The 72,089-nt window shown below is 35.5% G+C and overlaps 2 protein-coding genes and 1 non-coding gene across 3 annotated transcripts; all 3 read right to left on the bottom strand.

Annotated features, from left to right (window-relative positions):
• Nucleotides 1-30,848: 30,848 nt before the first annotated feature.
• On the bottom strand, nt 30,849-32,341 carry LOC133833980 (protein ALP1-like). The gene is made up of 3 exons (XM_062263534.1): nt 31,823-32,341; nt 31,501-31,729; nt 30,849-31,422 (listed from the first exon to the last, which is right to left on the bottom strand). Exons 1-3 carry the CDS (start codon nt 32,339-32,341, stop codon nt 30,899-30,901), a joined length of 1,272 nt encoding a protein of 423 aa, XP_062119518.1. The 3' UTR covers nt 30,849-30,898.
• LOC133832901 (uncharacterized protein At2g29880-like) lies at nt 32,301-33,737 on the bottom strand. Its single transcript, XM_062263179.1, has 3 exons — nt 33,686-33,737; nt 33,216-33,539; nt 32,301-33,122 (listed from the first exon to the last, which is right to left on the bottom strand). Exons 2-3 carry the CDS (start codon nt 33,537-33,539, stop codon nt 32,499-32,501), a joined length of 948 nt encoding a protein of 315 aa, XP_062119163.1. The 5' UTR covers nt 33,686-33,737; the 3' UTR covers nt 32,301-32,498.
• A 3,762-nt stretch (nt 33,738-37,499) lies between these two features.
• On the bottom strand, nt 37,500-37,572 carry TRNAR-CCU (transfer RNA arginine (anticodon CCU)). Its single transcript has one exon. It is a non-coding gene; the product is annotated as a tRNA-Arg (tRNA).
• Nucleotides 37,573-72,089: the final 34,517 nt, after the last annotated feature.

The raw sequence follows: 72,089 nt of genomic DNA, 5'->3' as shown, positions 1-72,089 counted from the left end.
TCAATTAATTGATTTAATTATCAATTAGAATTATCGAAGTTGACCAGGTCAATTTTGGATAGTTTCACAGAGTTATGTAATTTTGAGAAGAAAAGAGAAATTATGGCAGATTTATTAATTAAGATAAATTGGTATCTAAATTAATAAATAAGTTTAAATCAAGGTTCAAATTATAAATAATTAATTTGATAAAGGATTTAAATAATTATTTAATTAATTAAATCAATAGAAAATAATACAGAACTTGATTTTAAGTCCAATGGGCTTATAATCAAATGGGAAATTTCACGGGCCTAAAGCCCATGATAATTTTGACCTAGGGCTTTGAAATGGCTATTATTTTATTGATTTTTTAATTAAATTAAATGGCCTAATTGATCCTATAAAAGGAGTGCTTAGAGAGAAGCCAAAACATAAGTTTGATAAATCACAAGTCAGATTTTCTGATAGTTTTAGATTCTCTCTAAATAAACACAAGTCCTTTTTCTAAGCCTCTTTGATTATTTTCTCTTCTTCTTCTCTATATCTATCTCACGTGTTGAGAATTTCCCACACTAGTCTGGTGATTCTAAGGATACATTGGAAGACTGTGAAGAAAATAGAAGATTGGTTCAGTTTCTTGATAATACTCTGTGACAGAGAGGATACAAGAGTTAGAGAAACTGAAGGAAAGACGCTTTCATTCCGCTGCGTAACCTACAAGTATTCTTGTCTCTGTTTCTCTTTGAATTCAATTTTAGAAACATGTTCTAGGTTATCTCATATTAATTTGTTTAATATTAGATGTTACACCCAGATTTCGAGCCTTAAGAATTGTGATCTCGAAAGCTGGATTCGTTAGGGATGGAGTCGTAATGTCTGGAACACGTGTCCAAGACCTAGGCACCAAGCCTAGGAAGCAAGGGTGACTTTGAAGATGATAGCCTCGAAATCCTCACGAGCTCGAAAGGTAGATATCGAAGTCCATCTGTCCTCGGATGACCTCGGATCAGGGGTTCTGAACCTGACATAAGTATGAGCTCGAAACCACATAATCTCGGGAAAATGCTATAGCTCGAAAGTCATTAAGAGACCTGGGTGAACGTGGTGTTGACAATATAAGTTGATAACTTTGAATATCTTAGTGAATTATCTAAGAGAGACGTGTTCTGCATTCATTGCTGTAAATCCCCTATAATTAGGGGATATTTATTATTCAGTTATACGCCCCCTGATCTTCAGGGGACGTTTCCTTGTATATAGGATTACAGTCCTTAAATGCCATTAAATTTATTCAAAGATATAGAGTAACTTCCCAAAATGTGTGGGATAGTATTCTGAGAACCTCCTCTATAAATAGAGAGGTCATGCACCATTGTAGAGGACCGAAATTTGGTGATCTTGAGAGAAAACTCTGGAGAATTTATTCTTAAAGAATTTCCAGAGATCATCTTAAGTTTTAATAACAAAGACTCGTGGACTAGGCAGAGTTAACTGCTGAACCACGTAAAAAATCTCATTTGTGTTATCATATTTTTCTTGGCCATAATCAATCATTGTTTTCGTGCTCTTATTTCACTGTTGACGAAAAACGGCGTCAACAATTTGGTGCTTTCATTGAGAGCCTTAAGCATTCAGTCCCAGAACAAGTTATGGCCGCTAATAATCAGAACGTTCTTGAAGAAAATTATCCGAGACGTCCTGGGAAACAGCCGATGGAAAACCCAGATGTTGAAGAGAGAAGCGGATCCTCCGATTCTCGGGGACCACCCGTACCACCAAGAGATGAGGATATGTATTACAATCCTGAGAAATATGTTCCCATTGTGGAACTTGAGAACCGGCAGTTGAAACAGCAGTTGGCAGAAGCCAACAAACGGAATGAGGAGTTGGCAAGGATAGTCGCCAAGGCGCAGGCGGCTCAGCCCCCGCCTCCGCGCGAAAACCAAGCCCCTCCTCCGAGGGACGTGCATGTTCCTCCCCGTAGACCCCGTGGGCATCCACGGAAGAATGCTGCCACAAGAAGGCCGGAGCAACCTCCTGCACCAGCAGATCAGTCGGCCCCCTCTAGTCCCCAGAGAAGTACCCAGGCTAAGGCCCCAGTTAATCCACCTGCGGAAGTACCTGTGGGAACTGAGAACAACCGAGCCCCTGCAGAGGCTCAGACTCAAGTCCCTGGGAGCACACCAAATGCAACCAACCCATCTCGGGCAAACTCCGGACCATCTAGGCCGCGAAATGGGTGGCAGCCACCGTCACCCATACGGTTCCCTCCATCGCCTATAAGATATCCTTCACCTCCTCGCAGGAATGCTCAACCAGTTTGAGATCAGGACGAAAGGCATGCGGGGAGGAGACAAGGAAACAGGGAAGCTTTACAGGAGCGAAGAGGCGCCCTATCTGAAAAAAGTCAAACGTCTCAGTCTCGCACGGCAGAAACAAGGCGGCACGAAAAAGACCGATCTCGAAATAATCATGCAACAAGTTTTACTAGTGATGACTCTGGAGATACCAGATCGGTCAGCATGCATGATCGAGGTCGAAAGAATGCTGGGAGCCGCAGGAATCGCTCCGACCTACGAGAACACTTGAATCAAAGTCGGGGTAATGTTAACCCAATAAACCCGGACCTGAGGGATCGCCTAAATAGGCATAAAGACCCCCTGCGGAGGCGCGAACCTAGAATTGATCAGTTAGAGAAGGCCTTTAGACTTTTGAAAAACGAGCAAGGTCAGGATCGATATGAAGATTCTGATGAGGAGCTTGAACTGTTTGCTCCCCATATTTCCAACACTCCATTTCCCCAAGGATTTCGGATCCCTCACGTCCCAACGTTTGAGGGAAATTCTGACCCGTACAACCATTTGAGTACGTTCAACACCATAATGAGAGCCAGTAACGTGGGTTACGAGCTCAGATGCATGTTATTTCCAGCATCATTGATAGGACCAGCCAAAAGCTGGTTCGAAAAATATAAGAGACACTCAATAACTTCTTGGGAGCAGCTGTCTAAAGACTTCAAGAAGCAGTTCAGAGCCATGATGGGGGTTAGACCTGAGGCGTCAACCCTGACTAACATTCGGCAGCAGCCAGGAGAGACATTGAAAAGTTACCTTACAAGGTTTAACTTGGAAGTTGCTCGAGCTCGGAATGTGGATGACAGCGGTCACCTAATGGTTGTCCAAGCTGGAGTTATGCCAGGAAGTGCTCTCTGGGAAGACATGCAAAGGAAACCGGTGAGGTACCTAACCGAGTTTAAAAAACGAGCACAGAGGTTTGTCAATGTAGAGGAAGCGAGGTCGACACTTAATGTGGCTTCCCAGCCCATAACTACAACGATAAACGTGAACTCTGCTTCAACCTCGGCAGACCCACCAGCTTCAAAGCCTGCTGCGGAAAACCCTTCCAAGAGAAAAAAGAACTAAGGGAGTAATCCCGAGGCCGAAGGAGGAAAGAAAAAGAAGGGGGAGAGATATTTCTCCGTGTACAGAGTGTACACCGAGCTTAACGAGTCTCGAGAGAACATATATCTGGCTAATGAAAACCAGGTCCCCTTCAGGCGTCCAGACCAAATGAGAAATCAGAAATCCAAGAGGGACTCCAGCAAATATTGCCGATTTCATAGAGACACCGGGCATACTACTGATGAATGTCGACAGCTGAAAGACGAGATCGAAGGATTGATCTCAAGGGGTTACTTCAGAAAATATGTCAAGAACCAAAGTACTAGTCAAGCGACCGCGAGCCAGAGAGCAGCCGCGCCGCAGCCCATACAAAACAATAATTCCCGAGCTAGGGAAGAGGATAGGCCCCCGCCGATAGATGGAGAAGATGTGATAACCATCTCAGGAGGGCCTCATCCCGCGGGCATGGGCAGAAATTCCCAAAAGAGATACGTTAACGAGATGAAGACTGGGGACGGGTCTCTCTATGAACCCGAACCTAGAGCTCCAAAAAGTCAAAGGGTTGAATCTCAACCAATAACCTTCACTGAGGAAGACGCATCCCATGTTCAGTTTCCTCACCATGATCCGCTGGTCATCACTCTCCAGCTGGCAAATAAAAGGGTCCACCGAGTTCTCATAGACAATGGGAGCTTAGTTAACATTCTCTATAAAGCAACCCTTGAAAAGATGGGACTCTCCCTTCGCGACTTGAAAGCATGTGCGACTACACTATACGGCTTTTTAGGAGAAGGAACCGCCTGCATGGGGTCCATCGAACTCCCCGTGACCTTGGGAGACTACCCAGTCTCAACAACCAAGATGATGGAGTTCATGGTAGTAGACCTGCCTTCCGCCTACAACGTGCTACTCGGAAGACCCTCCCTGGTTGGGCTGGGGGCAGTCTCGTTCGTGAGGCATCTGGCCGTTAAGTTCCCGACCCCTAGTGGCGTCGGAACGTTGAAAGGAAATCAGTTAGCTGGAAGGGAATGCTACAACATTTCCTTAAGAGGAAAGAAATAGACGAGCGCACAGGCACTCGTCATTGTTCAGAATAAAGATGAGACGGTCTTAGAGATTGATGAAGAAATCGATCCAAGGGTTGAGGAGAAAGCTGACCTCGAACCCTTAGAAGAGCTCGAAGAGATTCAGCTCGAAGAGTTAGATCCCTCGAAAAAGATAAAGGTTGGAAAACACCTCCAAGAAGAGACAAAATAGCAACTAATTTGCTTTTTAAAGAAAAACCAGGATGTCTTCGCATGGTCACATTCGAACATGGTGGGGATAAGTCCGAATATAGCAAGCCACGCACTAAATATAGACAAAATCTTCCCTCCGAAGCAACAAAAGCGAAGACAGCTGGAAGACGACAGAAAGAAGGCACTGAAGGAGGAGGTCGACAGGTTAAAAGCAAATCGATTCATTAGGGATGCTTTTTACCCTGACTGGGTAGCCAATCCGATGTTGGTCCCAAAACCTAATGGGACGTGGCGAACCTGTATTGACTATTCAGACCTCAACAAAGCTTGCCCGAAGGACTGTTTTCCATTAACGAGGATTGACCAGCTCGTAGATGCAACGGCGGGGCATGGACTGATGTCGTTCATGGATGCCTATTCTGGATATAACCAGATTCCCATGCATGCCCCCGACTAGGAACATACAAGCTTCATAACGGATAAGGGGCTATACTGCTATAATGTCATGCCATTCGGGCTCAAAAATGCTGGGGCCACATACCAGCGGCTCGTAAATATGATGTTTTCAGAACAAATAGGGAACAAGATGGAATTTTATGTTGACGACATGCTTGTTAAGTCTCAACTTAACAATAACCATGTTGATGACCTCGAAGAATGCTTTGGCGTGCTCCGGAAGTATAACATGAAACTAAATCCTCATAAGTGCACCTTCGGCGTATCTTCAGGAAAATTACTGGGCTTTATCGTGAACGCTCGTGGAATAGAGGCCATCCCTGACAAGATCCAGGCTCTGATTGACATGCCCTCACCTCGAAGACACAAGGATTTCCAAAGTTTGACCAGCAGGATGGCGGCCCTAAGTAGATTCATCTCAAAATCTACGGACCGTTGCCTTCCATTTTTCAACCTTTTGAGGGGAGGCAAGAAATTTGAATGGGCGGAGGAGTGCGAGCTGGCCTTCCAGGAGCTTAAAAAGCACCTCACAGAACCCCCCATCTTATCAAAACCCGTTACGGGAGAAGTACTGTACCTATACCTTTCCACCACCGAACATGCAATAAGTGCAGTGCTCGTGCGAGAAGAAGAAAAGGTACAAAGACCCGTCTATTACATCAGCAAAAGGTTATTGGGGGCAGAGTCAAGATACCCCTTGATGGAAAATCTGGCTCTCAGCTTAATTCATTCATCTCGTAAACTTCAACCCTACTTTCAGGCACACCCCATCCATGTGCTGACCGATCAGCCACTTAGGTAAGTCCTGTCTAAACCGGAGGCATCAGGTTGACTTCTTAAATGGGCAGTTGAACTCGGACAATTCGAGATCACTTACCACCCAAGGACGACCATTAGGGCACAGGCATTGGCAGACTTTATAGTGGAGTGTACTGGCATGACCAACGACGAAGTTATAACCCCGGCCCACGAGCTGTGGAAACTTTACGTCGATGGTTCATCTAATGAGAATGGATCGGGCGCAGGGGTCATTTTGATTACCCCCGCAGGGAGCAGATTTCATTCCGCCTTAAGATTCAGCTTCAAAGCATCGAATAACGAGGCCGAATACGAGGCTTTACTGGCGTGACTTCGTATAGCAAAAGAGCTCAAAGCTAAAGCAATACATTGCTACAGCGACTCCCAGCTTGTGGTTAATCAAATCTTGGGAGAATACCGGGCTCTTGGCATGAAAATGGCAGCTTATTTAGAGAAGGTAAAATCCGCATTGGAACATTTCGAGTTTTATGCAATCGAACAGGTTCCCTGAGAGAAGAACTCAAATGCAGATGCCTTAGCTCGGCTCGCTACTTCCACCGAGAATGATGAGCTAAACGTTGTGCCCATAGAACACCTCTCGGCACCTAGCATTAACGAGCCGGAGGAGGAAGACGTGTGTATGATAGAGTCCGAGCCTACCTGGATGACCCCGATAGTTGAATATCTCGAGACCGGAGTCCTTCCAAAAGATCGGAACCAGGCTCGAAAGTTAATGTATCAACTTCCCCGTTACACCATTTTGGACGGAAAGCTATATAGAAGGGGGTATTCCATGCCATTACAACGGTGCGTACCTCCACCCGAAGCCAAGAAAATCATCGAAGAAATTCATGAAGGGTTCTGTGGAGACCATACCGGGGGGCATAGCCTGTCCAAGAAAATCATACGTCAAGGATATTTCTGGCCTACCATTAAATCGGATTCTTTCGAGTACGTAAAGAAATGCGACAAATGCCAGAGATTCACCACGATTCCTCGAGCTCCACCATCCGAGCTGACCATGTTGACTTCCCCATGGCCATTCACGGTATGGGGAATCGACTTCATAGGCTCTCTCCCAACTGGCAAGGGCGGTGTGAAATATGCTGTAGTCGCCGTGGATTACTTCACAAAGTGGACGGAGGCTGAACCGTTGGCAACGATAACTTCTAAAAAGGTCCTTGACTTCGTGGTAAGAAACATCGTATGTCGATATGGGATGCCGAGGAAAATTGTATCCGACAACGGAACCCAGTTCGATATGATCTACTTACACATTATAGTGTTATGTTCTTTCCAGAACATTAGCAAAGTAGATAAGATCGGATGTATTTGTTACATCGGACAGGACCGATATTGACAGTTGATAAGATAAGTAAGCATACCGTTATTATCTATTCTAGTCATATCATATAGTTGACCATAGGTCAATTCAATCTCAATTCTGAGTGGTTAGTATTCTAACTGATTGTATTATTTGAGTTCTTTGACTTGTTCGTTACCAGCTTACCCTACGGACTAGCCCATACTTACATCTTGGGAACTCGGTAGTATAATTGAGTGTGAGTGTTATTCATAGATATGAACATCTATAGCTTCTGACGAAGAAGTGAAATGATGGTTTCCTTTTAGTTTGGTTCAAGGTGTTAAATGATAGAGATCTCATTTCAGTAATTAAATTAGTTTACTGAAATATCATTTACAAGGAACTAAGTATTTTAAGGATAAAATACAATAAGGGGTAAAACTGTATTTTAGTCCTATCTCATTGTAGACCGACTATATAGGATTGAGTGACAATTATGGTTGTAACAATGGATAATTAATAGCGTATCTATATTTGTTATAGAGCGTTCTATGAATTCAAGAGTGCAATTCCGAGTCTATAGTGGAGTCACGAGGAATTAATTAGTTAGTAAATTTATTTGTTAGATTTATGATAACTTATTGGAGCTTGATTTCATAGGCCCATGGTCCCCATTGTACCTTGGATAAAATCATCTAAATAGTCTCAATTAATTGATTTAATTATCATTTAGAATTATCAAAGTTGACCAGGTCAATTTTGGATAGTTTCACAGAGTTATATAATTTTGAGAAGAAAAGAGAAATTATGGCAGATTTATTAATTAAGATAAATTGGTATCTAAATGAATAAGTTTAAATCAATGTTCAAATTATAAATAATTAATTTGATAAAGGATTTAAATAATTATTTAATTAATTAAATCAATAGAAAATAATACAGACCTTGATTTTAAGTCTAATGGGCTTATAATCAAATGGGAAATTTCATGGGCCTAAAGCCCATGATAATTTTGAGCTAGGGCTTTAAAATTGCTATTATTTTATTGATTTTTTAATTAAATTAAATGGCCTAATTGAGTCTATAAAAGGAGTGCTTAGATTGCAGTCGAAACATAAGTTTGATAAGTCACAAGTCAGATTTTTTGATAGTTTTAGATTCTCTCTAAATAAACACAAGTCCTTTTTCTAAGTCTCTTTGATTATTTTCTCTTCTTCTTCTCTATATCTGTCTCATGTGTTGAGAATTTCCCATACTAGTCTAGGTGATTCTAAGGATACATTGGAAGACTGTGAAGATAATAGAAGATCGGATCAGTTTCTTGATAATACTCTACGATAGAGAGGATACAAGAGTTAAAGAAACTGAAGGAAGGACGCTTTCATTCCGCTGCGTATATTGTACGTATTCTTGTCTCTGTTTCTCTTTGAATTCAATTTTAGAAACATGTTCTAGGTTATCTCATATTAATTTGTTTAATATTAGATATACATGAAAATAAATAAAGATCATGTATAAGTTTTTCCCAACATCTACGAGCTGGTCGATTCGAGGCAAAGGAAAGTTGTCCTTGGGGAATGCCTTGTTGAGGTCCAAATAGTCGATGCAGGTTCGCCATTTTCCATTGGGTTTTGGGACAAGCACAGGATTGGAAATCCAGTCGGGATAAAAATCATCTCGAATAAACCAATTTGCTTTTAACCTCTCTGTAACGCCCTGGCTACCCCAGAACAGTTACGGTGAACGGTGGACCGGAAATTTGACTCACTACCTGAGTCCTTTGGTCAAAAACGTGCTCTAAGTGTAATTAACAGGTTAAGGTATAAAAACAATAAAAAGGAAATGGAGATATTTATTACAAACTGCTCTGCAGAGCTAAACAAAACATTTGCAAGTGGTTCTCAGTACAAAATGGTCACTAGTGTTCGAAATTTACAAACCCGCCGACCTAAGCGGCAAAAATAGGGTAAACCCCCTAGTTCCTCTGAGAACGCCTTGGCCGTGGTGGTCAAGCGGCCGCATATGTACACAACACCACATCATCTCTCCACTCAAGGCTAGGTGAGCTTTTCTTTTCCTTTACCTGCACCACATAGCACCCATGAGCCAAAGCCCAGCAAGAAAACATAATACTTTTCATAAACATTATCAAATGATTATCATTATAACCACACTGAGCATAAAGCTTTCAAACAAACGAGTGAACATCACATGATTTTAGCGGGAGAGTGGCTGCTAGGTAAGCCACTAGCCTCTAGGCTCTGTTTTCTAGCGGGAGAGTGGCTGCTAGGTAAGCCACCATCCTCCAAGCTCTGTTTGTTCATCGACCCTCAGGGTCGGTCAGGCATTAATGCTCCTTGAGTCATTCAATTCTTGTAGTCGATTAGATCTAATCTCTGTTGGCTTGCGTGACTCACGCTAAGGCCGTTCTGACAAATAAATCAGCGCTTCCTGACCTGTGTCCAGTAACACTGCCGAGCCTGACAAATAAGTCACAGCCTCACAGCTGATACTAACACTTTTGTCGATTCTGTATTCAGTCCATGTCCATATTTATACAATCAACATGCCTCACAAATATCCATGCATGTCACACTTTGGGTGCAGTTTTCTTACCTCAGGTTCGAGCAAGAATAAATAAAAGAGTGACCTTGAGAACGATCGACTTTTTAGTCCTTTAGCGGTTACCTGGTCATAAGCAAATTATGGGATTCCATCAATAAAATGAATAATAAAAGGTTCCCAAACCAAAACCTAACCTCTGGGACCTCAAACACTACTCAACCGGGTAGTAGGTTCAATCCCGAGGCCTTAGGTTTGAATCCCCAAGCCAGAAGGCTCACTTTGGCCAAAAATGCCTTAAGAGCCGCGGCCCTCCTTGGCCATGCCGCGGCCCGCCCCTCAAACAGAGGCGCCTAAACCCAGCAGCTCCCAAGGGCTGTGGCTCACCCCTCCCATGCCGCGGCGCAACCTCCAGTTCAGCCAAAACCCCTGTTTTTCTTCCCTTGCGTTTTCTCTCGGAACCAACCCTTCAAACCCAATTTAAACACCACCCAAACCTCTCTCAAAAACCCATTTAAACGTCCAAACATCACCCATTACTATCCCTCATCATAACCCAAGTAAAACATCCCAAGAACTCCCCTTGATTCCAACTTTCCACACCAAAATCAAGAGCTGAAATCCTAAAACGAAAACAGAGCATACATGGAAACTAATGGCTAAAATCTTACCTCAAGTTCAGGTTATGGTGCTCTTCCACAGTGGAACACTCTCCCAAAGTGTCAAGGCCTAGCTCCCAAGCTCAAATCCTCAACAAGATCACAAAAACTCACAAGGGAAATGAAGGAAGGTGAAGGTACGGGAAGGAGGAGAAGTAAACTCTGTTTTTGGTTCTGTTTTACAGCCATCTTAACATCATATATATCCAAATCCCAAATGATCATTATACCCCTAGGTCCTTTAAAGCTTCTAAAACCAACTCAAGGGCAATTTTGGCACTTTCCACTAATCTCGTTAATCATAACTAACGCTTCCCAATTCCCGCTAATCTCAATATCCTCAAACACCAATATTTCACCTCCCGTTACCCTTTAATGCCCGGTAACACTCTAATCATTAAAAGCACCCCGAGACTCACCCCGAGCCCCGAGCTTAAGCCCGTTATGACCAAACCGACATTTAACTTTCCTTGATCGTCTCATGCCAAATGGCTCGAACAAACCCACATCATAATGTGGTCTCAAGATATATCACCAACATGCGTACAAATAATTAATTTACCCTCAACGGGCCAAATTACCATCACACCCCTGTAATAAGAAATATGGACACATATGCATGCATTTCACATCATATCATAATATAATCAATATATACATGCATTTAATCAATTAATAACATAATTAAGCAAGTATGGCCCTTCCGGCCTACTATTCACGCCGTTAAACACAACGGAGAATTCGGGGCATTACACTCTCGACCTCCTGTTTTAGGGCTTTCTTTCTGTCGTCGTCCATGAGCCTCTGTTTTTGCTACTTCGGGGGGAAGATATTATCAATATTGAGTGCATGGCTGATAACATCCAGACTTATCCCTACCATATCCGAGTGCAACCATGCAAATACATCCTGGTTTTCTTTCAAAAAGCAAGTTAATTGAGTGCATTTTCAGAAATATTTTTTCCTACCTTTACTACCCTCGTGGTATCTTTCTCGTCGAGCTCTATTTCTTCAAGCTTCTCCAACGGTTCGAGATCGGCCCTTTCTTCAACTCCAGGGTTGATTTCTTCTTCTATCTCGAAGATGGATTCGTCCATCTCCTGAATATCCACAAGTGTCTGTGCACTTGTTTTGTTTTTCCCTCTCACGGAAATGTTGTAGCATTCCCTTCCTGCGAGATGGTCTCCCTTTATCTTCCCGATACCACTAGACGTCGGGAACTTGATGGCCAAATGCCTAACAGACGATACTTCCCCCGGCCCAATCAGGCTGGTCTCCTGAGTAGTACGTTGTAGGCCGACGGAGCATCCACAACCACGAACTCCATTATCTTCAAGACTAGATAATCTCACAAGGTTATGGGGAGTTCAATGGATCTCATACAAGCAATCCTTTCTCCTGAAAATCCATACAATGTCGTTGCACAGGCTTTCAATCTCAAAGTGTGAGTCCCATCTTTTCTAGAGTGGCATTGTAAAGGATATTAACAGAGCCCCATTATCAATCAGGACCCTGCGTACCCTCCTGTAGCATTGATTAGACCATAATTCTTGGGTATGCGAAGCCTAGAGAGGTGAAAATTTTATCTGCTTTACCCTCTCCCCTTGAGAATCCATCTAGCATGGATGACATTTCTAAGCCTTTAACCCTTTGTTTGCAGCATTCTATCCATGTTTGGAACATGGTAGTTATCCTTCAAAGACGAAAAATGCGAGTTCTAGAAGTAAACACAAAGTCTTATATCTCCATTCTTATCTCCCATTGTAACCGAGTTAACAATCCCATCTAGGATATATCAAAGAGAGAAATAGATTATCACTTTTCTATATGTGAGCTGAACTGTGATGACTAGTGGGTCATTGTGAGGAAACTGGAAGTGTGACGCATCCTCTTCTGTAAAAGTGATGGGTTGAGTTTCAACCCTCTGCTGCTTTGGAGCACATGGTTCAGGCTCGTAGGGAGAATCGTCCCCTATTTTGAGCTCTTTTACGTATCTTTTTTGGGAATTTATGCCCGATCCTACAAGATGTGGTCCCCCAGAGATGGTTACCACATCCTCCCCATCTAAAGGGGGAGGTCGATCATCCTCACGTGCTCAGGAGTTATTCTGTTGGGAAGGCTGCACAGACGCTATCCTCTGTACTGTCAAGCCTTGATTGGTATTCCAGTTTCTTACATACTGTCCAAAATATCCCCTCGAGATCAATCCTTCGATCTCGTCCTTTAGCTGTCGGCACTCATCAGTGGTATGTCCGACATCCCTGTGGAATCTGCAATACTTATTGGAGTCCCTCTTCGCCTTTTCATTCTGCATTGGGTCAGGTCGTCTAAATGGGACCTGATTCTCATTGGCAAGGAAGATATTTTCCCAAGTCTCATTGAGCTCGGTATATACTATGTAAATGGAGGAATACTTGTCTCCCTTCTTCTTTTCCCCCCGTCATCCTCGGGGATATTCCTTTCATTTTCTTTCTTTTTGAAAGGTTATCTCCAGAGGGTCTTGACTTCGATGGGGCAGCCGAGGTTGAGCCTGAGTTAACATTTTTCGCTGTAGTTACAGGTTGAGAGGCCAGATTCAATGCTAACCTCGCCTCTTCTACATTGACAAATCTCTGGGCCCTCCTGTTGAACTTGGTTATTGACCTTATGGGTTTTCTTTGCATATTCTCCCAAAGGGGACTCCCTGGTAATGTACCAGCTCTTACAGCCATAAGGTCGCCACTTTCGTCGACGTTGCGGGCTCGAGCGACTTCAAGATTAAACCTTGCAATGTAACTCTTCAATTACTCTCCCTACTGTTGTCTGACATTGGTCAAAGCTGAGGCTTCGGGCCTGGCATCTACCATGGCTTTGAACTATTTCTTAAACTCCTTTGCTAACTTATCCCAAGATGAGATCGAATGTCTTCTAAAATTTTTGAACCAGTTTTTCGTTGGTCCTGTCAAAGTAGCTGGGAATAACATACATCGGAGCTCATAACCAACATTGCTGGCTCGCATGATGGTATTGAACGTGCTCAGATGACTACATGGATATGAGATCCCATCAAATGGTGCTACATGGGGTATCCTAAACCCATGTGGAAATGGAGTGTTGGAAATGTGTGGGGCAAAAGGCTCGAGCTCCTCATCAAAGTCTTCGACCTCATCCATGTTCCTTTCATCCTGAAGGAGCCTGAACCCTCTTTCAAGCTGGTGAATTCTCTCCTGGACCAAGTCAACTGAAGGCTGAGCTTGTACTTGGGGGAGCTGGTTATTGTTTATAAAAACTCCAGCTCTTTGTCCCGGTATAGGGTTATGCTGATTTACATATGCCAGCTGTTTTCGTCTGTTCAAATGGTCGCGCAAATCAGGGTTTGTGGGATTGGCTTGCCGCAGGTTATGGTTCATGTGATCTTGAAGGTCAAGACAATTGCCTTTATTCCCAGTACTCCCGAGCTCGGTATTATATATGCTTACACACCGAGTGCAGTCTGAGCTCTCACTTATGAAGCCAACGTTTCTCTCTAGTTCAGGGGCTCGGTGGTTACGAGGTGGATCTTCCACTAGCCTCCTCGCCCCAATCATTTGTGATCTTGACACATGGCTTCCCGTCGGATATGGAGCCTTGTGTTCTCGAGTTACCTCCCTTTTGCCCTTATGTTCAAGTCTGGCCTGACGGTTCCCATCTCAACTGTTACTACGAGATGCCCTTTGTGGTGCAGGTCGCGGTGCCTCTCGGACTGGTGAGGGGTGTCTTATTGGAGAGGGTGGATGTCTTATAGGTGATGGTGGTGGCCTCCCATTGTTGGGTCTTGATGGTCCAGAATTGGCCTAGACAGGTTTCGGGTTGTTTCTTACTGCTTCAGTGTTAGAACTCCGAGCTACTGGAGGAGCTCGGTTATTCCGTGTTCCTATAGACACCTCCGCAGTCGGATTGTCAGTAGCATTATTTCAAGTATTTCTCCTAGGGCGTTCATCGCCAGGATTCACCTTGGGCCTCGGTTGAGCCTGCTGGGCCCCTTGCTCATCTCTCCTGGTGGTTGTGCTCGGGGACGTCCTCTTGGCCTTCGGAGTGGTGCCTGGACCTCAGTGGCCTTTCTGGCCAACTCTTCATTTTTCCTTGTAGCATCTACCAATTGTTGGCGTTGTTGGTTTTTATAGATCAAATCAGAGATTATATGCAACGGAACAACAATCAAAATTGTTAATTTAACCCCACAAGATTTCTAGATATACTTCTTCACATACATATATATATTGAATCAAAGAGATGAATTGAAAATTACCTCAAGTCCTTCCTTGCTGCTATCTTTTTGTACGGCAAAAATTTTTGAGATCTCACACCAAGATCTTCCAAAATGTTCTCAACACACAAAGAACGAGTGTGGGCTCGCTATACAAAACAATAGGCAAAATCTATTTATCAGATGTTCTCAACACATGAGATCTGATAAATTTTGGACCTAAGTTTGTGAAGAACAGTAACCTATGCTTGTATCACTGTTCTATTTCTCTCAGGGAGATTTCACGATCTGTTTTTCTATCACTGAAAAGTATCGCTCTGCAAAAACTGATCTCCTATATTTAATATATCCAATATATTAAAAATAAAATATTAGTTATTTAAAACAATTTAAAAATAACTAATCAGTTATCAAATTTTGTTTAAATAATAATATTTTAATCATATTACAACATCTCATTATTTACTTAATATTTAAATAACTAAAATTGTGGAACAAAGAAGCTTCTTGTGCGTGTAGCACAGTGACTGGGCACTGTGCTACACGTGTACCACATGCCAAGGAAGGCATGTGATGTTTTCTAATTTTTATTATTATTTAAATCCCAAAAATAAATTAATTCAAAATTAATTATATTTTTGTTAAATCAAATAATTAATTAATTACACATAATTATAGAATAATTATGTTTAATGCATAGAATAATATTTTACTTATCAAATAAGTCATTTTGCCCATTTTTGTATTTATCTTTGTCAGTGTTTGTTTGAGCCATTTCGGGAACCATGGACCTATAACATTAAGCTCCAATAAATTGAAACTAAATAATTAAACTCTTTAATCATAATAGTTAATTTATTAATTCTCGTATTTCTCAACTATAAATTCATAATTGAACTTATTATGTTATAGATATACTTTAACAGAAATCTTATTTTAAGCTGTCCATTGATATAACCATCTTACAATAGTTCAACCCTCTAATTAATTAGTTCATAAATTAGAATGGAAGAATTACCATTTTACCTTTCTAATTTACTTCTTATTCCTTAAGTACCATTAATTCACTAGTGAACAATTAATCTATAATCTAATTATAGATTTGAGCTCAAAATCATTCAGTTCCAGAATTAACCCTTAAGGGACTAATATATGATCCGTTAGGAAATATTAGATTCTGTATTGTTGATACATGTTCCTAGCCATCCATGATATTAAATCTCCAAAACAAAATTCATTAGCCTCATTCTATGAAGAGACCTTAACGAATGAATCAAAAGATTTAATAAACATGAACATGAGTTCATGAACACTCAGGATTTAGGTTGATCTATAAATGATCATCAGTGATGATATGAATTACAAGTCTTTATTATTAAATGGTTTTTGGATAAAGACTTTTATTCATATCGGTCATTGTCATATATAATCATATTATATAAAGCACATTTACCGAGATGTCTTACCACATCAATAATCCGAATCTAGATTATTTGTATCAACATGATACTCAGCAAACTGTACTTACAACCCCAATTAAAGAATTCCATAACTTCAATTTGTTGGTGTTGACTATTTTATTCATTCATGTGATCTTAATTCTCTCGTACTAATACAAGATCACATCCTCAATAATGAATATGGAATTTTTCTGATATTTACAAAATTATTCAAACAATAATTTAATAATCTAAATATAAGAATAATAGACCATTGTATTTATTTATTCATCAAAATAATAAATGTCTTTTACATGCTTTTAGGACATACTCCTAACAATCTCCCACTTGTATTTAAAGCAAGTAAGGCATTTCTCTTAATCCCATATTACGTACATGACCCTCGAATTGCTTTGCAGGAAGCGTCTTCGTAAACAGGTTTGCCCGGTTGTGTTCTAATACGATTTTCAGAATGGACACATCTCCTCTCTGTACAATTTCTCTGACTAAGTGGTATTTGCGCTTTATATTCTTTCCCCTCTTGTGGCTTCTTGGTTCTTTAGAATTAGCCACTACTCCACTGTTGTCACAATAAAGAACAAGTGGTTTCTCCACTTCTGGAACCACTTCCAGATCCGTATAGAAATTTTTCAACCAAACTGCTTCTTTAGCTGTTTCATAAGCTGCTATGTATTCAGCGTCCATGGTTGAATCAGCTATGTTGGATTGCTTAATGCTTCTCCAGAAAATTGTTCAACCACCAAGAGTGAATACTAACCCAGAAGTAGACTTTCTACTATCTTTGTCTGATTGAAAATCTGAGTCAGTATATCCAGTAGGTTCAAGGTCACTACCCGAATATACTAGCATATAGTTCCTCGTTCTCCTGAGATACTTAAGAATATGTTTCATTGCAATCCAGTTTTCCAAACCTGGATTTGACTGATAACGACTGACAATCCCTACTTCATAACATATGTCAGGTCTAGTACATAACATTGCATACATTAGGCCCCCTACGGCTGATGTATAGGGATACTTTCTCATGTCCACTTGTTCTTGTGGTGTCTTTGGACACTGTTCTTTGCAAAGAGTAATTCCATGTCTGGTAGGCTATTGACCCTTTTAGGAATTTTCCATAGAGAATCTTTCAAGCACTTTATCAATATAATTTGCTTATGAAAGTGCCAAGAGCTTGTTCTTTCTATCTCTTAGAATTTTAATGCCTAGAACATAGCTCACTTCTCCCAAATCTTTCCTTTGAAATTTGTCATCCAACCATTTCTTTACATTTGATAATGTCTCTACATCATTCCCAATGAGTAGAATATAATCAACCTAGAGAACTAAGAAAACCATAACTTTCCCTTTGATGTATTTATAAACACATGCTTTGTCAACATTTTGTTCGAAGCCATATGTTTTGATAGTTTCATCAAATGTTAAGTTCCAAGATCTTGACGCTTGTTTCAATCCATATATGGATTTCAACAACTTGCATACCTTTTGATCTTGATCCTTCTTAATAAACCCTTCTGGTTGTTCCATATATATGGTTTCATCAAGTTGGCCATTTAGAAAGGTTGTCTTGACGTCCATTTGCCAGATCTTGTAATCATAGATGGCAGTTATGGATAAAAGTATGTGAATGGACTTAAGCATGGCTACAGGAGAAAATGTTTCTTTATAGTCTACACTGTCTCTCTGTGTGTAGCCTTTGGCCACAAGCCTTTCTTTATCAATCTCTACCTTTCCATCTACACCCATTTTCTTCTTGTAGATCCATTTACATCCAATGGCTTTGACATTGTCAGGCAGATCTACAAGTTCCCAGACTGCATTGTAATACATTGATTCCATTTCTTGATTCATGGCAGCTTGCCACTTATCAACATCAGGGTCTTCCATTGCTTCTTTAAAAGTCAATGGATCATCCTTTTCAGTATCTGATACAAGAACATGTGCCTCATGTTCGTAGCGATTAGGTTGTCTCACAATCCTCCCACTACGATGTTGCACCGGTTTTTCCTTTTCAGGAATTGTGGTTTCATTGGTTGTTTTATCATTAACTGATGAAGAAGATGGAGATGAAATTTTATCTGTCACTAGTTCCTGTAAAACTACTTTGCTCTGAGGTTTAAAATCATTCATATAGTCGTGTTCTAAAAATGTTGCATTCGTCGAAACAAATACCTTTTGATCACTTTGACTATAGAAATATCCACCTTTTGTTTCTGGAGCATAGCCCACAAATATACACACTTCATATCTTGAATACAGTCTTCCAAATTTAGGTCTTAGCACATGAGCAGGACAACCCCAAATACGGAAATGTCGTAAACTAGGTTTATTTCCATTCCATAATTCTAGTGGTGTCTTTGTCACAGCTTTGGATGGAACTACATTCAAAATGTAATTAGTTGTTTGAAGTGCATATCCCCAAAACGATAAGGGAAGTGAAGAATTGCTTAACATAGACCTGACCATGTCCAACAGGGTCCGGTTTCTTTTCTCTGAAACTCTGTTTTGTTGTGGTGTTCCAGGTGCTATGAGTTGGGATAGAATACCATGCTCCAGCAAGAAATCTTTGAATTCAGAATCCAAATATTCACCACCACAGTCAGATCGGAGTGTCTTTAAATATTTACCTAATTTCTTCTCAGCTAAGGCTTTGAAGTCTTTAAACCTATCAAAAGTTTCTGACTTCTTAAGCATTAGGTAAACATGACCATATCTAGAATAGTCGTCAGTAGATGTGACAAAATATTCATAACCACCTCGAGCTTGTATGTTAATTGGACCACATACATCACTTTGTATAAGCTCTAGTGGTTCTTTGGCTCTATTTCCCTTTGAAGTGAAAGGTCGTTTTGTCAATTTTCCTTCTAAACAGGATTCACAGACCGGTAGGATTCCAACTGTTAGTTCCCTCAAGGGTCCATCTTTAGTTAATCGATTTATCCTATCTAGACTAATATGACCTAATCTTAAAGATACGTGTCATTTTGTTTAGAAACATTTTGTCTTTTGTTACATTGTGGAATAGCAACTTTGAATAATTCAGAATTATTGAGCGATTTTTCAATTGGATTAAGCATGTACAGTCCATCCTTTTGTTTTGCATGACAAATATTGTTCCCATTCCTTGAAATAAAAATCATATTATTATTAAAAGAAATGCCAAAAAAATTTCATGTAACAAAGATAAAGAAATAATGTTTCTAGTAATTTCAGGAATAAAGAGAACATTATTCAAAACTAGAAAATTGTTCTTAAAATTTAAACAGACTGTTCCACATGCTTTAGCTGAAACAAGTGCTCCACTTCCCACTCTCATAGTCATCTCTCCTTGCTCCAACTGCTTTGCAGACTCAAGCATCTGAAAACAAGAACAAACATGGTTAGTGGAACCAGAATCAACTATCCATGATAATTTATCATGTTCCACCATACAAGCTTCAAGTACAAGTAAATCTAATTTACCTTTCTTTTTCTCTTTCAGCTCGGCGAGATACTTTGGACAGTTTTTCTTCCAATGACCATCGACATTACAATGGAAACACTTTCCTTTGGGTGCCTTTTGTTTGGGGTCATTGTTCTTTTTGTTCTCGGGTGCCTTGGATGACTTCCTTGCCTTTTTAGAATTATCCTTTTTAGGTGTGTAGTCATTGTTATTGCTTTTCCTTTTCTTCTTAGAAGAAGATGGTTTTACTTCAGCAACATTTGCTTCAGTCGAACTTGAGATTGTCTTGTTCAAAGACTCAAAAGTTTGTAATTCATTCAACAATTGTGTCATGTTAAATTCTAATTTGTTCATGACATAATTTGTTGTGAATGTAGAAAAAGTAGTAGTTAAAGACTCAAGTATAATGCTTACTTGTGTCTTTTCATCCATGACTTGTAACGACCCCAAATTCGCTAATGAGGCTTAAGGGCCTTGATTAGCGTGCCGGGAGGGCATAATTGGGATAAATATGTTTGCATGAATATATTGATTTAAATGCATGACTATTTGGTTAATAATGTTTGAATGATAATTGATGATAATATGATATACATATGTGATAAATGTGAGAACCACATTATTATGTGGGTAGATCTGCAGAGCACGACTCGAGGCGATCCTAGAGCTAGTTAGCGGGGAAAAGTCGCAACGGGGCTTGGCAGTTGACTTTGGATAAGTGAGGGAGATTCTAGGTATCGGGTAGTTATTTAGACTATCGGGTTATGAAAATAAATATATGGAGATATATTTGAGGTTAGGAAGTCTAGGCGGGAATATTGGGGAATTTTACCGTTTTGCCCTCGGGGACGTTTCCGGCACCCCGAGCTTTGGGATTAACTTAACAAATAAGACAAACTTAAGGAAACCCATAGAAAGAAATAAACCGACTTTATTTTTCAGCCTTACCTCTCTATTTTTCTCTCAAGGAACACAAGGGAAAGAAACACAGAAACTTTAAGAGAATTGCTGGAATTCAGCTGAAGTTTGGAGGATTGAAGGGATGACTTAGAGACTTAACTCAGGAATTAATCAAGGGTTTAATCAGGACTAAGGTAAGCAGGGATTCCTCTTTCTTTGGTTTAAAATTCTGAGTTTTCAGCTGGGTATTGAGGTGTTTGTACCATTGATGCTTAGGGTGGAATTTTGGCTGGAAAAGCTTTGGAAGCTAGCTGGGTGTTGAATAGAGGAAGGATCCAGCTAAAGAGGCAAGCTTTGATTCACAAGTTAGAGGCTTGAATTTGGGTTTGAATGACTGGTTTGAGTGTTTATAGCTCTTGAGTTTCATAAATTTAAAAGAGAACTCTAGTGTGTGTGTTAGGCTGGGTTTTCTGTGGAATCATGTTGTTTAAGTCATGCTAAAAGTGTTGAGATTGTTGGGTGTTGAAGTAGGGAGATTAAGGGTGGTTTTGGCTGAGGTTTCAAGCCTAGAAATGGTGGGAATTCTAGGTTCGGAGGGAAGGGTCGCGGCTCTGTTCTAGAGCGCTGCGGCCCTAGGATGAAGATGAGCCAAGGAGGCTCGGCCAGGGGTGAGCGCTGCGGCGCCCATTGCAAGGGCCGCGATGCGTGTCTTTGCCCAGGATGGCCCTTGGTTCTATTTTGAGGCTAGGGCCGAAGCTAATCTTAAAGGGTCGCAGCCCTTAGTTGTGCACTTGAACTTTTGGGGATTTTAGGCATGGGAATGTGATCGAGTATGCTTGGGATTGATTTCACCACCGTGCTTGGCGGAAATCGGATTCCCGGAAGTTAGTTTTGTAACCGGAAACCCTAATTTGAATATTAATGGAACCTTGTACTTTGGTTGTGACTAGGTGATAAAAGCTTAGGCTCAGGAACGGATCGTGCCTGAGGAGTGTTGCTCGTAAATAATTACTACAATGATCAAAGGTAAGAAAATTGCACCTGGTTGAATATATGTGACGGGACTAAGAGATCCCTAATGTGAATGCTTGAAAAGATGGTATTATGCCATGCAAGCTATTTAGTGAACCAACGGCCTAAGGGTGCCAAGGGTTACACTAGCGCACAGGGCGTGGCTCAGCCGCTGGTAGCCGAGGACAGCTTAATATGCATTAGCTCGATTTAAGCGGGCCGAAGTCAGTGGGGTAAACAGAGGGTGCGGCCTAAGTTTTCGGCCCTGATTATTATGTGATATAAATGTTATAAGTGTTTGATTGCATCCATGACTCTGAATTTATGTTGAATGATATTATGTGGATTTCTTGATAAGAGTCTTGCGTAATGAATTTACTATCCGTTAACACTGTTTGTGTTGCTTATGTTTTCTTGCTGGGCCTTGGCTCACGGGTGCTACGTGGTGCAGGTAAAGGCAAAGGCAAGCTTGATCAGCCTTGATTAGAGAGCTCTGCGAGCGAAATGTACATGGCCAGCTGCTCAACCGCAATGGTTGAGGTTTAGGCAGGGACGCAAGACCCAAAGATTGTCTATTTTTGCCTTAGTATGGCTTACCTTTGTTTATGTACTTTGGGAAGTTTGTAAATCTACTTTTAACTCTATTCCTTTTGGGATCCCGTGTATATAACAGTTTAATTATATAAAATGAGTCTTTCGAGACCAAAATCTTTTTAACCCTAGCTCATACATGTTTCATGACACATTTACAAATTAATGGCTTGATTAGCAAGTCTTGCACCTTTATAAGTACACGGTGTAGCGGTCTTGGCTATCCAGGGCGTTACATGACTGCTCTGTGCGTCTCAGCTTCATGGAGTACATTGATCATGTTCAAGACATGCTCACGCACAAATTGACCTTTCTTCATCTTAGCATTCATGTAGGTTCTAGTAGCCTCATGACGACTTTGATCAGATGGGTGCCCAAACATTTCCTTAAGAGATTCTAGTATCTCAAAAGCAGTTTCCATGGATTCATGCTTACAAGCATATAGCACTTAGCTTTGTTATTGGATTGAATCCATGCATCAAAACTGTCCTGAACATGTTTCGGGGCAGTGGCGCCAGGTTCTTTAGGACATTCCTCATTTAGGACAAACTTGTGGTTTATGCTAACCAACAACAGATTCATATTTGATTTCCATTTTATGAAGTCATCACCAGTTAATTTTTCTTGTGCGATTAAGGCAGCGATTGGATTACCAGAGATAGACATATTCTGAATAAAAAAAATATAAATATTATTATTTTATTTAGAAAAATAAATATCAAAGTTTCAAAAATTAAACGTGATGCATAGGTGCAATTAAAACACATAAAATAAAGTTTAATTTCCGCGATAAAACTTTCTAACAATGTTGCCTTAGGGTCAGTCAAATTAATCTTAGAGAATTTATAAGACATTCTTATCTTTATTGTTTAAAACTTAAAATAACTCATTATTTTCTCTTTTAAACATTAATGTACCGCTTAGTTTAGTCAAGTTATGATTATCCACTACAAAAGCTTAATCATAACTCTGTGAGTGTAACCCATTATTTCGGAGTTCATGACTTAACTTAGGACATGCCGCCTTAGGGTCGATCAAACCTAAAATGCATCATTAGTTCCTATCTGTGTAAGAAATATAACATTACTATTGACATGTCTAGACACCTTGAACAGTCCCCCCGGGAAGTCGGGTTCCTTCTCTTCTTTCTACCTGCCCACGACCCGTTCCCCAGAAGTGTCCCCAACCTTTAAAACCTTAGGGGGATGGAAACAAAGTCATCGTGAGGCGCTATTCATATCTCACGGTGTTATATTAATAATGGAGACCACGAGTTATGTTGGGTTATCAACCCTCTCCCACTCACTATTTTGAAATAAGTGTTTTTAACCTAATTAATTACAGATTCTTTAAACTTTATGAACATAATTAAAATTGGTAAGAAAGCAAGTTTCTAGGTCCAAATCCAATTTTAAAATACCAATTATGTCCATCTAAACTTTACTAAAAAATTATTTTTAAAAAAAGTTGGTTTAAAGAAATTAAGTCATAAAGACTTAAAAAATGGTGTGATATTTTACCAAGTTTTCAAAGAATAAAACTTAGTAATATATATGCAATTGGTTTCGCAAAACAAATCATATAAACATATAGGACAATCCTAATAATCATGTTTCTACCAATGAGATGCATGATAATGAATGTGTGAGTTTTTTATGTATGGCACAAAATTCATGAACATATTATCAATCACATGAAAACAATTATTTAAATAAATAAATAACCAATAAATGTTGAACTGGGTGCTTTTGGGTATTTCTAATTTTACAACCTCTTTATAAAATTAAAATAAAATCGCCTTGATCTCCATCGGGTTTCTTTACTTTACTTTCGGTAGGATATGTGTCGTTGGTCCAGAATAATAAAAAAAAACAATTTTCTAAATATCTTGATTAATTAAAACAAAACTTTTAAATAATCATATTTTTTATTTTTCTTCTAATTAAAACAACTTTTAATTAAAACAGAAATTAAATTTAATTAAAATATGTTATTTTAAAAAAAAAATTGAAATAAGATATTCAAAAAAGTTTGTTAGGATAACTAAATTATCTCATTATTTAAATATCAAATTTCTAACAAATAGGACATTTAACATTTTAAATTTTTTTAAAAAATAACAAATTAATTTCAGAAAAAAAAAATTCTGGATCAGTAAGATGGGGACACGTGGCACCAAAAAAATGTTGTCGGGGCCTTCTTGTATGAAATCGTATGGATCCATACGGACGTCCGCACGACGTCCTCGGAGGAACGGTGGCTGAATTCTGAATCCCGGGCTCCGTTTTGACTTGTGTGATCGGAATTACAATTTTATGGTGTCAAAAACCAAATAAAATTACATAAATCCTATGCCCCTTAATGGCTTACACAATGATCTAATCATAAACAAATCCTAACCCAAAAACACCATACAATTAACGATTCAACATTCTCATGCATTCAATCATATTAAGCCATCCAATCATTCATCATAAATAAATGCATAAATTAAACCCACACAGATTCAATATATATATGAGTGAAGATGGCTCTGGTACCTTTTGTTGGTTTTTATATATCAAATCAGAGATTATACGCAGTGGAACAACAATCAATATTGTTAATTTAACCTAACAAGATTTCTAGATCTACTTCTTCACATACATATATATATTGAATCAAAGAGAAGAATAGAAAATTACCTCAAGTCCTTCCTTGCTGCTATCTTTTTGTACAGCAAAAATCCTTGAGATCTCAAACCAAGATCTTCCAAAATGTTCTCAGCACACAAAGAATGAGTGTGGGCTCGTTATACAAAACAATAGGCAAAATCTATTTATCAGATATTCTCAACACATGAAATCTGATAAAGTTTGGACCTAAGTTTGTGAAGAACAGTGACCTATGCTTGTATCATTGTTCTATTTCTCTCAGGGAGATTTCACGATCTGTTTTTCTATCACTGAAAAGTATCACTCTGAAAAAGTGATCTCCTATATTTAATATATCCAATATATTAAAAATAAAATATTAGTTATTTAAAACAATTTAAAAATAACTAATCAGTTATTAGATTTTGTTTAAATAATAATATTTTAATCATATTACAATATCTCATTATTTATTTAATATTTAAATAACTAAAATTGTGGAACAAAGAAACTTCTAGAAGCTTCTTGTGTGTGTAGCACAGTGACTGTGCACTGTGCTACACGTGTACCACATGCCAAGGAAGGCATGTGATTTTTCCTAATTTTTATTATTATTTAAATACCAAAAATCTAAAAAATAAATTAATTCAAAATTAATTATATTTTTATTAAATCGAATAATTAATTAATTACACACAATTATAGAATAATTATGTTTAATGCATAGAAAAATATTTTACTTATCAAATACGTCATTTTGCCCATTTTTGTATTTATCTTTGTCAGTGTTTGTTTGAGCCATTTCCGGGACCATGGATCTATAACATTAAGCTCCAATAAATTGAATCTAAATAATCAAACTCTTTAATCATAATAGTTAATTTATTAATTCTGATATTTCTCCACTATAAATTCAAAATTGAACTCTTTATGCTATAAATATACTTTTACAGAAATCTTATTTTAAGTTGTCCATTGATATAACCATCTTACAATAGTTCAACCCTCTAATTAATTAGTTCATAAATTAGAATGGAAGAATTACCATTTTACCTTTCTAATTTACTTCTTATTCCTTAAGTACCATTAATTCACTAGTGAACAATTAATCTATAATTTAATTATAGATTTGAGCTCAAAATCATTCAGTTCTAGAATTAACCCTTAAGGGAACTAATATACGATCCGTTAGGAAATATTAGATTCTGTATTGTTGATACAAGTTCCCAGCCATCCATGATATTAAATCTTCAAAACAAAATTCATTAGCCTCATTCTATGAAGAGACCTTAACGAATGAATCAAAATATTTAATAAACATGAACATGAGTTCATGAACACTCAGGATTTAGGTTGATCTATAAATGATCATCAGTGCTAATATGAATTACAAGTCTTTATTATTAAATGGTTTTTTGATCAAGATTTTTATTCATATCGGTCCATGTCATATATATTCATATTATATAAAGCGCCTTTACCGAGATGTCTTACCACATCAATAATCTGAATCTAGATTATTTGTATCAACATGATACTTAGCAAACCGTACTTACAACCTGATATCGCCCAATAAACTCCTAAGCGGTCGCAGTAGTAATCGGGCTATGTCGTATCCACAGAGAGGTAAAATACAAAATTAAAAGAAAGATTAGTAAATTAAAAATCATAAACTTTGGAAAAATGTGAATTTGAAAAAGAATATAAACATTAAATGAATAAAATCGAGGAATTAGAATCAGAAAGAAAGTATGGAAGGCATAAGTTTCATTCATGCAAACATATATATATATTTTAATAAAATTGATTCATTATACTCAACTATAATTCTACACCATTAATTATAGTTGGAAAATATATATATTAAAGCTCACCTTAAAATATGTTCTTTAATTAAATTATACTAACTTCTAATTTTAAAAACCTATCATATTATATACTTTAGAGCGACAAAATACCATTGGCAGAATGCAGTAAAAAGCATATAATATAACAAATATTCTAAATTAAATTAAAAACCTAAATTACATAAGAAGAGCATGACTAGACTTATGTAAAAGATAATAATAAATTTAGAACAAAAATTAAAAGAAAATAAATTTAATTGTAACAAATATATAGAAATGAAGAACAAAATAAAGAATCAATATATTAAAAATATAATGTAACACATGAACTCCACTCTAGCCTTTCCACAAGAAAATTTAGCCTAAAATAGGCATTGTTTTCACTCACAAAAATGTAAAAGAAAAATATGAAAAATAAGTGTTTTTCTCTCCAATACTCTTTATTCTCCCTTACACAATCTGATATTCTTTTACCCCATTTGGTCCTCTATTTATAGTGTAAATAGAGCTAAAAAATGTGTAAAAATCGTGTATAAAATAATGGGGAAATGGCTGAAAAATAGCTGCAAAGTGGGGAAATTGGTGCTCAGCCGTGGGAGACAAAGACTGACGACAGGGACAGGTGGCGAAATTCGGTTGGCTCGTCAGGCGCGTCAGGTGGCAGCTGTCAGCGTGCAGCGCGTCAGTCGTCAGCGTCAGAGAAGTTGTCGGGCACGGGGGAGCATGGCAGGCGCGTCAGACGCGCGTCAGGGGGCAGATCGTGTCAGCGTGGCAGTGGCGGCTGTCTGGCGGCTGCTCCATTTTGGGCCTAGTTTTGGGCCAAATCATCTTCAAAAATGCCATTTTCTTCTTGATTTCTTCAATTTTAATTCTTTCTTTCTCCTTTCTTTTTCTTTGTGTCAAAAATATATTTTATTTCCTGAAAATTAAACACAAATTAAATTAAAATTAATATTTTCAAATATAAAATATATGACAATAAATCCATGAAAATATTAATTAAAACTTAATTAATTTTACACTTTTAAGACTAATAAAATGATATTTTTGAGCACTAATCACAACCCCATTTAAAGAATTCCATAACTTCAATTTGTTGTTGTTGACTATTTTTATTCATTCATGTGATCTTAATTCTCTCGTACTAATACAAGATCACATCTTCAATAATGAATATGGAATTTTTCTGATATTTACAAAATTATTCAAACAATAATTTAATAATCTAAATATAACAATAATAGACCATTGTGTATATTTATTCATCAAAATAATAAATGTCTTTTACATGCTTTTAGGACATACTCCTAACAGGCACAGTTGACGATTCTCCAGCTCAACAATAGGAATGTACATCTCTTGAATATAGTAGAGGTCCTCGTCAGGCCTGGGAGCAGGCGGTCCTTGGGAATTTGAGGATGCACTCCCTTCCTTTGGGTCGTGGTCAGTCATGGGCTGCTTCCCAGGTCGACATGGGTAATATTTAGTGCGAGGAGTTTGCTCCTCTAGTATCTGGGGCAATGGTCACCCGCCAGTACTGGGGCTGTTTATGGCGGTCATTGGTAATTCAGGAGGTTTCTGATTAAACAATCTAACGACTTACTTAATGCTCTCAATGAAAGCACCAAATTGTTGACGCCGTTTTTCGTCAACTTAAATCTGAAGAGAAATAACACAGAATTAAGAAAATAAATAAGAACAATCAGGATTTTATGTGGTTCAGCAGTTAAAATCTGCCTAGTCCACGAGGCAATATTATTGAGTGGTGGTATTCTCTTAAAGCTTTTACAAAGCAATTTAGCAGAGTATTCTCAGTACCCAATTGTGCGTATCTACAAATGAAGTTATCCAGTCTATTTATAGACGGGTTAACAAAATATCTTCCATTTTATTTCGGGAAGTTACAATTCAAATTTGAAATACATATAATTAAATATATCAATCATGCAATATCCCATGATAATCGGGATTTATTATTAGATAACAACAAATCCCCAAGGAATATGGATTTCCTAACTGCCACCGCATTCAAACTAGGTTACCGACCTCGAACGTATAGTTTACACACCATCGAGATCGACCAACATCACGAGCTCGTTATTCTAGTTAGCCTCACCCTTAGCCAGCAATATCATTGAGCTTAACCCTCGGAGATCAACCTTTTCGAGTTTGCAATGAAGGTTCGAATTGTTCTCAAATACTTTGGAGAAGATCCATCCTTTCGAGCTTGATGCTTAAGCTCGAACCTTCTTAACTGGTTGATTGTCAATAGGAACAAATCAGGAAATATATTAATTTATACAAGTGTTGAGCACTTACTTGACATTTTCAAACTTACTACGAGCCTACATTTCGAGGCTCATTTATGACGATTTCGAAATTTGGATGTAACAATACTAACTAGTATCTTATTTAAATATAAAAAAAAAAAAAAAAAAATTTGGCTATATACTAACTAGTATCTTATTAACATATAAAAAAATTATTTAATTGGTATCTATACATACTTTTAAACATATACAACTAATATCTTATTAATTTTGAGAGAAAAAAATACACTAGTATCTTATTAACATATAAAAAATACTTTTAGTATCTATATATAATTTTACACCTATACCAACTAGTATCTTATTAAGATATATAACAGTATGTTTTTAGTGTCTATACAATTTCACATAGAGCTGTAAATGTGGGCCGGCCGGCCTGGCCCACATTTTTGTGCCTCCGATAAATTCGGGCCGTGCCGGGCTGGGCCGTCTCATTTTTGAAAAAGTAGGCCCAGCACGGCCCATGGGCCCGACCCATGTCATGCCGTGCTCGTGCCATGTCGGGTCGGCCCACTTTCTATATTCGGGCCTAAATTTGGGCCCACTTTATTTTTGCCAAAAAATGTGAGGATGGAGAATTGAATCCTCCACCTCCTCTTTAACCATCAATGAACTTACCACCAAACCAAATACATTTCTTTGTTTAAATTATAATTTTAGATATTTTTATATACTTTTTAACAATATTTTACACAAAATTATATCAAAGATAATTATTAGAATTTTAATACCTACTAATAAATGCTAAAAAATTTAACTCACAAATCTTAAAATAAACTAATATAATTATAAAAATATAAACATTGAGAAAAATAAGACTTCTATTATCATTTTAATTTATTAATAATTGACAAATAAAAATTTATTATGATTATTAATGTCAAAATATCGGGTTTTTTATCGTGTCGTGCTTTCGGGCCAGTTTGTTCGTGCTTTTGTGCCGTGCCTTCGGGCTTGTCGTGCCGTGTTCAGGCCCATGTCGTGTCGTGTCGTGCCGTGCCAATTTTCAATTCGTGTCGTGCCTGGCCCAGGCCCATATTTTTTCGTGTCGTGCTCGTGCCGGTTTCGTGTCGTGCTAGAAAGTCCGACCCGTATTTACAGCTCTATTCACACATATATGCCAACTAGAATATCATTACCAAATTTAATGTAATAGTAAAATCATAAAATAATTCTAAATTATTAACAGGACAAAGATATAAATTTTTTGTATCATATAATTTCACTCACATATATAATAACTAGTATCTTATTATCAAATTTTGTGCAAACAATAATTAATATATAAGTATCCAAATATATGTAATTAATCCATAAAAAATAATATATACTAAACCGTATATTAATATAGAAAACCCAAAATAATATATAAAATTAAAGATTTTATAACATTTAAATACGATAAAACATATGCAAAATCATAGCTTATCTAAAATAATAAATCAAACAGTATCCAAACACTCATACCACTTAATACCATTTATACCTAAATGTAGCAGTATATACGTTTAATTGTTAGTTATTAATTAATATAAAAACAAATATCTGGTATTATAAAATAAAGAATTAATAAAAATAAGGTATATATATGAAAGATTTGAAATCATACGTTATTACTATAATTAATTATTTTAAAAAACTAGTATTAGAATGTAAGGGTCTAATTGGTTCGCGATTAGAAAACTGTATTTTTGAAAAGTGGGATTCTGAAATGAAAATCTGAATTTAGTGACTGAAAACATGTTTCTGAAAATGCGATTGGTTCAATGTCAGGAAACTATTTTTGAGTTTTAAAAAACTGAATCTGTGATTGGTATTAAATTTGAAAATATAACAGAAACTGAAAACGTGATTGGTTCAGCTGAATCTGAATATTATTTTTATTTTTATATTTTATTTACATAAGTTATATAATATTAAATTTTGATTTATCTACAAATTTAATTATATTGATAAATTCAAATTTAATAATAGTGCATTCATTAAATTCATAACAATATTGCATTGTCGTTAATTTTAATTTTTTTTCTAAATTAAAGTTACATATTTTTAATTAACTAAACATTATTGTTATAACTAAGCCACATTTGTCCAGCAATGTCATCTCTAACATTTTCCATCTGAGCCATATAAGCTTGACTGAAATTAATCTGTGGTGCCTCAGAAATTCCTGCTTCATCTCCTTCTTGTTGGTTTTCTATTGTTGTATTAGATTGGCTTTCAGTTCCTTCAATATCTTCAACAGGTGTAGCATCAACTGAATATTGTTCAAACATTCTATCATTAATAGAATGCATTTTGATCCAGTTGTGGATAGTGCAACATGCTATTGGTATTCGACGTTGCTTTCCAAGCAAGTATGGAGGCATTGACTTCAAAATGGGAAACCTGGCTTTAAGAAGTCCAAAACAACGTTCAATCACATTGCGCAATGATGAGTGCCTATAATTGAATAACTCCATCGCACCTCTAGGATGGTTCCCTCTTCCTCTAAAGCGACGCAAGTGATAACGTTCACCACGATATGGTGCTAGAAACCCAGGCATATTTGGATAGCCAGAATCAACAACATAGTATTTACCTATATTAAAATCACTTATTATGAACAAGGGAATGTGAAAGAAAATTATAATGCATCAAGACAAGTGTAATTTAAGACCTGGTGGTGGCATGGGAAAGTTATCGTCTTTTCTAATTGCATCAAGAAGCACTCGAGAGTCATTGGCTATTCCTTCCCATCCAGCGTAGACATAAGTAAACATCATATTAAAGGAGCATGCAGCCATTACATTTTGTGTTACATCTACTTTTCTTCCTCTATATGCAAGTTGTTTTAGAGCTGGTGCAACTGCACTTACATGAGTACCATCAATTGCTCCAACACAATCCTACATAATAAATCAAATATATCATTACCAACTTCAATTAAATTCATATGAATTATAACAAATTTTTTATTAAAATTAATAAATAAAATTTACCTTAAACCATGGGAAATACTTCGAATTATTTTGAATTTCTGCTTGCACATTATTAAAGTGAAGAGGCCTTATTACTTCATTTCCTAAATAACACAATGCATCTAGCACTCTACCAAACTGACGACAAACAGTTTCTACCGAATGTTGATATCTTTCGGCCACAGTCCTAACTTGTTGGTTGTGTGTTACTATCCATAGAAACATGACAACAGCTTCTTCAACACTAATTACCCTGTCATGTTCTATGACTTCCATTTCAACTAATCGACGACATAAAGATCTAAAAGTATTAACGTCCATTCTAATTGTGTAAAACAATCTATCAGGATGTCCATTTAGCAGCTCAAGTAAATATTGACGTCCAGACATATTTGAAGTGCGTAGTGGTCGTCTAATCTGTTGAGATTTTTGCATCTCATGTATTCGATTAGCCATGAGAACTTGACCAATTAATTCCTCGCTTGATGAAGACGAAGTATCACCAAATAATATTTCAAACTCCTCATCTGAATCATCCATCTTAGGTACCTAATTATGACAATAATAAAAGTTCAATCACGACAATAAACACCAAGTCAAGTTCATTACACATTATCTAAGATAAAGTCATAACAGACAAAGTTCATGGTTTGGTAGTTCATAACAGACAAAGTCATAATAAATAAACAATATTAAATCACTCCAACAATGAATCAAGATAAGCACGTCGACACTCCTCATTCATTCTCATGAATATTCCGCGCCATTCTGGGGTTGCTACAAACTCATGCAACGCTTTGAGGTATATTTTGTTATCCAGATCTGGAATACCATCAAGAATGCTTTGACAATCTTCCACATTGTAAGAATTAGTGACATTGCTGGTTTCCTCACTAATTCTTTTTTCTCTCGATTCATAATACTTACGCATAGTCTCACTCCGTGTTAATGATGCCTCAGTCTTAGCAGAAATACTTTTTGCAAGTTCTCCCATCACTTGGTCGAAGGCAGAATTAGCCCCTTTGTTCTTTTTCTCTTTTGGTTTTGGCGCATCTGGTGGAGCAGAAGTAGCTCGACGACGTACACCAGTAACTTCTTCTTCCTCTCCATAATTATCACCATCAAATTCAAGATCAATATCAACATGTGCTCCAGTGCCAAAAAAATGACGCTCTTGTTGGCGTTCCTCAACTGAAGAAGGCGGAAGTTGAGTGGAGGCATAACTCATACCACCAGTGGCTGTTGTATTATTGAATATTTCTCCAAGCATCTCATAATGTTGCAATCCTTTTTTTCGAAATCTCTTGGCATTTGGATATTTCTACAAAAATCCAAAAACACACAACATTACTACATAACATGAATTTAGAATAATCAAGTAATCAACAACACAATTATAGTATAAGTCTATTACCTTTAGATAAGTGTCCCATACTTCATCACTTGCTGTAACAGCTTTTGTTTGAGTATCCCATCCCATACCAGTTTGTTCCAAAAGATGAGAAAATTCTCGATGTGCCTTTCTCAACCGATTGAATTTGGATTTCAATTGAGGCGTTTTATATCTTTTTCCAAAAGAATTAAATATGTCATTTTCTATTTTTAGCCATCCTTTTTTGTCCAAGGTTGTTGTTTGTAATCCTTTTTTAGCCTCTTCATACAAAAGACCAATATAATGTGATTCAATAGCCTCAGGCCAAGAAGCATGATCGTCAATGTCTACATTCTTCGCATCCATCTAATCATAATTTTAACTATCACAATCTATGTCTTCATAAATAATGCTTCTTTTAAATTTAGTAGCTCAAGTTTTCGAAATCAAACATTCAAATCAAAGAATTCCAAGATGTAAAGAAAGTAGAGAGAGTGAGAAAAAGAGCTCACCTCAGATGTTGCAGATTGAGAGCAAATGGACTGTAATGGTGTGATGGTGGTGTGATCGGCTGCTACTTCAAACAAAAGATGATGAGTATTTAATCAGGGACTCAGGACTCAGAACAACTTTTCATTAAACAATTTTTTAGTAGCTTTTGAGTATTTAAACAAGAAACCAAATTTCAAACTATTGAAAGGAAACTAATCAACATCCAATAGAGACTTTTATTAAACAGCCTACGCTCAGAGTTTGTTAGCCAAGCAGACTTGCTTTATGGCTTTGGGCTGCCTTATAATTGGAAATGAGTCCCAGATGTTATATCATATAATCTAAACTATCTTTCTACTCACAAAAGCTTCTCACATTCTTCAAAGCATTTTAGACAACAAAGATTATTTTGAGTTCATGTATTATGTCATGCAATGTGAAGAAAATTTTGCAACAAAATACTTTATTATTACCCACCTATTCTAGCTGCTTTCCAAAAGAATCCCCGGAACCTGCCAAAAAGAAAAGTTGATAAGAACACAGCAGGATTGAAATAATAATTCATAAGTTTACACCATATTACACAAAGAAAGAAATCAGAAAATTTGTTATTACTATCTTTTGAACATCTAACTCTGTCTGTATTTCTTGGTTTTCTTGTAAATTATTTTTCATGAAATGTCCAATGTAATAGAAAGGCTGTTAATTTTTAGAAGTTAGTGCAGAAGAATATTACCAGGAATAATGTGTTTAAAGAAAAAAGTAAAGGAACTAATGACAAGTATATATGAACATTTGTAACTGAACTTTATGCTTGGACTAATGATATGTGTATCAAACTAAACCTACTATCTTTGGAAGACAAGACAGAAAAGGATATTACTAGCTAGGTTCTCCTAAGACAAGACAGAAATCATAATATCCTCAGTCCATATAAATTTTGACATGGGGAAAATCCTGAATCAGCCAATTCTAGAACATTGGACTTTATAAACAAAGAAATAACACCATCACCTCCACCATAGTAAAGTGTATGCTCTGCAACTCAATGTTTGAAAAACAATTTAGATATATACAAATTATCGGCATATATATAGATTGAATTTGTGAATAAGAATTTCTCTACATTTATGCAAATTAAGAAGAAACAGTTACAAAAATTTACTATGGTCATCTTTGTTCCACTGTTTTGCTGTCTAATATATTGTGTTCCCTGTCTTTGGAGAGGTTTAGAGACTATATAACACCTCTATTCCACATGTTGTATCTCAATTCATATTGTAAGTTTTATTATTGTTTATTTATTTATTATATAATGTATTTTCCATCTATAATCATTTTGCCCATATAAAAATGTTGTATCTATTACTTTCTCTTCATTTTAGATTTTTTTCTTCTTCTCATAATTGTTGGATATGGTTTACTTAAAAAAAAAGATCTTATGAGAATTACCCAATATTATGAATGTAATTCAGTATATTAATTACAAGTTTTATTTGCTGCATCTAGCAAATTTGGTCAAGACCCATAAATTTGTTCACTGCAACCAAAAAAAACACAATAAATGCATTCCTAAATACCCAGACAAGATTATCTAATCACACCAAGTTACTCACAAATTATAATCTCACAAAAGCTAGAGCAGCCATTAGAGAAGAGAACTCACACCCTTAATTTTAAGAAATCAAAACTGAACACTGAAGATAATGACATTCCAATTTTACAAGAAAGCAACCATTGAAGGACTCAAAATTAATTTATGAAAAACTTCTTACTCTAGAATTGCAACTGAATAAAAATCCTATTCCTAAGATGCTTATTTGGTGAAAGCCCACAATAAAAACCAAGATTGCCAAATCAAAATTAAAGGCAAGAGAGAGCTTTTAGACTTGCATTTAAAAATTTCACCTAATTGTCAAATTTGACCAAACAAGAGCACAAACCATAATTCAAGTCCATTAACCAAATATGCAAGCAAGAGAATTGAATAAAGATATGGAAATATAAAAATAGAATCAAACAATATTATATATATTGCTTCTGATTCTCTTTTGCGTGTATAATGACTCCTTTATTATTTTTTAGTTTCTTGAAACGTCTCAACATTTGCAATAAGCAGTTGTAAATTCTCTCATTTTCTGTCATCAAGATCTCTGTTCACACAGTTGTAAAGTTAAATCTCTACTGCCATTGTAATCTCCAAAGGTAGTTGTTCAGTTTTCTGCAATTTATCTATGAAGTTTTCTTGTTTTGTGACTGTTCTTGTTTGGTAATAGTTTGATCACCACAAAGTGTATGATTATAAAAAAAAAATTTCTTCAAAAAAAAGAAGAGAAGATATTAATGTTTTAACTGAGAATTAAGATACACACATATGTATACAAAAATGGTGAAGAAAACTTTATTCAACTGATTATTAAACATTAAGCCTACAATGAAATAAAGACTTTCAGCATGAGAAAATTAGAGAAAAGTATAGAATCAAAAGAAACAAAAAAGCATTAGAGCTTTTGGATTAAAGTGTAACATTAAAATTACTCAAGTTGATATTGAGCCATAGTGATTTAAAGCATATAAATTTCTATTCAATATACTATACATTATGTCTCTAAGGCATTTTCCCAAACATGTGGAGTGCACTGTTTCTTTCTTCTTAAACCAGCAGCATTGTTGCATAAAATTACTCCAAAAAAATTCCAACTATAATGAGCAGTACTAAATGTAGAATCCAATTGACATTATTCCAAAATATAAAAAATAAGAAGAAAACTCAGCATTTGATGCAACACATACTACAATCTTCTAATTATACATCTTTCAAGACATAAAGAAAAGCAAACTATAATAACATTAACTCACTCTCTGTTCCTTCTTCAATCAGTGGTGTGTCCAAATGAGGTGAAGCCCAATATAAAGAGTCTTTCAACTTAGATTTGTCTTCCAAGCTTTCGAAAGTCTTGACCTTCAGGTGCTTAAGGTTTGTCAATGGTTGATGACTTCTTCTTTTAAACTCTACAGGGAAGAGGAAAACCTTAATACATAGTAAACAGAATCAATTAGCTAGCATTGACCATGACCATGCCAAACTCTACAATCTTATAAAGAAAAAGAGGCTAGAAATCAAGTCTAATTAAATTAAGCATATTACACCAAGTATAAGTTCCTATGACCATATCACAAGAGAATAAGCAATTGAAAATTTTGATGTACTAATGGTCGATGGGTATCGAAAATGTATAAACTACTAACTGAAAAACAAGAAACATACAGTATAAAAAGAATAAAAGCTTGTGAAAACAATGAAAGAATTATTGTACCTGTTCTGGCTGAGCTTCTAGGCTTTAGAACAAATTTCACATCACTAAAACGATAAACTCTCAAAAATAAATATATATATATATATATAAACATTCAAACCAGTTTTAGAGATACCTTATGTGGCTGATGGTAGATGTGAAGTTGGAGTGGATCAGGCGTTGTTAGGAGGGGCAACGAATCACCATTGATGAGAGAGAGATGAAGAAGCTCTGTCTTTTGCAAATGGTGGAGGGGACCAGAGATGGATTTTGTTTTTAGGGTTTTTAGGAAGAAATTTCACAAAATGAAGAAAACGGGATTTATTCGTTTTCTATTTTATAACATAAAGTCCAAATATAAATTTTGGATCTGGTTTTGAAAAACTAGCTACCAATCAATTATTTTCATGGGCCCACAGTTTTCTAATTCATAAAGTTATACCCAAAATCTATACCAATCAGACCCTAAATTTCCCTCAAAAGCCCAATTTTTGTGTTGATTAAAATATGAACCACCCTAGTAGGGGTTTTAGAAAAACGCGCCAGGTAGGGGTCGAACCTACGACTTTCTGCTTAGGAAACAGACGCTCTTTCCACTGAGCTACAGGCGCTTACTTGTTCGGTGTTCATTTAAAATTTATTATATATTATATTTTCTCTCTATTTTAATATCTTCTAGTTGTTGCGATTAATTCTTACGTCAAAATATTTGTGCGACAGTTAATACGACTCCATAACCATATCACCTCAATTCAATTATCCTGAATTTATAAGATTGGTACCATACATAAATGTTCTTTGCATATAAGTCTAATTCTTATTCTTTGACAATCCATATATAATTATTTTATTTCTAGTTTCGTATTATATATTATTATAATAATGATATTTTATAATCTTTGAGCTTAAATTTGAATTTATATTAATATAATTATTATATATGTCGTATTATATTAAATATTATTATAATAATGATATTTTATAGGAAAATTTGTATATATACGGTAAATAACAAAAAAAATTTAAAATTTACGGTATTTCCATTTCCTTAAAAATTTATGGTAAACTCAAAGCCCACAAGCCCAAAAACCCAATATCACATATACGGTAAACCCAGACAAAGTTTTTTGTTATACCAAAAAGGCACTGATGGAAAATCTCAGCTCAAAGGTGGCTGAGGGGAACATTTTCTATTTATACTCAGATAAAGCATTACATGCACCAATGATAAAATGACAAGTGGCCCTAGTGTTGGTAAAGCGGAGACCACCAAAACATAAAAGAATTAATACAAACAATCATATAATTAACTCAATTACAGTTAATATAAATGCTGGTAATTAGTCACTAAAACAGAGCATCGTTCTTAACACCACCCCTCAAACGAGAGGGTGAGGTTTTCACATCGAGTTTGGAGATCAAATATTGAAATCTTGCATGAGACAGTCCTTTTGTCATGCAGTCAGCAATCTGGTCTGTTGAGGGTATGTATCGAACTTCCAATTCCCTATTGAGAACTTTGTCACGAACAAAATGAATGTCTAGTTCGATGTGTTTGGTCCGAGCATGGTAAACAGTGTTTGATGCAAGAGCACTTGCACTTGTATTATCACACCAAGTAATCGGTTTTTCAGGTTGAGGAAATTTGAGTTCTCTGAGTAAGGATTTTATCCATGTTATTTCAGCACTGACATGAGCAAGAGCTCTGTATTCAGATTCGGTACTGGATCTAGATACAACTGCCTGTTTCTTAGATGACCAAGACACAAGAGTATCACCAAGATATACACAGTAACCCCCAACTGATTTCCTGTCATCAACATTACTGGCCCAATCTGCATCTGAATAACCAGTTATGTTCATTCTGTCACTGCAGCAGATGTGAAGACCCTGTGTGCGAGTTCCCTTCAAGTACCTTAGAATTCTTTTGCTGCCTTCCAATGCATATCTGTTGGTGCTCTGAGAAATTGACTGAGGAAGTTGACTGCGTAGCTTATGTCTGGCCGTGTGTGACACAAGTACTGTAATGCTCCAATGAGACTTCGATAGACTGTAGGATTTGCCATTCCCTTTCCATCAGTGATAGACAGTGACTTTCCAGTAGCTGTAGGTGTTGGACAAGGCTTCAGATGTTGCAAATTGTTCTTTTTCAGCAGATCTTCGATGTATTTGGTTTGAGTAAGGTATAGGCCTGTTTCATCTCTTACTACTTCAATTCCAAGGAAAAAGTGAAGTTCACCAAGGTCTTTTAGAGTGAAATTCTTGTTCAGTTGCTGAACAAATTCATGCAGCTTTTGACTGTTATTTCCTGTGACAATAATGTCATCCACATAGATCAATACAAGGATGATAATATTGTTGTTGATGTAAAAGAACAGGGAAGTATCAGCTTTGGAATTTTGAAAATTCCATTCAAGTAGTGTGTTCTTCAATCTGTCAAACCAAGCTCTTGGAGCTTGTTTCAGTCCATACAAGGACTTGTGCAGCTTGCATACATAATCTGGTTTTTCTGGATCCTCGAATCCCTCTGGTTGACACATGTATATGTCCTCCTCTAAATGTCCATTTAAGAAGGCATTATTAATGTCTAGTTGTCTAATGTCCCAGTTCCTTGAAGCTGCAATGCTCAGTACAATTCTCACAGTAGATGCCTTGACCACAGGATTGAAAGTTTCCCCATAATCTAACCCTGCTCTTTGATGGAAGCCTTTTGCAACCAGTCGCGCCTTATACCTCTGGAATGAGCCATCAGCATTTCTTTTTATTCTTAGCACCCATTTGCATCCAATCAAATTGTAATCATCATGTCTAGGAACAAGAGTGTAAGTTTTATTTGCCTTTAGAGCTTTAATCTCATCTCCCATAGCTTTACTCCATCCACTATGTTTTAGTGCCTCTGTAATGCTGCTTGGTTCTTCATATATTGGGGTCCACTTCGATTCACAGAGGTAAGTCTTTGGTTTAAAAATTCCAGCTCTTGCTCTGGTAATCATAGGGTGTGAGGGAGCTTTGTTAGATGCTGCCACATCAATTGAGACATCTGTTGTACTAACAGTAACGTCATTTCTGGTGGGGTCTTCAGAATTTTCTTCATTGCGTGATACATCAGTGGCTGCTTCAGGAAGAACAACTCCATGATCAAGTGCATCAAAAACTGAACAGTATGAATTAGGATCACTAACCTCTTGTTGAGAAGGTGCTGTTGCTGGAGATGATTCAGGAGATGCTTGAGATGGTACTGGAGTGGTTTTGTCTTGTGTCACTGTACTGAAGGGTCTTAAGTGTATATTGGGAAGTTGTGACCATGATTCATTTTGAATGACCAATTGTTTCTCAGGTGCAAAAGTATTTAGAAAACCGGTTTCAAATGGGAATTCTTTTTCATTGAATACAACATTTCTAGATATGTAGATTCGACCAGTGGTGCTCAAGCATTTATATCCTCTGTAAGACTCATTGTAACCCAAGTTGACACATCTTAATGAATGAAACTGAAATTTATGATTTTGGTAGGGTCTTATGCACGGGTAACAGGCAGCACCAAAAGTTTTGAGTTGTTTGTAATCTGGTTTTCTGCAATAAAGTGTTTCAAATGGAGATTTTCCATTAAGGATAGGAGTTGGGAGTCTGTTTATTAGGTACACAGAAGTTTGGAATGCATCGACCCAATATTTGAGTGGCATTTTAGCTTGAGCAAGAAGAGTTAACCCCATTTCCACTATGTGCCTGTGCTTCCTTTCAGCTCTACCATTTTGAGCTGAAGTGTGTGGACAAGAGTGCTGAAAATGAATGCCATTAGTTTTAACAAGATTTTCAAACACTTGATATTCACCACCCCAATCACATTTGATACTCTTGATTTTTGTTTCAAATTGATTTTCAACAAAGGCTTTAAAAACAGTGAAGGCATTGAGTGCATCTGATTTGTGTTTCAAGGGATATAACCATGTGTATCTACTGAAATCATCAATGAAGTGTATATAGAACTTGAAATTTGTATTGGATGCAATTGGGGCAGGTCCCCACAGGTCAATATGGATCAATTCAAGCACCTTGGAAGCTCTATAGGTAGACAATTTAAAAGGTAAGGCATGTGACTTGCCAAACTGACAAGCTTCACAAAAAATTTCTATTTCATTTTTGGAAATTTTTACATTGTTGGAATCACAGACAAGTTTAAGAATTCTAGAGGATGGATGACCTAGACGCCTATGCCAAACATCTTTCTTGGAAACTTGAAAATTGGTTGACTGAGCAACACTTGATTTTGACAGATTTGAAACACCTGAAAAATACTGAGATTGTGTTGGATTACAACCAGAGTTGTTGAGTGATGATTTGAACTGGTAGAGACCATCTCTAAGCACTCCTTCCAGCAGCACCTTCTTTGTGATTTTGTCCTTCACAAAACAACAGCCAGAGTGAAATTCGACAAACACATCATTATCTGAGGTTAAACTTGATACACTAATCAAATTCTTAGCAATTTTTGGAACTAGCAGCATATTATTTAGCAACAGTGATCTAGACACATTATTAGTGTTCAATTTTCCAGTACCAAGATAAGAAATGTTCAGTTGATTACCATCACCTATAATCAGTTTTTCCTTACCACCATAATCATGTTTCTGCGCCATGTTGTTCTCATCTGCAGTCACATGATTGCTAGCTCCACTGTCCACAAACCATGCTTCACTATCAACAACTTCTGGTGAAGCAATGTATGCTGCTGCTGCTTGCTGATTCTGTTTCTGGTTTGCATGATTGTCAGCTTTAGGATCAGTCCCCATATATGACTCATCGTACCTATTATAGCAGATTACTGCTGAATGACCATAACGACCGCAAACCTGACAAGTAGGTTTGGGCCCATTGAATCGACCACCACGAACTCTTCCACTGTTGTTTCCACCACCTCGAGAATAGTTGCTGCGACCACCGCTTGGATTGTTCTGACTTGAGTGATAGTTGCTGCTTCCACGTCCACGACCACCAAAGTTAGATCGATTTGCCAGATTTGCATTTGGAGAGGTAAGCGAGTGACCAGATTTGATGTTGCTGTTAATACTCAAATTTTGGAGACGCTCCATTTTGTTGTCAAAGGCAAGTAAGATGCCCTGTAGCTCTTGCCAGGTGGTTGAGGTACGAGCCTCAATTTGCAGCACAATAGGCAAATACTCAATGTCCAATCCAGATGTTACATTAGCTATGAGTTGGCTCTCTGGATAAGGTTCCCCTGCTAATGCCAGTGAATCTGACCAGCTCTTCTTCTGCTTCAAATACTCCTCCATCGATGTTGAGCCTTTCCGGGTTGTTTGGATCAGTGTCCGTGTCTCGTCCATTTTGGATTTTGAATTAGCTCCATACAGATTTTCGAGAGCTTTCCACAGTGCAGCAGCCGATTCACATCCCATAACTTCAGTTGCTATTCCCTCAGTCATTGAACTGTACAACCAACCCATCAATAACTGGTCACCCACGATCCAATTGTCGAAGTCTGGATTGATGGTTACTCCAAAGCCTGGTTCACCTTCTACTGTCGTTGAAGCAGGTACATATTCTGGAGGACATGGTCGGGTACCATTCACAAAACCATCCAGACTATGGCCTCGGATTACAGTCAATACCATGGTTTTCCAAAGTACATAGCTCTTCCGATCAAGCTTCAGGGGGAATGGTTGATTGAGTGTGTTAAACGGCTGAGTGAAATTTTGTGGGGTCAGGACCGACGAGCTTGCAGCACCTGCTGCAGCCGTGGTGGTGGCTTGAGGAGTCTGAGAGTGTGAGGACATGGGTACAGAGCGAACCTAGCTCTGATACCAAGACAAAGTTTTCTGTTATACCAAAAAGGCAGTGATGGAAAATCTCAGCTCAAAGGTGGTTGAGGGGAACATTTTCTATTTATACTCAGATAAAGCATTACATGCACCAATGATAAAATGACAAGTGACCCTAGTGTTGGTAAAGCAGAGACCACCAAAACAGAAAAGAATTAATACAAACAATCATATAATTAACTCAATTACAGTTAATATAAATGCTGGTAATTAGTCACTAAAACAGAGCATCGTTCTTAACAAACCCCAACCCATTCTCGTAACATGTTGTCTTCATTCCCGTTGCAGAGATCTCCAAAACATCCAAACATCCGAAAAGCCATAAGCAAAATCAAAAACGGATTCAAGAGCTTACGAATTCATGAAGTCTAGGCAAAATCTGAATTTTTCTACTCCAAACTACTGCAAAATTTCTGAAATGATGTGTCTACGAAAATAACTCCATGACAAAATTAAATGTTCTTTGCATGTAAGTCTAATTCTTATTCTTCAACAATCTATATATAATTATATTTATACTAGGTAGAAGCAACGTGAAATGTACGTTTGCTTAGTTTTAAAGTTGTAAACATGCTTATTCAAACATGTATTTATTTTTATTATATATTTTTTAATTATCATATAAATTTTAAATAAATAAACAATATCATAAAAATAAATAAAAGATGTTTAGTATAATGTATAACATAAATGTATTAAAAATATTAGGGCAAAACATTGTTTATAATTTTAATAAAAAATGTTGATTCATTTTTTTTAATAAATATGTATATATATAATAGAATGAATTACAGTTCTATAGTATATATAAATATCTATATGAATAATTTGGACATCTAAACACAACATTAATATGTATATATATATTTACATGACTACATGACATATATATAAATTACAATAGATTTTAAAACGAAATTAATAATAGAATAAAATAATAATAGAAAAAGTTAGTGTAAAGTAATATAGATGTATCAACTATTTTTAGTTTCTAATGTATCTCGCAATATCCTTTGATAAATTTGATGACGAATAAAAATAACTCCAATCACTTGATAAAAAACAAACTAACACACATATTTATAAGATAAAAAAATGATATGTATGGTTTATTATTTTTAAATAAATATGATTTAATTATTTAAATTATCATAAAATATCTTTAAAAAAATCTTATTTTAATTAATTTATTTTTGTTTATGTGTGTTCTAATTTTTGAATTTGGCAGTGACAACAAGAGATTATATATTATATCTTTAATATAATATTAATATTATACGTGAATTTTAAATTTATGTTTGTTGCTATTTTTTATTTTATTTTATTTTTTAAAAGAACTTTATTGCTAGTTGATAGTAGAATATTATATTATATGTTTAATATGATATTATTCTAATAGGTAAAGTTTAAGTTTAATTAAATTTTATTTAAGTTATAAAACATATGTTAATATTAAATAATAAACCATATGTATATACATACGACACTAAAATTATATATAATAATTAATAAACTTAACGTTTTTGTTAAGTTTACTGTTATTTGGATTTTATTATATATATTAATTATACTAATATGATATTAATAGTATATACATGGATTTTAATTAAATTTAAGTTTGTTGCTAGTTTTTTTTTAAAGAAGTTTGTTGTTAGTTGATAGTAGATTATATTATATTATATTATATATTTAATATGATATTATTATAATATGGGAAGTTTAATTAAATTTTATTTAAGTTATAAAATAAATGATTTTATTATTTTTAAATAATTATTATCATAAAATATTTAAAAAAATATCTCATTTTAATTAATTTTATTTGAGTTTATGTCATGTTTACAATTTACCTTTAAATATAAGAATATTCTATTAAAATTAATGGAAAAAATAAATAAAAAATGCTTTAAATAAAAAATTTCCCTTACCTACACAAACAACGTAATAATAATATTTTATAATATTTAAATTCATATTAATATAATTAGTAAAAAAAATAGAATTATATATTATTATCATAATATTTTATAACATAAAAAATATTTTATAACATTTAAATTTATATTAATATAGTTATTAATTATCTAGTTTTGTATTATATATTATTATAATAATAATATTTTATAACATTTGAATTTGAATTTGAATTTGAATTTATATTAATATAATTATTATATAAGTAGTCTTATATTAAATATTATTATAATAATAATATTTTATAATATTTAAACTTATATTAATATAATTGATAAGTATATATTTTCAGTTAGTTTTAAAAGTATATTCTGTTAAATATTTAGAATATTCCGTCAAAGTTAACAAAACAAATCGTTAAACCAAAAAAAATTGTTATCTACACACTTATTATATATATTATTTATATATATATATATTAGATACAAACAGCGTGCAATACACGTTTGCATGGTTTTGTTTATATAATTTATTAATTATATTTATTAGATTTATATCATTGTCATATAAATTTCAAATAAATAAATAATATTATATATAAAAGAATGACATAAACATATTAAATGAAAAATTAAACCAAAACACTATATTTTTAAAAATATATATATAATATGATAACATTTTTAAGCATAAATAATATTTTTTTTAATAAAATTAAAATTATGTATTATAATATTTAAATTTACATTGATATAAGTATTATTGTATTAAATATTATTATAATAATAACATTTTACAATATTTGAATTCATATTAATTTAATTAGTAAAAAATTAGGATTATATATTATTATCATAATAATATTTTATAACATTTAAATTTATATTAATATAATTATTAAATATCTAGTCTTGTATTATATATTATGGGAACGACTACAACGCATCCCATTTTTTTGCAATACCAGTGCATCCTTTTTTTATTTTCGGCACCTGGATAGATATAATCCCAAATTTTTTTATATGACGATGTATATTATAGCTATCTAGAATATCCTACAAATTTTCAAGAAATTCTGAATAGTTTACGAAGCCGAAAACAAGGTTCAAACTGTCAAATTTTATACGGGTACACAAAAAAACAGGCATGCGTGCAACAAACAGTTTAGACCATGTTTTCAATACCATGATTTATTCAGAATTTCTTGAAAATTTGTAGGATGTTCTGGATAGCTATAATGTACACCGTCATATAAAATAATTTTGGATTATATCTATCCAGGTGCCGAAAATTAAAAAAAAAAAGATGCATCGGTGTTGCAAAAAAAATGGATGTGTTGTAGTCGTTCCCATATATATTATTATAATAATGATATTTTATAACCTTTGAGTTTAAATTTAAATTTATATTATTATAATTATTATATATGTAATATTATATTACATATTATTATAATAATAATATTTCATAGGGAAATTTTTATATATGCGGTAAATAACAAAAATAATTCGAAATTTACGGTATTTCCATTTCCTTACAAATTTACGGTAACTCGAAGCCCACAAGCCCAAAACCCAATATCACGTATACGGTAAACCCCAACCCACAAACCTAACCCATTACAACCCAGCTCGTTCTCGTAACATGCTGTCTTCATCCCCGTTGCAGAGATCTCCAAAGCATCCAAACATCCGAAAAACCATAAGCAAAATAAAAAATTGATTCAATAGCTTACAAATTTGTGAAGTCTGAGCGAAATCAGAATTTTTCTACTGCAACCTACTGCGAAATTTCCGAAATGATGTGTCTACAAAAACAACTCCACGGCAATTCTACTTGGAGTCCAAAAGAAATGATAGAACACCCACAAAATACCTTTTGATAGTTTCTGTAATAGAGAACAGCCAAACAATCACTTGTGGAGCACTTCAAAGGATGAGTTCTAATGTTGCTTCAAGTAGTAATAATATCATTAATATAGTGAATGATATTTTAGACACATCAACATTCTCTCTAGATGAACCTCAAGAACTACTAAATTTCATTCAATCGGCAGATCAAATTACATATTTGATTTTGGAGAAGGAGCAACATGAATCAATTTCTGAACACATCGGAACAGAAACTACAGTTATAACACATGCAATTTCTGATGGAATAAGAGAAAAACAGGTATACAAAAACAAAGAGGTTCTCACAGCAACAATTGGCCTTTATGCCATAAAAAACAATTTCCAGTTCAAGGTCCACAAATCTTACAAAAAAGAATATCAGTTGAAGTGTCTTGATTCAGAATGTACATGGTCATTTCGTGCTGTAAGATATGGAAAGATAGATATGTTCCAAGTTAGGAAGTTCAATCATGCTCACACATGTTCCTTGCACATTATTCTTGGAGATCACCGCCAAACTTCAAGTAGTATGGTTGGGAATGTTGTGAAAACCAAGATCACAGATCCAAAAACAACTTATAGACCTAAAAATATAGCTAAAGACACGTTGGACATATATGGAGTTTTCATGAGTTACCAAAAAGCATGGCGATCTAAGGAGAAAAGCAGTTAATTTTATACATGGGTCAAGTCAAGATTCCTACCTAGACATTTCACGATATATGTACATTTTGAAGAAGAAAAATCCAAGTACTGTACCAGATTCGGAAATTGATAGTCTAAACATATTCAAATATCTTTTTATGGATATGGGACAATCAATTTTAGGTTGGAAACATTGCATTCCGGTAATTGTTGTTGATGGAACATTCCTAAAAGCTGCATTTGGGGGTACACTTCTCACATCTTCAACACAGGATGCAAATAGACACATCTCCCCATCGGCTTTTGCTATAACAGATTCTGAAAACAATGATTCATGGGAGTGGTTTTTAAGAAAAATAAAAGAATGTTATGGAGAAAGAGAAGAGTTTTGTATAGTTTTAGATATACATGTGTTGACGCGGTTTTTCACCAACAGTGAATTGTATGAATAACTAGGATGGATTAGTGCTTAATGGTAAACTGTAATAAGAAAATGATAATACTCAAGGATGCTGGAAATGAATTATCAAGAGAAGAAAAGTGATCACTCCTTTTACGTGGTTAGGAGGTTAAAATTCCCCTAGTCCACGAGTCAATATTATTATTGTTTCTCTTTTCTTGCTATGTTTACAAAGTATTTTCCTTACAAGAATAATCCAACCCTTTGCACTACCCAGAGTCTTGGTATTTATAGGAGAATGATCTCTGAGTAAGCATTGGGGTCATCCCGTGATCTCTTTATCCTTCACGTCATCTCTGTGACACTGATGATTAATATCTAAACCTTACACTGAAGTGTGGTCTAATCAGTAGGTAAAAATGGATAATGGGCTGCATGGCCTAAATCAGGTGTGGGATGTCTGATCACACACGTTTATATTGCGTATCTAGGAATTCGGGAATAAAATAGACACGTGATGTATGTTATACGCACGTTTATATTGCGTGGTTGACTTTATAAAGATCCTGGGATATGTCAAGCCTCTGATGTACCACAAGCTTAATGTAGTGCTAACTCGTGCCTTTTGATGCCATGTTGACAATGGTTCCAAGTGATAAACAACTAAGCGATCTGCCAGCTTGAGCTATTTGTTTAGGGGATCATACCAAATTTCTCCAGATGAATGGTGAACACATGGCACCTCGGTTATGGCTCTTTATTAGTTCGCTTCTCTCGAGCTGCCTCAACAAGGTACGTGCTAATACTCAAGGCGTACATTTGCCCCCCAAGCCCCTGCCTGTGATCTATGACGTCACTTTTGTCTTTCATGGTGGGGGCTTTTAAAATTCCTTTTTGATTATCCAGGTCGTGTGCGTTACTTGAGTATTGGAAACGTGGAACGCAGTGATTGGCGTCTGTTCGGGTTTCGAGGATCGTATTAAATGGCCTGGCCACCTTTTTGCTGTCGTTTCGTCTTTCAAGTTATGACCCTCGTCTCTCGCATTAATTTAATCGGACGGTCCTCGTTTCCTCATGCCTCTTACGTATAAATAAGGCTGGCAGTTTTCAATACTTATCACCCTTCATTCGAAATTTTCCTTTATTTTCTCTCTTTCGAAATTAAAAAGCTCTTCTTCTTCTTCTTCTTCTTCTTCTTCTTCTTATAATCTCAAAAATCCCCATATTCTTGCCACAAGAACCTTTCAGAAGTCCAGCCTTAAGGAATCTTCCAGGACTCCTACTTCTACGCTGTCAGCAACCTTCGTTTGGAAAATACATTGTAAGTTTCCTACTCATTGTATGTTTTGATTTCCCTTTTTCTTTGTTATGCAAACCTACATCTCATAGTCGTAAATAGTAGGTTGTTTCTAACTGGCTTTTGGAGCATAAGTTCTGATTCTAGGCATATTGAGTAGACCCAAAACATGTATAGGATTGTGATGTTCACAACTAGGTAATTTCTGGGTAATATTTTTGGATAATTTTAGGAAATACCCATTCGGGATATGGAAGATGAGAGGTTTTTAGGGTGTAAAACTGAGTAGCTTAGGGGTCACGCTTCCTAGGTGGTTTTTCTCTCAAAACCTCTCCCCCAAGGCAAGTAATAATCTGACCCTCCTGACACAAGGATCCCTGAATATCAGGAATCTGTTGGAAACTTGGGCACGTTGCCATGGCAGCGCGTGGCCTCACACCGTAGGCTAAGATTACCTCAGCTCGTGCATGAAAAACCCTTGTTCTTTTCGCGATGTTTGTCCTTTCATAGCTTTTAGGTCACCTACTAAGTTTTTCATCGTTCTTGGTCGCTAGGCGATCAGATGGGGCCCAAAAGGAATGTGTCTAAGAAAAGCGCGACTGGCTCGTCGTCCCAGCAATCCAGCAGAGGGAAGGAGTTCATGGCAGAGTCTCCCATCCCCAAGTTTGGTCCCACGGTGGAGAAGGAGATCGAAGTGAGACCTGATGTTAGGAGTGTGTCCTAAAAGCATGTAAAGACATTTGTTTTTTCTGTGAATAAATAAATACGATGGTTTATTATTATTGTCATATTTAGATTGTTAAATTATTGTTTGAATAATTTTGTAAATATCAGAAAAAAATTTCATATTCATTATTGAGGATGTGATCTTGTATTAGTACGAGAGAATTAAGATCACATGAATGAATAAAAATAGTCAACAACAACAAATTAAAGTTATGGAATTCTTTAATTGGAGTTGTAAGTACGGTTTACTGAGTATCATAATGATACAAATAATCTAGATTCGGATTATTGATGTGGAAAGACATCTCGGTAAATGTGCTTTATATAATATGATTATATATGACATGGACCGATATAAATTAGAGTCTTTATCCAAAAACCATTTAATAATAAAGACTTGTAATTCATATCATAACTGATGATCATTTATAGATCAACCTAAATCATGAGTGTTCATGAACTCCTGTTCATGTTTATTAAATCTTTTGATTCATTCGTTAAGATCTCTTCAAAGAATGAGGCTAGTGACTTTGGTTTTGGAGATTTAATATCATGGATGGCTGGGAACATGTATCAACAATACGGAATCTAATCTTTCCTAACGGATCGTATATTAGTTCTCTTAAGGGTTAATTCTGGAACTGAATGATTTTGAGCTCAAATCTATAATTAGATTATAGATTAATTATTCACTAGTGAATTAATGGTACTTAAGGAATAAGAAGTAAATTAGAAAGGTTAAATGGTAATTCTTCCATTCTAATTTATGAACTAATTAATTAGAGGGTTGAACTATTGTAAGATAGTTATATCAATGGACAACTTAAGAAAAAGATTTCTGTAAAAGTATATCTATAACATAAAGAGTGAAATTCTGAATTTATAGTGGAGTAATATCAAAATTAATAAATTAACTATTATAATTCAAGAGTTTAATTATTTAGTTTCAATTTATTGGAGCTTAATGTTATAGGTCCATGGTCCCCGAAATGGCTCAAACAATCACTGTCAAAGGCAAATACAAAAAATGGGCAAAAAGGACTTATGTGATAAGTAAAATATTTTTCTATGTATCAAACATAATTATTGTTTAATTATGTGTAATTAATTAATTAAGAATTAATTAATTATTTGATTTAACAAAAATATAATTAATTTTGAATTAATTTATTTTTGGGATTTTTGGTATTTAAATAATAATAAATATTGGGAAAAATCACATGCCATCACAGGCATGTGGTACAAGTGTGGCACAATGCACAGGCATTGTGCTACACGCATAAGAGATGTACTCAGTCTCTTGATTCTACAATTTTAATTATTTAAATATTAAATAAATAATGAGATATTTTAATATGATTAAAATATTATTATTTAAACAAAAATCTGATAACTGATCAGTTATTTTGAATTTGTTTAAAATAAAAAATATTTTAATATATTGGATATTATTAAATATTGGATATCAGTTTTTCATAGAACGTAACTTTTCAGGGATAGAAAAATATCTAGGAATCTCTCTCAGAGAAAGAGAACAGTGACAAAAACTAAAGTCATTGTTCTTCACAAAACCTAGGTCCAAACTTTATCAGATCTCATGTGTTGAGAACATCTGATAAATAGTTTATTGCCTATTATTTGTATAGCGAGCCCACACTCGTTCTTTGTGTGCCTGAGAACATTTTGGAAGATCTTGGTGTGAGATCTTGAGGATTTAGCCACACGAAAAGATAGCAGCAAGGAAGGACGTGAGGTAATTTTTCTATTCATGTCCTTGATTTAATATATATATATATATATATACATGTGAAGAAGTAGATCTAGAAATCTTATGGGATTAATCTCACAATTTGATTGTTGTTCCGCTGCGCATAATCTCTGATTTGATCAATAAAAACCAACAAATGGTACCAGAGCCATCTTCACATATATATGTATTGAATCTGTGTGGGTTTAATTTTATGCATTTATTTATTTTGATGAATGAATGGATGGCTTAATGTGATTGAATGCTTGGGAATGTTGAATCGTTAATTGTATGGTGTTTTTGGGTTAGGATTTGTTTATGATTAGATCATTGTGTAAGCCATTAAATGGCATAGGATTTATGTAATTTTATTTGGTTTTCGACACCATAAAATTGTAATTCCGATCACACAAAAGTCAGAACGGAGCCCGGGATTCAGAACTCAGCCACCGCTCCTCCGAGCCACTGCCAGACGTCGTACGGACACCGTACGGACGGCTCCGTACAGTCCAGCCCGGCGGCCCCGTTTGACGCCACGTGTCCCTGCCTGACTGGTCCATAATTTTTTTTATTTTTTCTTAAATTAATCTGTTATTTTTTAAAATTTTAAAATGTTTAAATATCCTATTTGTTGAAATTTGATATTTAAATAATGAGATATTTTGTTGTCTTAACAAACTTTTTTGAATATCTTATTTAAAATTTATTTTTTCAAAATAACAGATTTTAATTTAAATTCATTTTAGTTTTAATTAAAAGAAAAATAAAAATGATGATTATTTAAAATAAAAATAAAAATAATCTGTTATTTTTTAAAATTTTAAAATGATAATTCATTTGAAAATTGTTTTCTTATTATTGTTCTGGACCAACAATGCCACATATCCTACCGACAATAAAGTAAAGAAGCCCGATGGAGATCAAGGCAATTTTATTTTATTTATTTTAATTTTATAAAGTGGTTGTAAAATTAGAAATACCCAAAACCACCCGATTCAACATTTATTGTTTTATTTATTTATTTAAATAATTATTTTCATGTGATTGATAACATGTTCATGCATTGTATGCCATACATGAAAACCCACACAGTCATAATCATGCATCTCATTACTAGAAACATGATTATTAGGATTGTCCTATATATTTATATGAATTGTTTTGTGAAATCAATTGCATGTAAATTACTTAGTTTTATTTTGAAAACTTGGTAAAATATCACACCAAATTTTAAGTCTTTATAACTTAATTTCTTTAAACCAACTTTATTTTAAAAAGTGTTTTTTTTTAAAGTGTAGATGAACATGATTGGTAATTTTAAAATTGGACATGCACATAGAAACTCGCTTTCTTTCCAATTTTAATTATGTTCATAAAGTTTAAAGAAACTGTAATTAATTTAGAATTAATTAGGTTAAAAACACTTATTTCAAAATAGTGAGTGGGAGAGGGTTGATATCTCAAACATAACCCATGGTCTCCATTATTAATATAACACCGTGAGATATGAATAGCGCCTCGCAACGGCTTTGTTTTCGTCCCCCTAAGGAAGGTGTCTGGACATATCAATGGCAAGGTTGTATTTCTTACATAGATAGGAACTAATGATGTATTTTAGGCTTGACCGACCCTAAGGCGGCATGTCCTAAGTTAAGTCATGAACTCCGAAATAATGGGTTACACTCACAAAGTTATGATTAAGCTCGTGCAGTGGATAATCATAACTTGACTAAACTAAGCGGTACTTTAATGTTTAAAAGAGAAAATAAAGAGTTATTTTAAGTTTTAAACAATAAAGATTAGAATGTCTTATAAATTCTCTAAAATTAATTTGACCGACCCTAAGGCGGCACTTTAATTGTAAGAAAATTTTATCATGGAAATCATTCTTTATTTTATGTGTTTTAATTGTGCTCATGCATCACGTTTAATTTCCAAAAACTTTGATATTTATTTTTCTAAATATAATAATATTATTATATATTTATTCCCAGCAAAAATGTCTATTGGTGATTCATACACCGATGCTTTTCTCAAATCCTTGGTTTTTGAACCTGAAAATATGCAACACTGGTTTCAAGGCATGTTGACTATTTTTTCTTATAAAAAGATGATGTCAACTATCTGTGAAAAACCTGTAGTGCACCAAATTTTTTTTTTTAGTTTATTAAAATTTTGTGATTTATTTTATTTAAGTGTTAAGTGTGATGAATTATTTTATTTAAATATTGTTTATTTTATTTAGTTGTTGTTGTTTTATTTGATTGTTTGATATTTTATTTAATTGTTAAAATTGTTGGTAGAATATTTTTTTTTTAATTTCTTGTTAAATGATATATATTTATTTTTATGTTAAAATGTGATTATGTGAAATTTGGTTTAATGCACTAAGGTGCATGGTAGGTAGTGATGCACCCTAGTGATTGAGTATGTGCATGTGCATGGTTGCATGGTGTGCATGCAATAGTTTTCTACACATTAATTTCTCTTTTATTGGTTTATTTATTTTTATTTAATTAAGGGATTTAAAAGGAAAATAAAAGGAAAGGTAAATAAAGAGGCTTGTGTTCACACAAGAAAAACATTGGGAAACAAATGGTGAGAAATGATAGAGTTGTCATTTTTTTTGAATTCCCGTAACCTTAGACCCAGCCTCAGTAAAATGGGTATAAAATGGGCTGTGGATATCCAATTTAGACACAACTTATACCGTTAGAAAGCTAATAAAATCATCTACATTTTCTATGAATATCATTTTTCCTAAAACGTAACAGAAACGGGTCACAACCCAGTCCCAAGTCTCAGCACCCTAGAGTTACGAGAATAGCATTATTTTCTTTATTAGCCATGGACAGCCGAGGAAGACAAGAGAGGAATTAGTGTGCTTTCAATGATAAAATGGATTGATTGGCTGAGTATAATTTTTAATTGAATTATATTTTGATTTAGGGAAAATAAAGGAAAATGATACTTGCATTTTCCTTAGCTAGGTTTTGAAGATTGAGGCATTTAAATAGAAAATAAGAAAGAGGTTGAAGGCTCATTTGGGATGGAGGGCTGCCAAATTATAGAGAGAAGAGAGAGAGAGAGAGAGGGTGTGACCTAGAGAGAGAAGAAGAAGAAGAAAGGAAGAAGAAGAATAAAAAGGGTTCAAGCTAGGGTAAGGTTTTTGGTTGTTTTCCTTATGATTAATCTAGTATTTTGATTGGGTTGTCTCTAACCTTGTTCATCTTCTTCTCCATCTTGATTATTCAAAATATACAACCCCTAGGGTTTGAGCAAGGAGGTTATTGGATTCTTGATTGGATTGGATTCTTGATTTTCTATCAATCCCTCCCTAAATTTTGTGATTTTTGGTTTTGATGGATAGATTATTAGAGGGATTATGGTTAAAGGGGATTTATGTTTTGGGTAGGAAAAAAAATGGGTACTTTGTGTTCTTGATATCTTGATGATAATAAGTTGTTTGATTTGCATGAAGGGTATTATGGTTTGATGTATAAAAGGGTTTTGATGTTGATTTTCTATGTATAATGATTAGTGGTAATTATGAATGCAAATATGGGGTTTCGGCCTAGGCATACCTAAGGATCATCTTGATATTTTGTTTGATGTTGTATGTGAAATTCCGTTTTTAGTAATTACCAGATTAATTAAACAATGAATTAATTAAAATGCGGAATGGTAATTAGTTGTTTACACAGAAAACGGTTCTGTCGGGACAGAATCCAAACTTGTCACGACAGAACTGAATACAAAAATTAAAGAACACAGCGAATTTTTACAAGGTTCAGAAACCCTTTCGGATATCCTACTCCTTGGGGCCACGCCCAGAGAATAAACCAATTAGTAAAGAAACAAAGTGTACAAAAGCATTGACTTAAACAATGTAAGACTCCCTCTTAAACTATTGCCGCAATCTTGTTGTACTCTTCTCTACGAATCTGGTTTGATGAAACGCTGATTCTCTTGAACTCCCTTCAAAGAACAGCGAGTGCACACTTCCTCCCGAAGTGAGACTTAGATCGAATCCTCTCCCGAAGATCCTTATGAACCTGTTCACAATAGACACTATCTGATTACAAGAGACTAGATAGATATCCACAAGTACACTCAACACACTCACAAAGATTAAGGTGAACAAACTTAATCTCTACAAATAAACACACTCTTCAAAATAGCATAACGTTTACCAATATTCAAAAATGGAAGAGGTGAAAATTCCAAAGGCCTTGGCAAGGTATTTATAGGCAGGGAAATCGTCCAAGGCCATCATATTCTGGTATCTTTGAAATCAATTTGCGAATTCCTTTGATTTAGGAAAACAGCCAGCCAGATGGATTCTGTGTCGACAGAAAAGGAAACTGATGAGTCAGCAACGTAATCGGTTTTATCTGGCAGAACGAATATGGTCATTTCTTTTTACCATATTCATTTTCGACACCTTCTTTATTTCCATAATAGACATAATCCCATATAATCCCTGAAAATAATCTCAAGATATTTGCACAATATATTTTTACCAAAAATTGATTATTTGAGATAAATAAGGCAACAAATATATTCACACTTAAAGATCTTTTCACATTACAAAACCAGCTGAAAATATTTGTCAATAAAACTGAAAATCAATATGGAGATATGCTACTGATTTTTCTTTAAACAATTAAAATATTTTGTCTAAATTAAAGTTTAGCCAAAAAGGATTTTACAGTATGATTTTCAATATATTAGATCCATGTTTTAGGACCTATGTAATTTGGGTAAAATGATAATTGGAAATCTTGCTATTTGGATCCATGAAATTTTGATAGGATGCATGTGATATTGTGAATGAATAAATTTTAAGATGCATGAAAATAATGATAGAAACATGTTAGGTTAATATAAAGGCATATGTGAATACGGTATTTATGAATTAATGTATGTTATTGTTATTGTTAGTGTTTTGTTGGATTTCATGTGTAGATTCAATGGAATAGAAAAATGGGATTTTATAAGATTGCATGTGAATATGTTAGTAATATTCTTAGAATTATGTATATAATAAGAGTATGATGAGATTTTGGACATGTATGATTTTATGTGAAATTTTTTAGATAAAAGATGAATTTCATGAGAAATTAAGCTTGCTGATTTTTGTAAGTAATTGGGTAAAAGTTTGATAAAAAAAAATGATTTGCATGCATAAGTAATGTCTTTGATGTTATGTTAATTTTATGGAATTAAAAAAGGTATTTTAAGTCCCAATAAAATGATATTTTACTCAAATAAATACATACATAATTTTTATTGAATTTTTAGAAAAATATGAGTTTTTAAATTGAATATGGTGATTTTTAAAGATAAAAATGGTTGCTGGAATTTTTGTAAAAAAATGTGAAGTGTGTTTCACTAAAATGAATTTGATGAGTTTTTGAAACAAAATTATTATCCTAAGTTATGGTAATATTAAAAATGGTATTTTAATATGGTATGAATGCATATTTTGATAAGTTATGATTTTTCTTTATTTTGATTGAGAAAAATATTTAGATTCAATTTATTTGTTATTTTTAAAGAAATTAAATAGTGGCTGGAAGTTTGGTTTAAATGATTAAAAATGATTATTTAATTGTCACATATGGATTTATGTTACATAAAACTAAGTCTTAAATAATTTAAATAAAATATATTTTTCCCACACTTAAAGATATATTTTTCTCACATCATTCATGTAACACAATTAACCAATGTTAAAATTTATTTTTCTAAAGAAACATATTAATCATAGGTATTTTAATTAATTCCAAGCTTTTTGTTACTTCTTTGTAATTTGAGAATAATAAAGGAAATTGTCACATTGTTTTAAAGCTAAATCAAATTATTTTATAAAATAAAATAATGTTTTGAAAAATTTAATCAACCTAGAAATTTTAAGAAAAATAAAGCATGCTATATGTCTATTAATTTTAAAACGACAAAAGTAAGAAATGTAGAATTATCGTTTTTAAAACGTCTCAATTACGCAATGTTCTCACGTATGCATGTTACATGCAAATCCACTTTTACGTCCAAAATTATGTTTATTATTCAACTATGTGGTTTTTATAGAAAGATCATGCATGTAAAATAGGTAAAAATGAGCATTTTTCTTTTACGGCTTTATGTGTAGTTAAGAATAATTGCATGTTATGTGCAAATATTATTATGTGTGCATGGCCCATGCACACATGAGTTGTATGGAAGGGCAAAATAGTAATTTTATGAACCTAAGAAATATTGTTTTGGTTATGGTATAGGCTCGTTGAGAGGTTGTGAAATTTCTTAGCTCGGACCTGAGGTAAGGAAGTTAGATAGATTCTATGATTTTATGCTATGAATGGTAAGACTGTTGTATGAATGAATTGTTTTGAATTATGAATGCCATATTGTGATGATGTGTGGCTTGTATGAATATGATATGTTTATGAATGGATGTTAGCGTGATGAACGCGACACATCAAATGGGTTACTAAGGATATAAAGACGTAACCCGAGTTACTAAGGATATAAAGACGTAACTCCTAGGGCGGACGCGCCGAGGTTATTCAAGGACCAGAGACTCTTGTTTACCTCATAGGGTGACATGGAAAACTAGCGGGCCATGCTCATCATGTATGCTGCATGAATGTGATATGATGATATGTTACGATTACGTTATGATATGATATGCAATGATGATATGTTACGATTATGTGCTATGATGATATGTTACGATTACGTTATGATATGCAATGATGATATGTTACGATTACGTTATGATGTGCTATGATGATATGTTACGATTACGTTATGATGTGCTATGATGATATGTTACGATTACGTTATGATATGCAATGATGATATGTACAATAATGTTATGATATGCCATGATGTGTTAGATGAGCGTTAGTGTTCGTATTTGTTGTATCCTTACTTGCTTATTGTTTGTACTTCTTTACTGGGCTTTTAGCTCACCCCTTACTTTCCCTTCCAGGTAGCAAATAGGATTTCTCTGTGGCACGCGTGGTGACGTGAGGAGTTCTATCATCGTAAGGTGTATGGCGTGGGGTATCTTATGGACGGAATAAACGATCACTCTGTTGGGGTTTTATGCCCTAATTAAAACCCAAATTCTTTGTAATCTCATTTTATTATCAATAAAAAAATAGAAATCATTTTTTGACTTGGTCAATCACTTTGCTCACATGTTTTATTTTCATGATTATTTGTTTAATATAAACTTCTATTAAATCCCGAGCATATAGCTAATCTTATTTATAGTGACGTAATCACAATGGAATATAAATATGATTATATGTTCAAAATAAGTTAGTCCTAAGATTAGTCAGTGCACCGGATTTACACTAACTTGCCAATCTACGATATGATCTACTTTTACACATTACAGTGTTATGTTCTTTCCAGAACATTAGCAAAGTAGATAAGATCGGATGTATTTGTTACATCGGACAGGACCGATATTGACAGCTGATAAGATAAGTAAACATACCGTTATTATCTATTCTAGTCATATCATATAGTGGACCATAGGTCAATTCAATCTCAATTCTGAGTGGCTAGTATTCTAACTGATTGTATTATTTGAGTTCTTTGACTTGTTCGTTACCAGCTTACCCTACGGACTAGCCCATACTTACATCTTGGGAACTCGGTAGTATAATTGAGTGGGAGTGTTAATCATAGATATGAACATCTATAGCTTCTTATGAAGAAGTGAAACGATGGTTTCCTTTTAGTTTGGTTCAAGGTGTTAAATGATAGAGATCTCATTTCAGTAATTAAATTTGTTTACTGAAATATTATTTACAAGGAACTAAGTGTTTTAAGGATAAAATACAATGAGGGGTAAAACGGTATTTTAGTCCTATCTCATTGTAGACCGTCTATAGAGGATTGAGTGACAATTATGGTTGTAACAATGGATAATTAATATAGCGTATCTATATTTGTTATAGAGCGTTCTCTGAATTCAAGAGTGCAATTCCAAGTCTATAGTGGAGTCACGAGGAATTAATAAGTTAGTAAATTTATTTGTTAGATTTATAATAACTTATTGGAGCTTGATTTCATAGGCCCATGGTCCCCATTTTACCTTGGATAAAATCATCTAGATAGTCTCAATTAATTGATTTAATCATCAATTAGAATTATCAAAGTTGACCAGGTCAATTTTGGATAGTTTCACAGAGTTGTGTAATTTTGAGAAGAAAAGAGAAATTATGGCAAATTTATTAATTAAGATAAATTGGTATCTAAATTAATAAATAAGTTTAAATCAATGTTCAAATTATAAATAATTAATTTGATAAAGGATTTAAATATTTATTTAATTAATTAAATCAATAGAAAATAATACAGGCCTTGATTTTAAGTCAAATGGGCTTATAATCAAATGAGAAATTTCACGGGCCTATAGCCCATGATAATTTCGACCTAGGGCTTCAAAATGGCTGTTATTTTATTGATTTTTTAATTAAATTAAATGGCCTAATTGAGTCTATAAAAGGAGTGCTTAGAGAGAAGTCAAAACATAAGATTTCTGATAAGAAGTTTGTAAATCACATGTCAGATTTTCTGATAGTTTTAGATTCTCTCTAAACACAAGTCATTTACTAAACCTCTTTGTTATTTTCTCTTCTTCTCTCTATATCTATCTCATGTGTTGAGAATTGCCCACACTAGTCTAGGTGGTTCTAAGGATACATTGGAAGATTGTGAAGAAAATAAAAGATCGGTTCAGTTTCTTGATAATACTCTGCAACAGAGAGGATACAAGAGTTAGAGAAACTGAAGGAAGGACTCTTTAATTCCGTTGTGTATACTGTAAGTATTCTATTCTTTGTTTCTCTTGAATTCAATTTTAGAAACATGTTTTAGGCTATCTCGTATTAATTTGTTTAATATTAGATATACATGAAAATAAATAAAGATCCTGTATAAGCTTTTTCCAACACACTCTAGGACACCATTTTAAATATGTTATGTTTTAAGAGACTTTCTAAATTATCAGTGGGACTTAAGTATTTAATATTGTTTCTTTTGAACTTTGCATAAAAACTCATATTTTCTTTTTAAACTAATGGGCCCAACTTGCATTGTTGTAAGCAAGTCCCCACTGAGACCTTTATAAAAAGTGGTTTTCTTTATGGACCAACGATATGTGAATGTTTTAATAAGTACTAGTCTAGGGCGTTCTTTACAAAACCTCCAATAGAACCACCTCTGGCTACTAGCTATGAAGCAGAAGAAAAATATGCAAATTGGATGAAATCCGATCGGTTGGCACGTTATTGCATGCTTTCAACCATGCCTGACGAAACAAATGAAAAATATATACACTATGACTCAGCACATGAGATGTGGCGAGCAATGGTAGAGGAAGTCTATGCTGAGTGTCATCGTTTATATCAAACGAAAAAAGGTGAATAAAATTCACATATATTTTTTCAACTTTGAATACTAGATTCAAATCCTATGAATATCAGATTCAAAATTTTGATAGTAGATTCAAAAATATATGCCACTAAACTATTTTTCTTTTGTCTTTCCTCTTACAGAATCAGAACCCTGAAAAGGAGGAAGAGACTGATGAGGATTTTGGTAGCAAGTAAGGAGTTGGAGAAGTTGGAGAGCAGTAGTTTTATTTAGTAATTTTTATTGTTAATTGAACAATTTAAATTTCTTTATTTTGTTTTAGAAATTTTAGATTTCTTTGAACAAAGAAAAACTACAGTCTAGAAATTTAGTTTATTGTTAGTAATCTTGATTATTAATGTTTGGAAACTTATTTCTATTTTTGCATAATATTTATTTCTTTTATTAATAAAGTAGTTATTATTTAAAGAAATTATCTATTTACTTGTTATGCAAATGCTTTGGGATAAACAAAGTTTGCATACTTATAATGAATGACAAATTTTTTATAATTTTGAATTATTTAAAAACAACTAATCCTAAATCTATTAAAATGATTCCGATAGTGAAACATATCTGTGACACTTGAGGTTGGACCATATTGGTCTAGACAGAATAAATAGGCTTGTGTTTAACGCCCAAACGTGACTTCCACTTAGCGGTAGTCGTAGTATAGATGGGCGGTCGATTCCACAAAGAGGTAAAGAAACAAGTTAATCAATAAATTAATGTTAGAGATAAATAATATGAAAAAAAATAGAACAAGTGATATTTTTGTTGTTTTTGAGATTTAAAGATTAGAAATAAAGATAGATTAAAATGTGATGTAACAATAGATAACAAGTAGGAAGGATCAAGAATCACCAAAATGCATACTTATTTATTTGGATCTTTGATTCACAAAATTTACACAAATGGATAGTTCACATCCCAACTATTCATTTGGAAGATTTAACATTGAAGCACAAATATATTTAACAAAAATGTATTCAAGTGATTATTATTCTTTACCATGGAAAGATGAGATAAATCTTATGAGAAATCTAAAAATGACATTATACCATTGGCAATAATGCAATAAGAGATTGGACATAAAACCTACCACAAATATTACTTTTACTATTTATAAAATACATAGAAAGAACATGACTAATTCTATATAGATTTTAGTAAAAGTGAATATATATGAATGAGATGGAGAAAATGATAAAGATATTATCTATATTATTTTCACTAATTTGATAATACATAGAAAGTGAATGACAAAATCTATATACTATTAGTAAACATAAATATAGATAACAAGATGAAGAAGTAGAGATGAAAGAAAATAAATCACTCAAATATATAAACTTTAAGCACATGGTGAATCAAAAATACCAAACAAAGTCATAGTGCATATAGGATCATCCTAACCTTCCCAAGAAGGTTAGCCTATTATGCTAGACATTCTCATAAAATTCTAGAGAGAAAATATGAGAGATGAGACTAAAATTTGGTAGAGTTTTGCTACCTAAAAATTACATAGAAAATGTGAAGAAAGTGTCCCTAGTTATAGATGGAGAAAAGGACTAAAAAGAAATTAAACAACAATTTGGGGTTTAAAAAATAAATCTGAAATATTAATAATAAAATATGATTTTGAAAAATTAAATCTTATTATAAATATTAACCTAGTTATTTTGGTGTATGGTCAAAATGCCATTTTTCAAAAACACCAAAAAAGATGAGCTTTAAAGCTCAAAGTGGTAATTTGCAAGGCCCAAAGTGCATCAAAAGTTGGGCTAGAAAGTGGCTGGTGCAGCTGCTCCATTGACCCTCCCCCAGCCAATGGGAAGAAGACACGTGGATAGTAGGCTGGAAAAGGGTGAGCTCGGGTTGGGCTTTCGGAATGGGCTTCAGCTGCATTGGATGGAGTTGCAAAAGAAGGCAAGGCCTTCGTTGGGCCTCAGCTTTCTTGGGCCGCTGGGATGAATGGTCACGTTGTACATAATATGCATATATGCATATATGTGGGTCAATGCAGGTGGAAAGGAGCTGGGACGCGTGGCAGGCGGGGAGCGCGACAAGTGGCTGCTGGAGAGAAGGGAATGCTTTGGGCCTGTGATGCTTTGGGCCGAATTTCTGGGCTTCAATTTTGCAAAATTGCCAAATTTTCCTCCTTTCTTCAACTTTATTTCTTTATTTCTTCTTTCTTTTCTTTATAACAAAATGCATCTTTAATTCCTACAAAATAACAATAAATTAAATTGTAATCAAATATTTTCATTTATAAAATAAATCATATTAATTCCATGAAAATATTAATTAAAACTTAATATATTTTGACAATTAAAATCAACAAATATGCATTTTTGGGCACTAATCAGCTTGTAAAGGATAGTCCTTTAAGAGAACCATTTATTGGATCTCTCCCTGTTTGTAAATCCTGTCTAGAAAACAAAATGACCAAGAGACCTTTCTCTGCTAAAGGTTCAAGAGCCACAGAACAACTTCAGCTAGTACATATGGATGTTGCAATCCACTTAATGTACAAACAAAAGGAGGTTGTGAATATTTCGTCACTTTTATTGATGATTATTCAAGATATGGTTACCTATACTTATGCAAAGAAAATATGAGACTTTTGGAAAGTTCAAAGAATTTCAAGCAGAGGCTAAAAAGCAATTAGGTAAATCACTAAAAAGCACTTCGATCTGATCGAGGAAGAGAGTACTTGGACTGTGAATTCAAGAACCATCAACGTGAGCATGGCATTCAATTCCAACTCACTACACCTGAAACAACACAGTAAAATGATGTTTCAGAAAGTCGGAATAGAACGTTACTAGATATGGTTAGATGAATGATGAGTTTCTCATCATTACCACTGTCATTCAGGGGCTATACAATTCAATGTATTCTATACACATTGAATGATGTTCCACCTAAGTCTATCCAAAAGACATCCATAGAATTATGGAATGGTTGTAAACTTAGTCTACACCATTTTAGAATTTGGGGGTGTCATGCATACGTGCTCAAAAGGAAGACTGGGAAGTTGGAAACGCGCTCTGAAGTGTGTATGTTTGTGGGATATTTCAAAGAGACTAGAGGTGGAATTTTCTATAGTCCAAAAGAAAATAAAACATTTGTATTGACAAATGCAACTTTTCTTGAATATGACTATGTTAATAACCACAAACCTCCAAGTAAGGTTGTACCGGAGGAGATGGTCTCAAATGAAGTCGCGAAGTCACCAGCAACAATTAATGATAAAACAACCAAAGAAACCACATTTCCTGAAAAGGAAAAACCAGTGCAACGTCGTAGTGGGAGGATTGTGAGACAACCTATTCGCTACAAACATGAGGCACACGTTATTGTATCAGATACTGAAAAGGACAATCCATTTACTTTTAAAGAAGCAATGGAAGACCCTGATGTTTATAAGTGGCAAGAAGCCATGAATCAAGAAATGGAATCAATGTATTCCAATTCAGTCTGGGAACTTGTAGATCTACCTGACAATGTTAATGCCATTGGATGCAACTGGATCTACAAGAAGAAAAGGGGTGCAGATGGAAAGGTAGAAACCTATAAAACAAGGCTTGTGGCCAAAGACTACACACAAAGAGAGGGTGTGGACTATGAAGAAACATTTTCTCCTGTGGCCATGCTTAAGTCCATTCGCATACTCTTATCCATAGCCGCCATCTATAATTATGAGATATGGCAAATGGACGTCAAGACAGCTATTCTGAATGGCCACCTTGATGAAACCATTTTTATGGAACAACCAGAAGGGTTTATAAAGAAGGATCAAGATCAAAAGGTATGCAGATTGTTGAAATCCATATATGGATTGAAACAAGCATCAAGATCTTGGAACTTAACATTTGATGAAACTATTAAAACATATGGTTTTGAACAAAATGTTGACGAAGCATGTGTTTATAAATACATCAAAGGAAAAATTGTGGTTTTCTTAGTTCTTTACGTTGATGATATCCTACTCATTGGGAATGATGTAGAGACATTATCAAATGTAAAGAAATGGTTGGCTGACAAATTCCAAATGAAAGATTTGGGAGAAGCGAGCTATGTTCTAGGCATTAAAATTCTAAGAGATAGAAAGAACAAGCTCCTAGAACTTTCACAAGCAAATTATATTGATAAAGAGCTTGAAAGATTCTCTATGGAGAATTCCAAAAAGGGTCAATTGCCAACTAGACATGGAATTACTCTTTGCAAACATCAGTGTCCAAAGACACCACAAGAGCAAGAGGATATGAGAAAGTACCCCTATGCATCAGTTGTAGGGAGCTTAATGTATGCAATGTTATGTATTAGACCTGACATATGTTATGCAGTAGGGATTGTCAGTCATTATCAATCAAATCCAGGTTTTGAACACTGGATTGCGGTGAAACATATTCTCAAGTATCTTAGGAGAACGAGAGATTATATGCTAGTATATTCGGGTAGTGACCTCAAACCTACTGGATACACTGACTCAGATTTTCAATCTGACAAGGATAGTAGAAAGTCTACTTCTGGGTCAGTATTCACTCTTGGTGGTGGAGCAGTTGTCTGGAGAAGCATTAAGCAATCCAGTATAGCTGATTCAACCATGGAAGCTGAATACATAGCAGCTAAGAAGGCTGAGTGGCCCAAAAGGTTCTACTCTGATCTAAAAGTTGTTCCAGAAGTGGAGAAACCACTTGTTCTTTATTGTGACAACAGTGGAGCAGTGGCCAATCCTAAAGAGCCAAGAAGCCACAAGAGGGGAAAGCATATAGAGCGCAAATACAAGTTAGTCAGAGAAATCGTACATAGAGGAGATGTGTCCATTCTGAAGTCGTATCAGAACACAACCTCGCAGACCCGTTTACGAAGACGCTTCCAGCAAAGCAATTCGAGGGTCATGTACGTAATATGGGATTGAGAGAAATGCCTCATTTTCTTTAAGTACAAGTGGGAGATTGTTAGGAGTGTGTTCTAAAAGCATGTAAAGACTTTTTTTTTTCTGTGAATAAATAAATACGATGGTTTGTTATTATTGTCATATTTAGATTGTTAAATTATTGTTTGAATAATTTTGTAAATATCATAAAAAAATTCCATATTCATTATTGAGGATGTGATCTTGTATTAGTACGAGAGAATTAAGATCACATGAATGAATAAAAATAGTCAACAACAACAAATTAAAGTTATGGAATTCTTTAATTGGAGTTGTAAGTACAGTTTACTGAGTATCATAATGATACAAATAATCTAGATTTGGATTATTGATGTGGAAAGACATCTCGGTAAAGGTGCTTTATATAATATGATTATATATGACATGGACCGATATGAATTAGAGACTTTATCCAAAAACCATTTAATAATAAAGACTTGTAATTCATATCATAACTGATGATCATTTATAGATCAACCTAAATCCTGAGTGTTTATGAACTCATGTTCATGTTTATTAAATCTTTTGATTCATTCGTTAAGGTCTCTTCAAAGAATGAGGCTAATGACTTTTGTTTTGGAGATTTAATATCATGGATGGCTGGGAACATGTATCAACAATACGGAATCTAATCTTTCCTAACGGATTGTATATAAGTTCCCTTAAGGGTTAATTCTGGAACTGAATGATTTTGAGCTCAAATCTATAATTAGATTATAGATTAATTATTCACTAGTGAATTAATGGTACTTAAGGAATAAGAAGTAAATTAGAAAGGTTAAATGGTAATTCTTCCATTCTAATTTATGAACTAATTAATTAGAGGGTTGAACTATTGTAAGATGGTTATATCAATGGACGACTTAAGAAAAAGATTTATGTAAAAGTATATCTATAACTTAAAGAGTGCAATTCTGAATTTATAGTGGAGTAATATCAGAATTAATAAATTACCTATTATAATTAAAGAGTTTAATTATTTAGTTTCAATTTATTGGAGCTTAATGTTATAGGTCCATAGTCTTCGAAATGGCTCAAACAATCACTGTCAAAGGCAAATACAAAAAATGGGCAAAAAGGACTTATGTGATAAGTAAAATATTTTTCTATGTATCAAACATAATTATTGTTTAATTATGTGTAATTAATTAATTAAGAATTAATTAATTATTTGATTTAACAAAAATATAATTAATTTTGAATTAATTTATTTTTGGTATTTAAATAATAATAAAAATTGGGAAAAATCACATGCCATCACAGGCATGTGGTACACGTGTGGCATAGTGCACAAGCACTGTGCTACACGCATAAGAGATGTACTTAGTCTCTTGATTCTACAATTTTAGTTATTTAAATATTAAATAAATAATGAGATATTTTAATATGATTAAAATATTATTATTTAAACAAAAATCTGATAACTGATCAGTTATTTTGTATTTGTTTAAAATAACAAATAGTTTAATATATTGGATATTATTAAATATTGGATATCAGTTTTTCACAGAACGTAACTTTTCAGGGATAGAAAAATATCTAGGAATCTCTCTCAGAGAAAGAGAACAGTGACAAAAACTAAAGTCATTGTTCTTCACAAAACCTAGGTCCAAACTTTATCAGATCTCATGTGTTGAGAACATCTGATAAATAGTTTATTGCCTATCATTTGTATAGCGAGCCCACACTCGTTCTTTGTGTGCCTGAGAACATTTTGGAAGATCTTAGTGTAAGATCTCGAGGATTTAGCCATACGAAAAGATAGCAGCAAGGAAGGACCTGAGGTAATTTTTCTATTCATGTCCTTGATTCAATATATATATACATGTGAAGAAGTAGATCTAGAAATCTTATGGGATTAATCTAACAATTTGATTGTTGTTCCGCTGTGCATAATCTCTGATTTGATCAATAAAAACCAACACCTGATGCTTTCTTTGAAGCGGAGAGGATAGCCTTGAAAATCACGACCCAAGGGAGGGTCAATAAGATAGTGATGTCCCATAACATCGAGGTTGGGACCGATGTCCTTATTGCCTGACCTCCCTTGGAGGGTGAGAGGAGCTGCGCACCCCTCGATGAAGACTTCGCGGCTTGTAGCGATGAGCATCTCAGGGCCGGGGCCTTCCTCCCCCTAGATCAGTACTTTGCCGACTTTCTCAATTACGTGAAGTTGGCACCATTTCAACTTCTCCTGAATTCATATCGTCTGCTGGCGGGGCTGAGGTATCTTTTTCTGAAGCACGAGTGGGAGGTCCCTACTCCGACAGACATCCTCTACTTCTTCTGCCTCAAGGCCAGCCTGGATCAAAGGGGATGAGGCGATGGGTTCTACTACCTGACCCGTTTCCCGAACTCATCCGCGGTAATCGAACTTCTCAGCCATCCCAACGACTTCAAAGATCAATTCTTTATGTAGAATGGGTTTTGCAACTGCGAGTACCATTACTTCAACCGTCCTCGTAAGCTTTGTTTCTATCTTCATCTCGTGTAATTGTTATTACCTTTTTATTTCTATCTTTTCGCATGTATATTGACTAGAGCATCATCATGCAGCCATTTTCGCGAGGACGGTCAGATCCGTGACCCTTGGGGGTCAATATGATACCCTAGCGGGGCTCCCGCCCAGTGAAAAGGACTACCGCCAGCTCGTGTCTGATGACACGATGTTGGCGTGTAAGTTAATATCTACAAGCCACACTCTGGCCCTAAGGAGGACGCGAGCCAATCATCCAGTAGCCCACGTGTTGGTGTGTATTCCCAAGGGCGATCCCGCGGCCGACTGTGGCGACGAGTAGGAAGAGGAGGCCGAGGTGCTGCTCGTGCAGAAGAGACGAGCTCTGGAGGCTGCTCGGGACCCCGATTTGGACCGAGCTCAGTGAGGGGCAGCAGCCGGCCCCTCTGGCCAAGGTAACCCATACCCTTTTCGGGATCTAGATAGGGCAGCCGCAGACCTTAGGCTAGTTAGGTTTAACCCAAACCAGCTCGTGCACCTCCACCAAAACGACCCAGACTGAGACATAACTTTGCTCCAATGCGTAGATCAATTAGTGCTGTGTCATGAAATGGGTCGTCCTAGGGGTTCAGTGGACAACACTTTGTCTTTTAGGTCGGCCTTTTTTGAGGAGTATGGTACCAACCTTAGGTCGTGGCCCTCCCTTCTCGAGGGTATAGTCGCTCTTAGACTTAGGCAATACATGGAGGAATCTAGTCCCGAGGTAGAGCCTGACCCGGAACCTCCCCTAATCCAAGAAGTGGTTGAATTAGACTCTCATTCCCCTTCCCCTGTAGCAGCTCCGAGGCCAGAGGTCGTGGAAATAGACTCTTCCTCTAGCTCGGAGGGTAGGAATTTTGCTACTTCGTATGTATTTATTATTAATATTATTATTTATATATATATATACATTTAAGAACGTATATGCATTCTTAACGCATTTCTCATTCTTTTTTTAGGCGAGGAGATGGCACAGAGAGGGGAGCCTGACATCCGCTTGATGTTCCAAGAAGGGAGATCTAGTGAGGGTCCCCTTGTCAAGAGGCTTCGGCCTACTTCAAAGAAAACGCTGCCCCCAGCTGCGACTGCCCCCCAATCCCCGGCTAAGGGGAAAGGCTTAGGCTCAGGAGCTCTGCCCGCTGTAGCCCCCGAGAGAAAGGGACCGACTGCACCCCTTCCTCACCTTCCTCCACCTCCTACTCGGGAACTGGTAGCACCGTTTGGTCCCCAAGCTCTAGTGGTCCCTGTCGCCACTGTTCGCATCCCCGTCAACCCTCAGGATCTGGAGCTGATTCCAGACACTTTTCGGGGGACCATCTACTAGACGAAGAACTACTCGTTGGAGCATTTTTACAAGGCCAAGCCCAACGACCTGAGGGAAATCGAGGAGAGGAGCCCGAAGAATGTCATGGAGTCTGCCTTGGGGATGAACCTCACAATAAGCATTTTCCCTGACCTTACTTGTATTATATGTTTTTTTTTATTTTTCAGGTATGTGCCTAACTGTTTCTTTGCTTTTTGTAGGCGGTCTTGGCTCAACACCGCAGCATATCTCGGGCCAGGGCCAGGGCCAGGAACGCCAAACTCAAGGCCGAGCTGACTGCGGCCCAAGCTGCTCTCGCCGCCTCTCAACAGAGCGAACAGAGCGCCAAGGCTGCTTTGGCGGCGACCCATGCGAGTGAACAGGCAGCGAAGGCTGCCTTAACCCCTGCCCGAGAAGGCGAGCAGGCAGCAAAGGCGGCCTCGATAGCCCTTCAGGCTGAGCTCGAGGGGGCCAAGCCAAAACTGCTGGAGGTCGAGGAGGCCATTTTGGAGGAGAAGAAGGCATCGACGTCCTCCATGGAGAGTATGTTGTACCACTGCTGGGCCTTCAACCAGGATGGCAACTTCTCCTTCATGGCCTCTGACGCATGGGGGCACTACCTCGAGAAGTTCAAAGTTCGGCTGCAACAGGAGTTGCAGGCGCCGACTGAGACCGGGGAGACTTCTCATATGGGAGAGCAGGAGACCGAGGAGGTGACGTCCTCAGAACGGCCTGGGGGAGCCTAGGATTTTTTGTATTTTTACATTTATTTACTTTTATTTGTAAATACTGAGCACGAGGTTATTCTCCTCGAGGCAATTTATATATGTTAATTTTAGTTATTTCAAGTTTTACTTGTTCTTCAATCTTTTTCTCATATTTTATGTTGTGTTCGGTAGAAACTTAGTTCGTGTTAGTTTTATCGACACCTCGTGTTTTTTAGAAAAAAGCACTAGTTAATCAATTTAACCAACTTCTAAGTCTTGGAACCTGGTCGTGTCCAGGATACTTAATTTTAAAAACTTAGTTCGCGTTAGTTTTATCGACACCTCGTGTTTTTTTAGAAAAAACACTGGTTAATCAATTTAACCAACTTCTAAGTTTTGGAACCTGGTCGTGTCCAGGATGCTTAATTTTAGAAACTTAGTTCGCGTTAGTTTTATCGACACCTCGTGTTTTTTTTAGAAAAAACACTGGTTAATCAATTTAACCAACTTCTAAGTCTTGGAACCTGGTCGTGTCCAGGATACTTAATTTTAAAAACTTAGTTTGTGTTAGTTTTATCGACACCTCGTGTTTTTTTTAGAAAAAACACTGGTTAATCAATTTAACCAACTTCTAAGTTTTGGAACCTGGTCGTGTCCAGGATACTTAATTTTAAAAACTTAGTTCGTGTTAGTTTTATCAACACCTCGTGTTTTTTAGAAAAAACATTGGTTAATCAATTTAACCAACTTCTAAGTTTTGGAACTTGGTCGTGTCCATGATACTTAATTTTAAAAACTTAGTTCGTGTTAGTTTTATCGACACCTCGTGTTTTTTTAGAAAAAACACTGGTTAATCAATTTAACCAACTTCTAAGTTTTGGAACCTGGTCGGGTGATCTGCCCCCCAAGTAATCAGAAAGTGGACTTGCTTGGTTACTTTGAATTAATCATACAAACAAAATCGTACATAGACACAAATGAAACCATAAACCATTTTTTTTTATAGTAAATTGGCTTTTATATGCAAGCCTTACATACAGAAGTGACCTAATCAGTGATAATACTTTCTCAAATGCACAACATTCCAGGTCCGTGGCACCATTTCTCCATTAAGCTGGGCCAATTTGAAAGTACCCTCCTGCACGATTTCGATGATCTGATAGGGCCCTTCCCATCTTGGGCCTAAGGCACCATCTTTGGGGTCCTTGCCCGTTAGAAACACCCTTCGAAGTACCAGGTCTCCTAATCCAAAGGCATGCCTCCTAACCTTTGAATTAAAATACCGAGTGATCTTTTGCTGATAATGCGTGAGCCGTAGTTGTGAATCTTCTCTCTTTTCATCAATCAGGTCGAGGGACGCACTAGTAGTTTGTCATTCTGCTCCTGGCTAAAGGCCTGGACCCTGTGCGAGGCTATCTTTGTTTCGACAGGAAGGACGGACTCACTCCCGAAGCCAGAGAAAAAGGGGTGTGCCCCGTCGAAGTTTGGTGCGAGGTCCGGTACGCCCACAACACCTGCGGGAGCTGCTCGGGCCAAACTCCCTTGGCCTCGTCCAACCTCTTTTTAAGGCTTGCCTTGAGCGTCTTGTTCATGACCTTGACCTGCCCATTAGCCTGGGGGTAGACCACTGAGGAAAAACTCTTAATTATGTTGTGTATTTCACAAAATTCGGTGAAGAGGTCGCTATTGAACTGGGTGCCATTGTCCAACACGATCTTCCTTGGCAGCCCGAACCGGCAGACAATATTCTTAACCACAAAATCGAGGACTCTTTTTTACGTTA

The sequence above is a fragment of the Humulus lupulus genome, chromosome 1, assembly GCF_963169125.1.
Source record: "Humulus lupulus chromosome 1, drHumLupu1.1, whole genome shotgun sequence".
Lineage (NCBI taxonomy): Eukaryota > Viridiplantae > Streptophyta > Magnoliopsida > Rosales > Cannabaceae > Humulus > Humulus lupulus.
Note: the sequence above shows the minus strand (reverse complement) of the source record. Positions and strands in the feature narration are given on the sequence as shown.

Bases quoted from the DNA above. Each gene is read 5' to 3' on its own strand.
- LOC133832901 (XM_062263179.1), bottom strand. From the start codon at position 33,539: ATGGATGCGAAGAATGTAGACATTGACGATCATGCTTCTTGGCCTGAG. The intron at 33,123-33,215 runs GTAATAGACTTA...GGATTTTTGTAG, and splicing joins TATGGGACACTTATCTAAAG to AAATATCCAAATGCCAAGAG.
- LOC133833980 (XM_062263534.1), bottom strand. From the start codon at position 32,341: ATGGATGATTCAGATGAGGAGTTTGAAATATTATTTGGTGATACTTCG. The intron at 31,730-31,822 runs GTAAATTTTATT...TTTATTATGTAG, and splicing joins AGTATTTCCCATGGTTTAAG to GATTGTGTTGGAGCAATTGA. The intron at 31,423-31,500 runs GTCTTAAATTAC...ATTTTAATATAG, and splicing joins CTTTCCCATGCCACCACCAG to GTAAATACTATGTTGTTGAT.